This window comes from Salvelinus namaycush, chromosome 39 (genome assembly GCF_016432855.1).
Source record: "Salvelinus namaycush isolate Seneca chromosome 39, SaNama_1.0, whole genome shotgun sequence".
Classification (NCBI taxonomy): Eukaryota; Metazoa; Chordata; class Actinopteri; order Salmoniformes; family Salmonidae; genus Salvelinus; species Salvelinus namaycush.
In genome coordinates, this window is record NC_052345.1 from 18,564,025 (window position 1) to 18,636,113 (window position 72,089).

General features: G+C 41.8%; 1 protein-coding gene, 2 long non-coding RNA genes and 1 pseudogene across 4 annotated transcripts; 1 reads left to right on the top strand and 3 right to left on the bottom strand.

The window, feature by feature from the left end:
- Positions 1-233: 233 nt before the first annotated feature.
- On the bottom strand, positions 234-44,908 carry LOC120032617 (complement C3-like). 2 transcript variants are annotated; one of them, XM_038978786.1, is made up of 41 exons: positions 44,809-44,908; positions 40,052-40,247; positions 37,428-37,593; positions 36,829-36,899; positions 36,557-36,645; positions 36,385-36,467; positions 33,389-33,476; positions 33,120-33,222; positions 32,833-32,953; positions 32,619-32,734; positions 32,283-32,435; positions 31,942-32,151; positions 31,404-31,598; positions 31,006-31,161; positions 29,363-29,492; positions 27,259-27,327; positions 26,754-26,948; positions 26,458-26,572; positions 26,261-26,340; positions 26,040-26,179; positions 25,652-25,864; positions 24,202-24,262; positions 23,446-23,532; positions 22,826-23,029; positions 22,282-22,357; positions 21,539-21,698; positions 21,157-21,255; positions 20,820-20,970; positions 15,199-15,368; positions 14,764-14,922; positions 14,370-14,429; positions 13,947-14,037; positions 13,685-13,733; positions 13,424-13,511; positions 6,174-6,263; positions 5,937-6,042; positions 5,536-5,625; positions 4,993-5,076; positions 4,736-4,819; positions 3,504-3,639; positions 234-555 (listed from the first exon to the last, which is right to left on the bottom strand). In XM_038978786.1, the coding sequence occupies exons 1-41, from the start codon at positions 44,877-44,879 to the stop codon at positions 411-413; spliced, it is 4,950 nt and encodes a 1,649-aa protein (XP_038834714.1). In that variant the 5' UTR covers positions 44,880-44,908; the 3' UTR covers positions 234-410. The 2 variants fall into 2 exon arrangements, 1 of the variants encoding a protein (XP_038834714.1); XR_005473843.1 differs by lacking the exons at positions 234-555; positions 3,504-3,639; positions 4,736-4,819; ... (2 more) ...; positions 5,937-6,042; positions 13,685-13,733 and having other exon boundaries at positions 6,219-6,263.
- A 16,671-nt stretch (positions 44,909-61,579) lies between these two features.
- Positions 61,580-62,683, top strand: LOC120032541. Its single transcript, XR_005473834.1, has 3 exons — positions 61,580-62,040; positions 62,155-62,226; positions 62,348-62,683. It is a non-coding gene; the product is annotated as an uncharacterized LOC120032541 (long non-coding RNA).
- Positions 62,684-63,696: 1,013 nt separating this feature from the next.
- On the bottom strand, positions 63,697-64,772 carry LOC120032540. The gene is made up of 3 exons (XR_005473833.1): positions 64,636-64,772; positions 64,433-64,524; positions 63,697-64,253 (listed from the first exon to the last, which is right to left on the bottom strand). It is a non-coding gene; the product is annotated as an uncharacterized LOC120032540 (long non-coding RNA).
- Positions 64,773-65,243: 471 nt separating this feature from the next.
- The window catches only part of LOC120032736, a 9,256-nt pseudogene continuing 2,410 nt past the window's right edge, over positions 65,244-72,089 (bottom strand).

The following is a 72,089-nucleotide window of genomic DNA, read 5'->3' on the forward strand; positions in this document are numbered from 1 at the left end:
GTTGGTTTGAAAAAGTACTGCATGGCATTACAACACCAACCAGCCAGGTCATCAGGTAGATTTACCTTCATGGTCTTTACTCATAACTGGTGCATGCATACATATTCGTATGGGTATGCCCAGACGTTGCAAGTCAATTGCTTTACCAACTGAGCAACACAGGACCGCATGGGACAGGTAGGGGCATGGATGAACCTGGTTTAACCCCTGGACTGAGACTGGTGTCAACCAAGAAAATTCGAAAAACATCTTTATTCGTGTTTTTGCAAGCATCTTCCAGTACAACAAACAAAAGCATTTTAATTGACAAGTATAGTGCTAATTTAGGCTACATTTGGTACAAAGACATTCTTGTGCAAGGAAAAAAATGACTGTGTCAAATGAAAACAACAGAATAACACATGTTCACTCTAGTTTACACATCCTTCGCTTTCCATTTCGTGAACAAAGTCATTGATTTCCAAACATCTTTTCCTGACCGGACCCCGGATATTGCACTCAGCACTTGTGGGCCAGTACTCGATCCATGTCCGCTCACCAAATACATACTCGAATCTAGAAACAAAGACATAGCTCTTAGCAGGGTTTGCGATCTAGTAGTGTGACGGAAATATAGTTACAGTTAATAAAATAGCTCATTCATAGCTTTTACTTCAAGGATGAAAGTAGTCTATGGCCCAGGAGAAACTGTAATCCATGGTACAGTTTTCTTTAAACAGCCACTACAAACTTGAGCCACTGCTAGCATAAAAATCATTGAGTGATGGGGGCATGTGAGAATGTAAATTTTTTTTTTCTCCAAATCACCAAAATCAATTAATAACTCCATATTTGGCTTGATGTTACTTAAAGGGGATTTGGCCATTCAAAAATAACATGCTCACATCCCCCCCATCACTTCCATTGATTGTTAGCTAGCGGTGGCTAAAGTTAGTTTGTAATGGCTGTTTAATGAAAAAACAACAATTGATTACAGTTTTTCCTGGCCCATAGACTGCTTTAAGGTTGAGGAACCATCTAACATCAAGTTGTAAATACTGAGCTACTCCTTTAAAGCTGATACTGCATACCATTGTTTGTTTGTTTCATCTGATCTACACTTGAAAAGTTAATCCGGAATCTGAATCCGCAATGTGGTTTCAATACAGCGCCCCCTGTTGGTCCTCCGGGGTTTATACACATTGACTAGAACTCACAACCATTCAACAACAGTATGAGCCATCTGTTTTAGCAGACCGCACCACCAATCAGTCAGTGGTTGGGAAAAAATACAACAAGTTGACATGACCACCATTGTCATCTATTTCTTCTTAGGATGTAGCTACAACTATGAATGTATAATCCTCATAGTTTACATGTTTTTTGTCAAATGCATAGATGTGTATGAAACGGTAAGCAAAAACATCGAATTTATGTCCATATGGGGAAATGCGCCTTACTACCTTTTTGAATTTTGTGTAACGTCAGTAGTCTAGTCAAGGTAGCATCATGCTAAATACACTGCTCAAAAAAATAAAGGGAACACTTAAACAACACAATGTAACTCCAAGTCAATCACACTTCTGTGAAATCAAACTGTCCACTTAGGAAGCAACACTGATTGACAATAAATTTCACATGCTGTTGTGCAAATGGAATAGACAAAAGGTGGAAATTATAGGCAATTAGCAAGACACCCCCAAAAAAGGAGTGATTCTGCAGGTGGTGACCACAGACCAATTCTCAGTTCCTGTGCTTCCTGGCTGATGTTTTGGTCACTTTTGAATGCTGGCGGTGCTCTCACTCTAGTGGTAGCATGAGACGGAGTCTACAACCCACACAAGTGGCTCAGGTAGTGCAGTTCATCCAGGATGGCACATCAATGCGAGCTGTGGCAAAAAGGTTTGCTGTGTCTGTCAGCGTAGTGTCCAGAGCATGGAGGCGCTACTAGGAGACAGGCCAGTACATCAGGAGACGTGGATGAGGCCGTAGGAGGGCAACAACCCAGCAGCAGGACCGCTACCTCCGCCTTTGTGCAAGGAGGTGCACTGCCAGAGCCCTGCAAAATGACCTCCAGCAGGCCACAAATGTGCATGTGTCAGCATATGGTCTCACAAGGGGTCTGAGGATCTCATCTCGGTACCTAATGGCGGTCAGGCTACCTCTGGCGAGCACATGGAGGGCTGTGCGGCCCCACAAAGAAATGCCACCCCACACCATGACTGACCCACCGCCAAACCGGTCATGCTGGAGGATGTTGCAGGCAGCAGAACGTTCTCCACGACGTCTCCAGACTCTGTCACGTCTGTCACATGTGCTCATGTGCTCAGTGTGAACCTGCTTTCATCTGTGAAGAGCACAGGGCGCCAGTGGCGAATTTGCCAATCTTGGTGTTCTCTGGAAAATGCCAAACGTCCTGCACGGTGCTGGGCTGTAAGCACAACCCCCACCTGTGGACGTCGGGCCCTCATACCACCCTCATGGAGTCTGTTTCTGACCGTTTGAGCAGACACATGCACATTTGTGGCCTGCTGGAGGTCATTTTGCAGGGCTCTGGCAGTGCACCTCCTTGCACAAAGGCGGAGGTAGCGGTCCTGCTGCTGGGTTGTTGCCCTCCTACGGCCTCCTCCACGTCTCCTGATGTACTGGCCTGTCTCCTGGTAGCGCCTCCATGCTCTGGACACTACGCTGACAGACACAGCAAACCTTTTTGCCACAGCTCGCATTGATGTGCCATCCTGGATGAACTGCACTACCTGAGCCACTTGTGTGGGTTGTAGACTCCGTCTCATGCTACCACTAGAGTGAGAGCACCGCCAGCATTCAAAAGTGACCAAAACATCAGCCAGGAAGCATAGGAACTGAGAAGTGGTCTGTGGTCACCACCTGCAGAATCACTCCTTTTATGGGGGTGTCTTGCTAATTGCCTATAATTTCCACCTTTTGTCTATTCCATTTGTACAACAGCATGTGACATTTATTGTCAATCAGTGTTGTTTCCTAAGTGGACAGTTTGATTTCACAGAAGTGTGATTGACTTGGAGTTACATTGTGTTGTTTAAGTGTTCCCTTTATTTTTTTGAGCAGTGTATATTGGCACACTCCACTTACCAAGATAATTTCCAAATAAGGCAGGCTTTCGCCTGCTTTTATAGTAAGACTTGAGGTGGAACCACCCAGCACATCTAGAAGGGAGTGTATTTCATACAGAACCCCTCCCTTGAGATGACGTAGAGGTACCTTCTCAAGGTGCCTTTACATTATGATTTCAATGGTACCGCTAGGGGCGAAAATAGCTAGATTTACTACTAAAATACCAAAACATATCACGTTTGCAACGAACGGTCAAAATGAAGACCAGAATAGACGCGTATCACTATAACTGAGCCTAAAACGTCTGGTTTTTGATTAAAAAACAAATATGTTCATGAAAGTTGCTTTTTGCAAAAATATGAGTCGTGGGCTAGATTTCTCTTCAAAACTCTTTTGAAACTAGCGTAATGAAATGATGAGACATTTCTTACCCGTGACCACTCTGGATTAGATCTGCAGTGTTTCCAATGAGCAGGTAGCTCTGGCCTTCTTTCAGATCCAGTGTCTCTCTACAGGAGGGGTGGGCCAGGAACAAGCGCTTTTCCCCCTCCAACAGAAAGTCAGTGCCTAAAGAGAAAGTGAACATTAACGTTGATCTCATTTGTAAAGAACTTGGTTTTAAACTTTCTGGAAAAAGAGTGGCTTGCAAAACAAAAACATTTGCATTTGTGTGCAAAACCATATTGTGTTTCTAGGGAATTGGGTCGCTTCACGAATAGATTGCCTTTTATATACTTCAGACATTATGTGTGTAAATGTTGATAAAACACTTGATTTACCAGTTGGATCACAAACATCTATGCTCTAACTAAACCATGTTAAAAATTCCAATAGCAGTCTGTTTCTATTCAAGTAAGTGATTTGTTTTCTATGAAAATCCCCATTTTGGCATGTCCCACATGTTTGTTCAACTTCTCTGGAAAATTTGAACCCACATAACCCCAAGATTTTCACAACTTTTCACCATTATTGTAAAGCCCTATTTACTTTGTTGCTTTGGGAAAGTCATTTCTGAAGATGTTTACTTATTTCATGTGATTAGTGATTCATTAACATTTGTCCCTCAGTTTTTTTCTAAAGAAACATTGAACATTTAATAGTCAAATCAAAATGTACAAGCAGGTGAGCTGGCCATTTTCTGGTGTTTAATGGTGGAAAACGGAGCACATTAAACAGAACAAGTCAACCCTGTTAATCATCGATAGGAAGGCTAGAAATATTTGAACAAGTTAAATATTTGTATTAAGCTTGCATTCAATTGCCCCTCTCTGTTGCACACTACAAGCTTCCATTTCCCCTGTCAGAAGGGAAGTTATGGTTGATTCAAGATGAAATCCTCAACACTGTTATGATCAACCCTGTCACTATAGTAATTTCTCTTAATTAAACCTCTTGAGATTGGGAAACATGTTTTTATGAAGTTGATCAGAATGTGAAAATTAGGTGAAAAATTCAAAATATATATTTTTGACAAATTACACTACCCAATAATAGGCATTCTATTTGTGGAATGACACATTTGTGTTGAAGTGAGAGGAGCTGTTAATGTTAAAAAAAATATATCGACTGCCACTGTTGATACACATAGTCCTACTCCATATAATCCAACAGTGAATGATTCTCGTTTGGGAACCACGGACTAAACATTAAGGACTCATCCTACCTTCTTTGATAATCATTTTTATTTCCATTTGGTATGTGTCGGTGTAGGACTCCAGTGTTGCATTAACCATGGAGGCTTTGAAAACTGTGTGAAAAAGACAGTCATATGAATAAGTTAACATATCATTTTGTTCAATTTAATCATACCTGTGTTGTGTCCAGTAGGGAGAAAACACAAATGGTCCATTGCAAAGCACTTTGCATCGCTGTGTCATACTACTGAACACAATTGTCTGCCTCAAAAGACTAGAGACTTACCATAATCCATACCAGCTTCGCAGGCTTTGTCCAACAATTTTACTTCACTCACGTCTCCAAGTTTCTTCTGGTAGCTACAGCTCTCTATGAATGAAAGGTCACGTGTATGAACATTTCAAAGTAACCAGACAATCTATATAGTGAGGACAGTATTACTTTGACATTCAGTATATTAACATTAGGCTGAAATTCAGAACCTGTTTTGTGCGAACATTCCACTCATTGTACTCTGTGTCATTGCCAAACATGGCATTGTACTCCGTGTCATTGCCAAACATGGCATTGTACTCCGTGTCATTGTTTGGCATGACAAGGAGTGGAAAGATGACAGAAACAGACTGGTATCCAGGCAACATTAACATATTATTGTACAGGCAAAATGATCATTCGATGTGAAAATGGAACATGACATTTAGGTTTTTCCTGAACATTGAATGGATGATGGAGGGATTGTTGACAATGGTAAAAGGATCAGAGTAGTGTAAGCTGATCCTATAACTGCAACTACTTTTTGGCAGCAATTTGGCCACCGAGGCGTGGTACCTTCAGCACAATGGCACACATCATCCCGACAAAGCCTGTTCAGGGTTCCATCCTTCTTCATTGGGTGGTAGAACTTCACACAGCGGTTCTCTAAAATGACAAAAGTCCCTATTCAAAACAATTTCTTCTGTGTGTTGGCATTTCTAGTGAATGCATTGTAGTCTGTGAGGTACATGTGAGTATGTGTGCTTATATCAGACCTGGGTTCAAATAGTTTTTGTTTTCTTTCAAATACTTTTGAGTGTTTGATTGAGCCTGCCTGGAATGCCAGATGGGCAGGGTTTACACTTTTGGGACTATTCCATTTGTTCCATTCCACCAGACAAGCTGAATCAAGCACAGGTTAAGTACTTTAAAGAAAGGTACATTCTGGTTCATATCACCTCTCAAATAAAGCATACCTTGAGCATAGTATTCATAAACGGTGACCCCAACAGGTTGAAGCAGACCTACATCTTGAACTTTATGTATTCTGAACGCCACGTTGTCTGCTAGTTTATTAGAAACCTTAAAGGATACCGGAGATATAGTGAAAGTGGAATAATACAATTAAGTTACGTCATTGTAAACATGTCACTGTCACTGAGCAGAAGAAAGTCATTTCAATACCAGTGTGGCATGCAGTCACAAACAGATACCTGGTCAAGATAGATGATGAGGGAGCCCCTCTCAGACAACTTTTGGTCAATTTCAAACTTCTGAATGTACCTTTCCCTCCCGGTTGACAACTGCAAGCAGAAACACAAGAGTGAACTTTGAACCATTAATGTTTATTGTATTATCCACAAAAAAAATCTGAAATGAAGAAAAACTGTGTTTGGCAATGCTGTGCTAAGAAGTGTTGATCCAGGTTGAGTGATTAAGAGTATTGCCATAACTACACCAGAGTTGCATTAAGCATTTGTAATGTGTTGAAAAATGTGGCACTAGAGCTGTAGTTATACCATCAATCCAATAGATGGCGCCGTTACTCTGTAGCGCAGTGGTCACCAACCTTTTCTGAGTCAAAATGCATCCCGAGATCTTCCGCTCTGATTTTTTTATTAACATGACTTAAAAAATGTAAGCCTACGCAACATTAACAAATTAAAAACAGTACTATAGCAATGAGGTTTGTGCAGTAAGCTATAGGCCCAATACATTATCACCGCATACTGGCTTTGCTTGTATTTACCTGCCAATGCATTGTTGTTCGGGACATTTTTTTAAATTATATTTCAAAATTTGAGGTAGGCTATATGATCACACCGGTAATAGATCCATTGGTGTATTACTTGTGAGGCACAGCTGAGTGAGCATACATTTAAATAATTTGCTTTTTATTTTACTGGGCTGATGGTGCCTGCATCTGATGGTCAGTCTCAGCGAAGGGAGAGTGCTCAGACTGAGCGTCGTTCTCTCAACATCCCTCCGCTCTCTCTTTCCTCCACTGACACTGACCAAAAAGGGACACCGTCTTCCAGCTGATGGCAAAACTAGAGTCTCACCGCATTAATCCTGCCTCATGCACAAATTCATGTTGTTACTCCTATACACAGAGAAAGTGAAATATTCCTTGATATTAAAAAATACCCAAGCCGCTAATAATAACAACAACGTAAGCCTCATTAATTACTGCTGCACTGCTTGTTGTAGCGCTGAGTGGAAATAGGAAGAACGCGCATTTTATGGCTTATAAAAGTGTTTAATACAAAGTGTTGACAGTGCTGAGTAAGAACTTAAACATGACCTCACTCATAAAAACAGCAGCTCTTTGCTGTATTCGTTGACAGTCTCTCTCTAGCCATGGTTTTAAACGTTTTGAAACTCACAGTATCAATTTTGCCATAGCTTTCTTTTATGCCTGCTACATTATTGCAGACTCGGTCATCTGAGCAATCTGATTGGCCAACGGGAGCATAGCAGTGTTACCAGGCAGGTTGATTTGTTGCTAATTGTTGCTAAATGACGTTATGATGTCATTGCGTGATAACGTAAAACTGCGTCATTACTTTGAATACACAATAACGTTACTCAAATTGACTGATTTGACATTTTTTCAGGTACAGACTCCCACTCTTTTCTGTACAATTTTGATTGAGACATGTTGATTGATGTTGTAAGTTCTGTTCAAGATAAAGATTCGTGACCAACTATATTCATTGAGTTTGGCTCGTCGAAACTGTACTACTGCTGCTGCAGTCAGCTAACAATGATTTGCAATTTGCTTTAATTGCTACTGGCCTGCTGCTGCCTGTGCACGAGCTGAGCGCCTGCTGCTGACGTCACTCACAATGCACTTTTGCAGCCAGGCACGTGTGTTGTGAATAAGTGTGTGACAGAGAAAATCGTTTTTGTGTCATTTAGGGGGAAAATGCGTGCATTTTAGCGTTTGAGTCGTTTTTCAAAAGTTGCTAAAAGTAGCTACATTTGTTGCTAGGTGCTATTTGAAAAAAAAAGTTGCCAGGGTAGTCTGAAAAGTTGCTAAATCTAGCAACAAAATTGCTAAATTGGCATCACTGGAGCATAGTGCACTTTATTTCCTCTCCAGTCCCACCGGGAATGCAGAGTTTGTGCCTTCAGACACATGACATGGCAAGTTTGCCTACCCGGCGTGCAGGGCAGCTGAAATGGCTGCATCTACCACCAACAGCCCGAGACTAATAAAAAAAGGAACACAAGGCTGTATTGTTTTTTTGTTTTTTTTTAACATGCATTTTCGGTGATCGACTAGAAATGTCTTGGAGATCGACAAGTCCGGTTGGTGACGACTGCTGTAGCGGTAGTAGAGGAAGAGGTTTTGGTCAGACACGAGATTCTTCAGAATAAAGAATGCGACAGAACTGCGAACACAGTCACTTTTGTGTACGGTTATCGACTACTATAGGTATGTAAAAGCATGTATATAAAAATAACATGTTATAATATCCTCAGTAACAATTCTGTCAAAGGTGTAATCACATTTGTAAAGGCCCAGTGCAATCAAAATCCAGTTTTCCTGTGTTTTGTATTCTATAATACAACAGCTGAAACTAACACTGTAAAAGTGTGAAACAAATTGATAATCAGGAGGTTTTGCATGGGTGGAGTTTTGGCTTGCCTGGTGACATCACCAGCCGTATAAGTTAATAGACCAATAGTAAAGAGAGTTCCAAACCACTGCCAATAATAAAAGCTAGTTTTCAGGTTACATAAATCCTATTATGCCCCTCCAGTTAGGCCGCTCACCCAGACCACTCCCAGACAGTCCTAGCAAAATGCAAAAAATAATAGTCTTATTTTTGACCATTTTAATGGAAAACTATAAGAGTAAGCACTTAACTGCTACAAAGGGACTTTAGTGCAGGCGGTATGGTTGTCTGCTACAAAGGGGCTTTAGTGCAGACACTATGGTTGCAGAAGACTATAGACACCATTTAATGGTTTATATAATCAGGTGACGCTGAATGTCATGTTTCACAGTTTTATGCAGTTTGGCCATATTCTGCCACACTCAGTTGTTTCTATCTGTATCAGAGGATGCTGGTGGGAGGAGCAAAGTCAAACGTGGTATCCATATGTTTGATGTGTTTTACTCAGTTCCATGTATTGCATTCTAGCCATTACAATGAGCCCATAGCTCCTCCCACCAGCCTCCTCTCCTATAGCTCCTCTCGTCTGTATGTATAGCTCATGTTTATATTGTGTGAAATGGAAATACGTAGAACATTCGAAAAAGTTTCAGTTCTAGGTTAAGTTTAAGCATCAGCCAATTAAAATGGTTTATGTAGTTTCACGTGATAGAACGCTACATTGTAGTTGGTCCCATCAGATAACCTGGCACACGTTAGCCCTATGCTAACCTCACCAGTGTGAGCGACTCGACTTTTATTCGGCTGTTGATTAATCATTAACAAAAACTTTTTTTTAATGTTCGCAAGTATGGACCCAATTGATTTTACAGGGAAATATTACAATTAGGCTAATCAAAGACTATTAAGGGTAAGAGTACATACAGATCTGCTATCTTAATTTGACCATGTTTCTCACAGCAGGAAGATAATCCTGTAGCAACAATACATTTGAATTAGCATGTGGATTATAACTACTGAACATTTTTGTAGGGGTTGATAGGTTTTTCGTTAGGGCAAATCAAGTCTGATTTGTGGAAACTTTAGAAGCCTTTTTAAACCTCAAACACAGCACAATTTGCATTTCACTGCGACAGCACAGTGATCAAATTAAGACAGCATATCTGAAAGCTGTTTTGCTAGATATGTATCACCGGAATTTCCCAGCCAAAAGGAACACTGTGATCCCTCTCTGACATACAATGAGTCCAGGCGTTCTGGAGAAACAGCCTCAACTCCAGGCATTCTAGGAGATCTGCAAGAAGCACAGTCAACACTAGAGGTCGACCGATTAATCGGCATGGCCGATTAACCTGTTTGGGCTGCAGGGGCAGTATTGAGTAGCCGGATAAAAGGTGCCCATTTCAAACGGCCTCGTACTCAATTCTTGCTCGTACAATATGCATATTATTATTACTATTGGATAGAAAACACTCTCTAGTTTCTAAAACCGTTTGAATTATATCTGTGAGTAAAACAGAACTCATTTTGCAGCAAACTTCCTGACAGGAAGTGGAAAATCTGAAATCGATGCACTGTTCTAGGGCCTGCCTATAAAAGGGCTTCATATATATCAGTATAGATGCACTTCATATGTCTTCCACTAGATGTCGACAGGCAGTGAGAGAAGAAATTGAGTGTATAACTTGATCTGGGCTCGAATAAATGCTCTTTGTATGACGTGTCACCAGTTTCCTGTTTTCTGGAGAGCGCGCGAAGGGACCTGGTTTTGCCTTCTGTACAGCTGTCGTTATAGACGACTAATATCTCCGGCTTTGATTTTATTTGATACATGTGACAATATCATCGTAAAGTATGTTTTTTGAATATAGTTTCATTAGATTATTGAATTTTTTTCGGGACGTTAGGCGTGTTGCGTTGTGTGCGTTTGTTCAGGAAGGAGAGCTTAGCGCCACTTTGCTAGCTTTCCGTGCTAATTGACTGGAGAAGAGGACATTCTAAATCCAAACAACGATTGTTCCCGACAAAGGACCCCTTGTACAACATTCTGATGAAAGATCATCAAAAGTAGGACCCATTTTATGATGTTATTTCATATATCTGTCGAACATGTTGTACTAGTAGGTTGCGGCCAGGTTTTGGGCACGCTCTCGCCATAACGTAAACTGCATATCGTAATGAAGTTATTTTTAGAATTTTAGCACGGCGATTGCATTAAGAACTAGTGTATCTATCATTTCCTATACAACATGTATTTTTTAGTTATGTTTATGAATAGTTATTTGGTCTGAATATGTGAGTGCCAGAAAAATATCCAGACGTTGTGGGAAAAATATGCTACGTTAGCACAATGTATAACCACTGATTTCAGCTCTAAATATGCACAATTTCGAACAAAACATAAGTGTATGTATAACCTGATGTTATAGGACTGTCATCTGATGAAGCTTATCAAGGTTAGTCAAAAATTATATATCTTTTGCTGGTTTGTTACGATCGCTAACTTTTGCTGCTGGGGAATGGCTTGTGTTTCTGGCTATTGTGGTAAGCTAATATAATGCTATATTGTGTTTTCGCTGTAAAACACTTAAGAAATCGGAAATATTGGCTGGAATCACAAGATGTTTGTCTTTCATTTGCTGTACACCATGTATTTTTCAGAAATGTTTTATGATGAGTATTTAGGTATTTGACGTTGGTGTCTGTAATTACTCTGGCTGCTTTGGTGCCATTTCTGACGGTAGCTGTGATGGTAGCTGCAATGTAAAACTGATTTATAGCTCAAATATGCAAATTTTTCGAACAAAACAGATTTATTGAATAACATGTTATAAGACTGTCATCTGATGAAGTTGTTTCTTGGTTAGTTTGGTTGGTTCTTGGTTAGTTAGGTTGGCTTTGTGCATGCTACCTGTGCTGTGAAAAATGTCTGTCCTTATTTGTATTTGGTGGTGAGCTAACATAAATATACGTGGTGTTTTCGCAGTAAAACATTTTAAAAATCGGACATGTTGGCTGGATTCACAAGATGTTTATCTTTCAAATGCTGTATTGGACTTGTTAATGTGTGAAAGTTAAATATTTCAAAAAAATATATTTTGAATTTCGCGCCCTGCACTTGAAGTGGCTGTTGTCATATTGTGCCCGGCTTCGGGCTTGCAGCCATAAGAAGTTAATTAGGGCCGATTTCACGTTTTCATAACAATTGGTAATCAGCATTTTTGGATGCCAATTATGGCCGATTACATTGCAATCCACGAGGAGACTGCGTGACAGGCTGACAACCTGTTACGTGAGTGCAGTAAGGAGCCAAGGTAAGTTGCTAGCTAGCATTAAACTTATCTTATAAAAAAACTATCAGTTTTAACATAATCACTAGTTAACTACACATGGTTGATGATATTACTAGTTTAACTAGCTTGTCCCGTGTTGAATATAATCAATGCGGTGCCTGTTAATTTATCATCGAATCACAGCCTACTTCGCCAAACGGGTGATGATTTAACAAAAGCGCATTCGTGAAAAAAGCACAATCGTTGCACCAATGTACCTAACCATAAACATCAATGCCTTTCTTAAAATCAATACACAAGTATATCTTTTTTTAAACCTGCATATTTAGTTAAAATAAATTCATGTTAGCAGGCAATATTAACTAGGGAAATTGTGTCCCTTCTCTTGCGTTCAGTGCAAGCAGAGTCGGGGTAAATGCAGCAGTTTGGGCCGCCTGGCTCGTTGTGAACTGTGTGAAGACCATTTCTTCCTAACAAAGACCGTAACTAATTTGCCAGAATTTTACATAATTATGACATAACATTGAAGGTTGTGCAATGTAACAGCAATATTTAGACTTAGGGTTGCCACCCGTTCTATAAAATACCGAACGGTTCCGTATTTCACTGAAAGAATAAACGTTTTGTTTTCGAAATAATAGTTTCCGGATTTTACCATATTAATGACCTAAGGCTCGTATTTCTGTGTGTTTATTATAATTAAGTCTATGATTTGATATTTGATAGAGCAGTCTGACTGAGTGGTGGGAAGCAGCAGCAGGCTCGTAAGCATTCATTCAAACAGCACTTTCCTGCGTTTGCCAGCAGCTCTTCGCAATGCTTGAAGCACAGTGCTGTTTATGACTTCAAGCCTATCAACTCCCGAGATTAGGCTGGCAATACTATAGTGCCTATAAGAACATCCAACAGTCAAAGGTGTATGAAATAAAATGGTATAGAGAAATAGTCCTTTAATTCCTGTAATAACTACAACCTAAAACTTCTTAACTGGGAATATTGAAGACTCATGTTAAAAAGAACCACCAGCTTTCATATCTTCTCATGTTCTGAGCAAGGAACTTAAACGTTAGCTTTTTTACATGACACATATTGCACTTTTAATTTCTTTTCCAACACTGTTTTTGCATTATTTAAACCAAATTTAACATGTTTCATTATTTATTTGAGACTAAATTGATTTTATTTATGTATTATATTAAGTTAAAATAAAAGTGTTCATTCAGTATTGTTGTAATTATCAAAAATGAGAACGTGTTCTCAATTTGCCTACCTGGTTAAATAAAGGTGAAAAAAAAAATGAAAAAAAAAATTACAAATATATGAATAAAAATCGTCTGATTAATCGGTATCGGCTTTTTTTGGTCCTCCAATAATCGTTATCAGTATCGGCGTTGAAAAATCATAATCGGTCGACCTCTAGTCAATACTACTGACCCAGTACATGGCAATGCGTTTTCTGGATCCAGGCCAGGGCAACAGTACTTCTAGGTCTCAGAAAGGCAGTAGTGATGTAAACCATCTGCTATATCAACATTGATCACTCACCTGTTTCAGATCCTCAAAGTCAACTACAAAGCCAGTCAGCAAGCTGATGTCTAAAATTGTCATGGTGGCATTTCTGTCAGAGTTAAACCTTAGGAGAGAATGGGAGTGTCCATAAGCAAGACTTGATTTGAACTGATTTCATTTTTGCCATTATTTCCTGTTCCTCACTAGATAAGAATCAGATATAACAATATTGGCCTATGGCAAGGTATGATGGTGATTACAGTATACCCCGAGTAATCAGGTTTTTCTTTTACTTACAACACGTCAATGTAGAGCTTATATGTCTCTGTAGCTTCTTTGAGTGAAACTTAAAAAACAAGAAATGTCATTTTGAAGGTAGATTTAGCAATATGACATCATACACAGTGGGGCAACTTCAGTCTTGCAGATATCAACAACCACAGAACTGCCACTATTAGCTCTTACCCATTTCAATTAAATAAAACAAAACAAACAAACTTCAATTTTCACTGTTGAGTGGAAACAAGTTCAAATACAATAGCCATGACAAGTAGCCTACCTGTAACCTGTTTTATTAGTTCCACATTAAGCACAAAGGTTTTGCAGTCTTGGTTCTTCTCCTTGGGCATGGCATAGTATAAGGTTGTAACCTTGACACGGATAGGCAAGGAGAGGGTTGGTGTTACTTGGTTAGCCTTAGGTACTCATTTTATTTGAATGTTATCAAATATTGTCTTCACACTAATTAGACTCATTTAAATCCAGTGCATTGTGTGTGCACTATTGTGTGGAAAGAAAACAGGGAACTGTTGACTTGAGCAAAGCCTGGGTACCTGAGGCTAGATTTGGGGTAAGGAAGGATGGGCAGAGGGATAGCCCCCGCCCCCATAAAATGTTGGATCATTGCCCATTTGTTGGCAGACTAAATTCCAGTTTCTCTGCTGGAATTAAGGCAATTGTAAGAAAGTGGCATGCTTCTTACCAATAATTCCCCCTGACCAACTCCTTTGGCTGTTACTGTGAAGTTCTCATGCAGCTTGACCTATACAGAATAAAAACTTTAATTGAAGACCTGCCTAACAGACAACATAGCATACATCCCTACCCAAACTGTTGTAGTCCTTCTTCCATCTCGCTGTGATCAACTATTCTCTAATTTTGCTTCCTCTAACACACATTTCTCCTTCCCCCTCTGTGATGCAGGTGGCCTTGCGCCTGTCCTCTGGGAACCATTTTCACACCCGCAACATTTTGACCGAGGGGGGTGATTCAGGTGACCCAATAGTTTGGCTAGATTGTGTTGTTCTGCTCTCATTGACAATAGGTCTGCACTTCTAACGTGTTACAAAGGGGCTTATGTGTGCATACGTCCTTACCTTGTCGGTGCGAGTGAGTAAGGCGTTATGTTTGTTATATGACCACTTGATGACTTGAGATCTCCCTGCGATATCAATGTTCACATCCAGATCAATGTCTTTTACTTTTCCTGCTTTCGTCGTGTATTCTGCCACAGCCTGGAACACCATGATAGTGGCCTATTTTGGAAGAAACAGAAGCAGGTGGTAAGAAAGTGTACAAAGTGTCATATGTGGCTCTTGAGTTTTGAGTGTTGTATTTGCTGTATCCTAAATGCAGCCTTCTCCAACACACAGCATATTTCCAATATTGTGTTATAATGTTGTATGACCTCGAAGCAGACTGTTTCAAATGATACGATATTGACATTAGCCCTACTTAGCCAAGGTTAGTTAGCCAGCTTGTTTGCCCTGGTTGGATGTTTGATGTTACTTGTTACATGGGTCTGGCTGTACCTGAGTGGATGAATATTGTCCACCTTGAAACCCCTGGCTGTTGAGCCATCTGATGATGGGACCAGCCTCCTCAAAGGCACCGGCCTTCACCAGGGCCAACAGGGCATAAGCTGTGGCCTCCAATGTGAGAAGGTGTTTGTGTTTGCCTGAAACAGGCCAGTGGGTCCGGTCTGTGGGGGAAACACACAAACATTCACTGTAAAAAATATTTGTCATTTTAATGGACAATCTTCTGCATTTTCCCAACAGAAATATTCTGTATAACCGCTTACAGGTCATTTACATATTTAACCAAACACGTTTTGCCTGTTGGATATTAGGCAGCATCACTACAGAGACATCTGCCATGTGCCAACCTTTGTTTTCGGGAAAAGTTTTGCCATGAAAGTTGGAACAGCTCTGTGGTAAATCATTTAGGGTATACATTTTATGACAGCTAGTGGACATGTCGTTAGTTATATTTTAGCATAACATATCTCCATCGTTGATGGCAGATTAGCTGCCTGATGATGTGCTGTAGCTAGCTAATGTTAGTTCAATACAAAGTTGTGCATTGAAATTAAAATGTAGAACACATCTGGCAAAACTTTTTTTTACGATAGCTGCTGGAAAGTAATTTCGTGGCATACAATTATATTACAGAGCTAGGTTGTATTATTGCCTGGATGGTTAGCTGCTGTGTATGTGGCTAACGCTAGCTAGCTAACTAGCTAGGCTAGCTAACTTTAGTTAATTCAGTTTTGACACGTTCTTGAAATGATCAAAGTTGAGCACCTCCATCATGAACAATTTTCATGACTTAGCTAACACACCAACTTATACAGCTAAGTTAACTACTAATATTACAATAATATTAAGGTTGGGTAACGTTAGCTAGCTGGCTACAGCCAGGGTTGGACGGTAAACGCTGTCACTTGGCACTGAATTAACGTTGGGCTAGCTATTTTAGAAAATTTAGCTCAACTTTCTGGTCTAGGTTTCTCAAAAGCATAAGATCATCTTAATTCCATTCAAACTAAATAGACGAAAGAACAACGTTATGCTTTTGGGAAACCCAGCCCTGGCTATAATGCATCTCAAAGGCCTGCGTAGTAACGAGTGAATTAATAAACTCCCATATGAGAACATTTAGCATTTGCTAGTGAAAGGATGCTGTCCTGCCAGCTAAATTAGGATACTGAAAAAACATAAATGCAACAATTTAAGATTTTTACTGAGTTACAGTTCATTTGCGGAAATCAGTTAATTTAAATAAATAAATTAGGCCCTAATTAATCTATGGATTTCACATGACTGAGGATACAGATATGCATCTGTTGGTCACAGATACCATAATAATAATAATGGGCCTCAGGATCTCATCACGGTATTTCTGTGCATTCAAATTGCCATTGATAAAATGCAATTATGTTCTTTGCCGTAGCTTATACCTGCCCATACTATAACCCCACTGCCACCATGGAGCACTCTGTTCACGCCATACAAATGGTCTGCGGTCATTTCTAAAATGACATTGGAGGCAGTTTATGGTAGAGAAATAAACATTCAATTATCTGGAAACCACTCTGGTGGACATTCCTGCAGTCAGCATGCCAATTGCACGCTCCCTCAAAACTTGAGACATCTGTGACATTGTGTTGTGTGACAAAAGTGCACATTTTAGAGTGGCCTTTTATTGTCCCCAGCACAAGCGGCACCTGTGTAATGATCATGCTGTTTAATCAGCTTTTTGATATGCCACATCTGTGGATGGTTTATCTTGGCAAAGGAGAAATGCTCACTAACAGGGGTATAAAGAAAATTGAGCACAACATTTGAGAGAAATAAGCTTTTTGTGCGTATGGAAGTTTTCCATGTGGTTATTCAAATTTTGGAAGGTCTTCTTCATTCAATTCCTACACTGTTCACATGTCTAGAGTTTACCATGACAGAAGGGCACAGGGGTACACTCAATGTATACAGTATATAATGTATTTAAAATTATATGTTGTGACCTATATAAACTCAGCAAAAAAGAAACGTCCCTTTTTCAGGACCCTGTCTTTCAAAGATAATTCATAAAAATCCAAATAACTTCACAGATCTTCATTGTAAAGGGTTTAAACACGGCTTCCCATGCTCGTTCAATGAACCATAAACAATTAATGAAGATGCACCTGTGGAACGGTCGTTAAGACACTAACAGCTTACAGACGGTAGGCAATTAAGGTCACAGTTATCAAAACTTAGGACACTAAAGAGGCCTTTCTACTGACTCTGAAAAACACCAAAAGAAAGATGCCCAGGGTCCCTTCTCATCTGTGTGAACGTGCCTTAGGTATGCTGCAAGGAGGCATGAGGACTGCAGATGTGGCCAGGGTAATAAATTGCAATGTCCGTACTGTGAGACGCCTAAGACGGCGCTACAGGGAGACAGGACGGACAGCTGATCATCCTCGCAGTGGTAGACCACGTGTAACAACACCTACACAGGATCAGTACATCCAAACATCACACCTGAGGGACAGGTACAGGATGGCAACAACAACTGCCAGAGTTACACCAGGAAAGCACAATCCCTCCATCAGTGCTCAGACTGTCCGCAATAGGCTGAGAGAGGCTGGAATGAGGGTTTGTAGGCCTGTTGTAAGGCAGGTCCTCACCAGACATCCCTGGCAACAACGTAGCCTATGGGCACAAACCCACCGTCGCTGGAACAGACAGGACTGTCAAAAAGTGCTCTTAACTGACGAGTCGCGGTTTTGTCTCACCAGGGGTGATGGTCTGATTCGCGTTTATCGTCGAAGGAATGAGCGTTACACCGAGGCCTGTACTCTGGAGCGGGATCGATTTGGAGGTGGAGGGTCCGGAATGGTCTGGGGCGGTGTGTCACAGCATCATCGGACTGAGCTTGTTGTCATTGCAGGCAGGCAATCTCAACACTGTGCGTTACAGGGAAGACATCCTCCTCCTCCCTCATGTGGTACCCTTCCTGCAGGCTCATCCTGACATGACCCTCCAGCATGACAATGCCACCAGCCATACTGCTCGTTCTGTGGGTGATTTCCTGCAAGACAGGAATGTCAGTGTTCTGCCATGGCCAGCGAAGAGCCCGGATCTCAATCCCATTGAGCACATCTGGGACCTGTTGGATCAGAGGGTGAGGGCTAGGGCCATTCCCCCCCCAGAAATATCCGGGAACTTGCAGGTGCCTTGGTGGAAGAGTGGGGTAACATGTGACAGCATGAACTGGCAAATCTGGTGCAGTCCATGAGATCCACTGCAGTACTTAATGCAGCTGGTGGCCACACCAGATACTGACTGTTACTTTTGATTTTGACCCCCCCCATTGTTCAAGGACACATTATTCAATTTCTGTTAGTAACATGTCTGTGGAACTGGTTCAGTTTGTCTGTTGATGAAGTGTATAACATAAGATTCATCTGCACATCTATCACTCCAGTGTTAATGCTAAATTGTAATTATTTTGCAACATTGGCCTATTTGTTGTCTTACCTCCCTAATCTTACTACATTTGCACATACTGTATATAGATTTTTCTATCGCGTTATTGACTGTACGTTTGTTTATCCCATGCGTAACTCTGTGTTGTTTTTGTCGCACTGCTTTGCTTTATCCTGGCCAGGTCGCGGTTGTAAATGAGCACTTGTTCTCAACTGGGTCCCAGTTGCCTATCCAGTGAGGTGTTCACAATTCCTTGGCACAAACTACCCTCTAACCTCACTCTTGCAATGGAAGAAAAAAAAGAGATCAAGCAAATCACTAAGAAGAGAGATGGTTCTCATTGTCACTGATGATCTACTGAGCAAAGAGTCCAGGCCCAGGAAGAGGAAAGGTGCAGCAAGTTGCTGAAGAGATCATAGAGAAATATCCCTGCTCTTTCCAAGACGGAAGTGGAAAGAATGTCATTGGAACGGGATATGATTTATTTCCCCAACTATTTAAAGTAGAATAATGACCATAGTTTACTTTTGACTCCCATTCACTCCAATTTATTAGTATTCACGCCCCTCACTGGTACAGGATGAGGTCGCCAACTACAGTGGCCTCCGTAATTATTGGGAAGGTGACACATTTTTTCTTGTTTTGGCGCTATACTCCAAAGGTTTGGATTTGAAATTATACAATGACTATGGAGGTCAGCTTTAATGTGAGGGTATTTTCATCCATATTGGGTTAACCTTTTTATATTTTTTTTATACATAGTCCCCCCCATTTTAGGGGACCAAAAGTATTGGGATAAATTCACTTGTGTATTAAAGTTCTAAAAAAGTTAAGTATTTGGACCCATATTCATAACATAGTGCAAAGTGTATTTAATGTGAAAACCGTGATAATTTTTATCATTATCAAAACCGACCAAAAAGAGCACTAATTGCTCATAACTATGAATTTGAAAAAACCTTCATAACCTTTTCTCTCTTTTGCCAATATAGACAACAACAATTTGTACTTTACACAATGCTATTGTACATTAACTGTTTATAGTATTGCATTTATTTGTTGTATTGAGGAATGTATTGTTTGTTCTTTTGCAAAAAAAACTTCTGAATGATAATTTAAAATTTTCTTTTAAATAATAGTTTCTGTTAATTTATGTACATGTGCAATTTTTCAACAAACAGTATTTACCATAGATTTACAGAGAGAGATTACAAATAACTTTGTATATACATGGAGGGGGAGCACTATTTTAACAACATATCCATATAAAAACGGAACATATATTGGCAAAAAATTATTGATACAATTTCCATTATTTTACAGACAGTTCCTTCAAATAAATTACAGAAAATACTGTATAAACACTGTCCATTAATAGACAGAGCTGATATTTGGTTAAATATGTTTGTTTTGTTTTTTTGGCACACATAATAATTACTCAACGCTTGCTCTTATACCCTCCTTTTTCTTGATCTCCGGTAGTTTCCACAAGTCAAATGTCTTCCACAGATATGACTTCCCCTTTCCCTCCTGAGCAACCAGTAAACATTCGCCCATGTCAAGTTTCTTTTTCACATCCTCCACATCCATTTTGCTGTCACGTGTTACTGTGTTCAGAGTTTGTTATAACCAATTTATTAATGTGAATATGATAAGCTTCAGGTCAGGCCCTATTGTTCACATGCATGCAATGCTTACATGTTTCACGTAAAGAGAGCAAGGGTTGAGGAAATAGGGAATGTTTTCCTAAACAAATTAGGGATTTCGATAACATAAGTAAGAAACTAAATGGCTGAAATGATTGTTCCAACTTCAGCACGGACAGCGTAATAAACACTTGCTGTGCTGTGGAGCCTTTTCACTGCAGTAGGGAGGAGAGCGAGACAACGTGCGCCATCAGACAATTTCAGTTGTTTAAACATTTAGACCAATCGATTGGTCGAAAGAACAGGATGACTCTCGGTCGACAAAGATTTGTTTTAGTTGGGGACGGCCCTACATTCTTTATTGATAACAAAAGAAATGTACAAAAAAACATCTGCTACACTGGCAAAATTAACGTTTTTGATGTCAAGAGCACCGGGCTATATGAGTCAGCAATTGAGTTTCATGAAACTGTTCATCATATGCTCCATATTTCCGACTATACTGGCGTGAAGGAGGATTTGGCCTGTTACCTGTAGATGAGTATTTGAACAGGATATCCTTGTTGAGCTTGCCCTCGTTAGCCAGGGCATATGAGGTCATGGCCACTGAATAGGGGTTGGTCAGGTATTGATTCCGAGATTCCAGGTATTGCTTAGCCTTTTTCATGCTGTCTGGTAGCTCCTGGAGAGAGAGAAAGAAAAAGAGAGGGAGTTACTAACTTCTTGAAGTATCAGAGGGATAAGGCAACCAAAAACAACTCAATAGACTTCTTAAAAAAACTGCCATTGTTGTTTGACTATGCATGACCATAGAAAACTTGTTTATGAAAGAAGTAATAAGAAATTAGAATGTGTAAATTTCACTTACACTGATACTATAATTTGTGCAAAGTGTGTGTGCTTCCTGCAAGGCTATGAGCACAAATGCTGTCAGTGTGTCGTCCACGTTTTCCCCCAGTACATCTCCCTGTAGATAAGCGAATACAAGACATAAATCGTATGTCAGTTTTCTTATCTAATTCTCTGCAAGAATGTACCCCTGAATTTGTGACAAGCCACAATAAGACTCAAAAACAAAATGACAACTGAGGAATATTATTATCATTCTTGTTAGGCTACATGTATTGTAAATATTGTCAAGGACAGGGGTGAGATGTAGGCCTACTGCCATTGATATCATTCGTTTTAGAAAATCAATTTTGCACAAATAATGATGGTTGACTTGATTTTGCCAGCAACCTATACAGTACCATCATGCTGGGGGTCAGGATTGTGCCAGATTCTTCAAAAATGCCATTGGGCCGCTGTCTTTCCATGACAAGCCACTTGACTGCACTGCACAGGACATCTTTCGAAATAACGATGAACGGGTTTGCCATGGCAAAGACCTTAGCAACATAAGCTGTGAGCCTAGATGGAAGGATGAGATTTAGGCCTATGTGTCATATGCCCTGCCATGAACAAAATGTAAATGTCTAAATCGTCTTCCTTTGTTATTCCTCAAAGTGTTACGTGCTTCTTTGTTTCACCGTTACAAGGTCTTTATTGGCGGAAGTCAACAGATACAATTCGGTTAAAGCTGCAGTCTGCGATTCGAAGAAGAAGAAAAAACACGGCTGCCTTGACTTGTTTTGGTAAACAGCTGAGGGATTGGGGCTGAGGAACTGTAACCACTCAAAGAAATTACAGACGGAGCTATAGATGCAAGGACTGACCATTCATGAGATCAAAAACAGTAACATTGTTTACAAACAATGAAAAAAAATAGTGCTTATATTTTGGGTTCTGATCGGGTAAGACAGTTGTTATTCTTAAAGAATCAATGGCTATGTCAATCATTTATTTACTTGTTAAATGATGAACCAATCGCAGACTGTTGTTTTAACATACTGTAGACCTAGGCCTATATGTGGTACATCTAATGTTGTGTCCCTGGTATTGTGGGACATTGGAGGATATAGAGAACATTTGTGTGGGGGAAGGTGTAGCTCACCAGGTACCACTAAGCCTAGAAGGATAGGTAGCATATGATCCATCTGCTTTCCGATAGGCCATTTCCTGCGTATAGCCTTGATATAAGAAAAGAAAACCAGGAACCATGAAGATAATCAAAGCCTTTTATGTGCTGATGATAACAAAGAATGTGTGCTGAGGGTGCTGATCACACCCAAAGCCTTTGTAGCTAACATGTTAGGGAGCGTTACTTTTATTCAGCCTAAACAGCGATCAGCGGTTCCGCACAATTTCTTTTTTTACCACTACATCACTGATTGTTGAGAGACAAAGTACCAAATTAGCTACAAAGGCTTTTGGAAACCCACCCCTGGTCTGTTCAAGCATTAAAAAAAAAAAAAAAATCTAACTTGTTTTTGTGTGGTTACTAACCAAATCAAATGTAAGAAACAACAATTGCTAAAACTACACTGTAATATTATATCAACTTTTAATGCAAATGCTCCAGTCAATGCCATCCTCTCTGGGAGTTGTGCAACTGTAAATTGCAAACCTCAAAAGTGGAATTCTAAAGCTTCTCTCACCCATTTGAATGAAGTTGACTGCTTCCATTCTGCGTTCTAATCCCACCTTATCCCACTGCTTGGTCTCGTCCAGGTAAAGTGTGGCGATGACAGGTAAAGTCATGCTCATCATGTTCTGCTCCCCGCAGCCACCTGGTTGCCGAAGGAGGTCACCCAGGGGCGAACCACTGATGGCAGCCTCTATCGTCCGGGCCAACTGCTCACCTGACAAGTTGCATACAGCACATTCAAAGGTAAACGCAGACAGTAAAACATCATAACTGGAATATGACTCGGTCAATGGTCAGTGACAAAATGACAAAAGACGTTTTCATGGCAGAGATGATAAAGAATTACCGCGGAGCAACAGAGCTACACCACACCAGCATTATTACTGATCCCGGGCCTTATCCCAACACTAAGCTTCCAAAGCATCACACAATGTCTTTTTTTTTCTACTGATGATGTTAATAGCCATGGCGGAGACATTTTGCCACTCCCTCTGTGGTCCTATAGCTTTGTGAATCCAGACGAGACGAGTGAGCCTAGGGCAACTCTAGCTCTAATTCAACTAATGTTGTTAACGCGTATCCGCAGTACATCTCTAAATGGTGCATGTATGTCAGATCATTCCGTCTCACCTGTCACACTTATGTGTGTGCTGGCAAGTGTATTTGGAACCTGGTTCGTCAGTGCACCACTCCGAACATGCACAATATCAATCCCCCCTTTTAACCAGAGAGAGACCAAGACAGAGAAAGAAAGAGAGAGCAAACAGGTGTGATGAGTTTTAACCATTCAGTCTCACTTACAGGTAAAGCCATACAATATGGCTTGCATATTAAATGTATATTATCAACCATCATGATACTCATCAGTGCAAAGACTCAATCATGGACACTCTTACCGACAGTTGTGGCTGCTTTGCGCGATGTATTGTTGTCTCTACCTTCTTGCCCTTTGTGCTCTTGTCTGTGCCCAATAATGTTTGTACCATGTTTCGGTACGTGTTTTTGTGCTGCTACCATGTTGTGTTGCTACCATGTTGTTGTCATGTTGTGTTGCTACCATGCTGTGTTGTCATGTGTTCCTGCCTTGCTATGTTGTCTTCGGTTTCTCTTTATGTAGTGTTGTCTCTCTTGTCGTGATGTGTGTTCTGTCCTATATAGATATATACTGTATATATTTTTTTTTCTTTTTTTATTATCCCAACTCTCGTCCCCGCAAGAGGCCTTTTGCCTTTTGGTAGGCCATCATTATAAATAAGAATTTGTTCTTAACTGACTTGCCTAGTTAAATAAAGGTTAAATACAAATGTTTATTTTTTTTAAATGAATGGCAACACTGTCACTGGAACTATAGATTATTTACATCTGTATATGTTGCCATACACTCACCGTGTCTGGCAGGATTCAGTTCCACATTCTTCACCGTAAGCCTTGTCAGCACCCCTTCGGCCTGTCATTGTTAGAATGAAAACATTGTAATTTGCTCTTATGTTTATTTATCAACTCAACATATGTTTTTTGCTTGAGTTACAACAAATCACCTGGTGGGCTAGGTTATCCAAAAATGCGCGATAAAGTATTTACTTGAACAGCAAATAGGCCTACTTTTTATTGGAAAATTCTGGAATCATAGTTAAATAGCAAGGCTTTCCAGTTACCAAAGACTCAAGGTTCAACATCCACCACAAGGGTCAAGAACTGCCACATTACATCATAGTGTGCAGGCACCACTACAGTCTGGGGTTCGATGCCAGGCTGTGTTACAGCCGGTCGGCAGCTCCATAAGGCGGCACATAATTGGCCCAGTGCCGTCCGGGTTTGGCTGGAGGGCTTTCCTTGGCTCATTGCACTCTAGCGTTTACTTGTGGTGGGCCAGGCACTAGCAAGCTGACCCCGGTTGTGAGTTAAATGGTGCGGCTGGCTTCCGGGTTAAGCTAGAGTGAATTAAGAAGCAGCACTGCTTGGCAGTTCATGTTTCGGAGGACGCATGACTTGACCTTCGCCTCTCCCAAGCCTGTAGGGGAGTTGCAGCGACGAGACAAGATCGTAACTACCAATTGGATATTACGAAAAGGGGTAAAAGGAGTCATTGGTGGAAGCAGTAAATCACTGATGAGAAAACAGGAGAATTGCTGTATGTCCAACTTCCCCCTCTTCTACACGTAACTGAAGATCCACAAGGGCCTGGACAGGCAGACCCATTGTGTCAGATATTGGGAGCATCAAACCAATGCTTCCTGCTCTTCCATCTTATCATAAAGACCGGTGACTTCAAGGTACCAGAACATCTTGATTTGAGAACTGATACCAGTCCACCTTCCTCTTTTCTAGCAACACTAATTATTTTAAGTTTGACGCCTTCTTCTTACAGTGTAGTTGGACTGATGGGTACACGGATGGCACTAAATATTGTCAACCTGTACCTTGGATAGGTTGGGAAAGGTCACATTCTTAATAAGTCAAAATCTGGTTTCGATAACTTAGTCATTCGGAAACGGCTACACTGACTACAGAATGTTTCTGTGAAGGGCAAGGGCCCCTTCTCTATGTTGGCCCGGTGACTCCTTGACCCCCCCCCCCCCCCCCCCCCGCCTTATTGGTTATAATTGGACCATTTTTTTGTGGCACCTCATCTCTAATTGGTTGAGCGCCTTCTCCTCTTCTCCAGGTTTGACCTCTTAGCATAACTGTAAGGTGGTAACCCTCATTTGTTGAGGGCTGGAATTTAAGATTCAAACAATCAGATTCACACTGATCGACACATGTTCATATATAAATTCCATATCATCCTCAGGGGAGTTACTAGATAGATCTGTCAAGATGCAATGGTTTGCCTTACCACCACACGTAGCTCCTTCTTAACACCGTCTTGACCACCCCAATCTCGGACGGAGGCCTTCACCTCGATGGTATGGAGGCCCAACTTCATGGGGATGATGACAAAGGGGACACTTCGTGTGGACCTGGGGTCCACCATAACAGTAACAACATACTTCCCCTTCTTGCTGGCAGAGCTGCACACGTCTGATGTCTCCCTCAGTTCTACACGGACCTGCCATTAAGGTGGAGAGGGTGTAGTCACATCACCGTGCATCTGATCAGATAAATACCACACTGAATGGTATAATAATAATAATTATCATAATAATAATCAGGCGTCATACTGATTTTCGAATCAAATATTTGGTCTGGGTTGCGTGCCTGCTTTTAAATGACAATAAGCTTACGGTTATAGTGTCCTCCATGTAGTTGTGAAGAATGGCTTTGATTTCCAGCTGCTCATTGCGTACGGCAGAGTAGGGCAGCTTCAGATCAAGGAAGAAGTTCTTCCAAACAATCAGCGTAAGGGGTTCAGACACACAGATTCCTATTGAGCAAGAGAGTTGCCATAAGATGTAGAAAGAGTAGCCACCAATATAGAAAGAGGGGCACAAATACGTGACAGTACCATGTGTTTTGGACAGGCCAATAGCAGTGATCTGCCAGCTGGTGATGGAATCCGGTAAGTCAATTGTTTTCTGTATAGCACTAAATGGTAAAAAGAGAAAGAAAAGAGGTAGGATTTTTTTACATGGGAAAAGGGATATGCATAAGAACGCATTTTACTGTAGTGCATTGAACGATCTCACTCAATTCTGCTCTTACCACTCTTCTTTAGAACACTGTGGCAAACTCTCCACATTCCATAGCCAACTCTCAGGGAAGAAGGAACGGGACCTGATTTCGTCAAAACTTTCGAATCGGTCATCCTCTTCCTCACCTTACAAAGAGTGACAAGAAGTCAGACAGTTCCCATCACTGTGAATGTATTTCCCTTTTACACAGAAGGGAATACCAGAATACTTTATCATTCACATTCTGGTTTTGTTTATCCCTCTGGATTTCCATAGTGTGCAATTTTAGAATTGACAATTCCAGTCCACCACAGTTGTTTTACTTACTGCGGGCTAGTATGAGCTGGTCAATCTTGGCCTCTTCGCGTTTGGTGGCCATTTCCCTACAACATTTCAGGAAGGCTCCCACACACTCTGTTCCATCACTGATGTATTGGGCACGCCGCTCGCACGTGTAATCTAGAATGTTCTTCCTCATACCGTCCATGCAGCACTGTCTCTCCAGGCCTGTGTACTGGCTCGCTAGGACAGAGAGAAGTGCATTAAAAGCTTTGGGAAACCCAGTAGTGAGAGTCACTTGAAGTTTGTTTAGTGACCAATCAGGACAGCAGTCTTCCTATTTCACAATTCGTTCTCATTCCCAGAGATTGAAAACATAAACAATAAAACACTATTTGACATCCTTACAACAGATGTCTGTTTGGTAAGAAAGTAGTACTAAGTTCTACTAATAAATAAATACATACGTACATGCATACATACAGTACATAGTCAAAACAAAAACATCCAGTTTTATGATCAGGCATCACAAGAAGAGAAACTCTTGTCCTACCCAGTGTGGTTACTACATCATTTATAGTCACTGCTCGTCGTCTCCGTGAGTTGACAGGGCAGCTGGAGACTAAAGCACACAAAGAAGAAGAATGATGGACAAAACTTGCCAAGACAATATTAAGGACAAATCTATTAGGCCTACATCAACCAAACTCCACATTGAGAATGAAGATTCTCTGGTGAAGTAATATATGATACACCAGCTGATAACTGGCTAAAATATGTATTTTAGTGTGTTTTATAAGTTAAGTAATAATACATGGGACTTCTTTGCAGAGTTGCAAATAAAAAGTAATATCTCAGACTGGCCAATAAAAATAAAAGATGAAGATGGGCAAAAGAACACAGTCGCCTCTTCATTGTTGATGTTGAGACTGGTGTTTTGAGGGTACTATTTAATGAAGCTGCCAGTTGAGGACTTGTGAGGTGTCTATTTCTCAAACTAGACACTTTATTGTACTTGTCCTCTTGCTCAGCTGTGCACCGGGGCCTCCCAGTCCTCTTTCTATTCTGGTTAAAGCCAGTTTGCGCTGTTCTGTGAAGGGAGTAGTACACAGCGTTGTACGAGATCTTCAGTTTCATGGCAATTTCTCGCATGGAATAGCCTCCATTTCTCAGAACAAGAATAGACTGACGAGTTTCAGAAGAAAACTCTTTGTTTCTGGCCATTTTTACAGGCCAGCCTGTAATCGAACCCACAAATGCTAACTTAATTTCAGAAGGGTTTTGTAATGATCAATTAGCCTTTTAAAATGATAAACTTGGATTAGGTAACACAACGTGCCATTGGAACACAGGAGTGATGGTTGCTGATAATGGGCCTCTACGCCTATGTAGATATTCCATAAAAAATGTTCAACTACAATAGTCATTTACAACATTAACAATGTCTACACTGTATTTCTGATCAATTTAATGTTATTTTAATGGACAAAAAAAATTGCTTTTTTGTAACCAAACTGAAATTAAAGCCAGACTAATTCAGTGGCACAGATGGAACTACCAAGCAGAAGATACAGCGTTGACAACCAAACCCAATTCAATATCACTAAATATCATTACATTTGAAATCAACCAGAGCTTGAAACAGTAGGCCTACAATATTAATTGTCTATTTAAGAAATAAGGCCAGAGGGGCTGTGGTATATGGCCAATATCGATAGCAACAGTGAATCTATTTAGTTTTTAGGTTGAGATTTTTCAATAATCAGTCTCACCATAGCATATTGGTAATAGGAAGTGACAAATATCGTAGGGAAAGGAAAGGGGGGACAACTGAATGCGTTCAACTGAAATGTGTCTTCTGCATTTAACCAAACCCCTCTGAATCAGAGAGGTGTGGGGGGCTGCCTTAATTGTCATCCATTTCATCGACACCCGGGAAACAGTGGGTTAACTGCCTTGCTCAGGGGAAAAATGTGTACCTTGTCATAGCTAAGCAGGGCTTGGTTAAAACCCTGGATGGGAGACCAAAGGGTAGCTTTTGATAGATCGATTCTCCAGTTGGAGGTGCGGCCCAGCCTGTAGTTTTTTTTTCTGATGGTGGATATAACGTTGAAGATCTGACGTTGTTTTAAAGGTACAAATTCAAAGGTTTGTCTATGTTGACATTTGGTTACCATGATGACATAATCCTGTGGTTGAAATTTCACCCTCAAAAACAACAGTTTACGTTGATGATTCAACATCACAATACATTGACAAATGATGTTGAAACAATGTTGATTCAACCAGTTTGTGCCCAGTGGGTAATGACGCCTTGCCTCTATCAAACCAATCAAGTATTTTGCATGGGTGCCGTTCCGTTGACATTGAGTCAAAAAATAACAAGCAACAAGCTAGCATGCATAAGATACAAAAGAAATGTTGCATAGGCTACTTAAACAGAGACACGGACAAAACAAGAAAAAAACTAAATACACGAAATGCCTTTACTGAGGCAATCAAATCCAAGCACTGAATGCAATTGACTTCGACCGTTCCCATTCAAACTAGAAATCCAAACGTGAAGTTTGCCTGACTTCCGATAGTCAAGTGAACGAGAGACTAGACAGGCCTGAATGTGTATTGCAGCTTTTATGTAGAGGCCTTATGTCACATACCTGTCCTCTGAGGGGTGCCCTCGGCAGTGTTGAATGCAAACACCAGCCCAGCATCGTAGAAAACCCCCATACTGTCTTTTCCACTCCCTGCAGTGCAGCCTGTGTCATGTTTCTCTATTGTATCCCAGATCTAAGGATGGATGCATGCACATAACGATACCGTGTACACACACACACACACACACACACATTTTACTATCCTTGTGGGGACAAAACAATTGATTCCCATTCAAAATCCTATTTACCCTAACCCCTAACCCAACCCTAAAACTAACCCCTAAACCTAACCTCTAAACCTAAAATAGCCCTTTTCCTTGTGGGGACCGGCAAAAATGTCCCCACTTGTTCCAAACTTTCCTATTTTACTATCCTTGTGGACTTCTGGTCCGCACAAGGACAGTAAAACCAAAAACACACTTACACACAAATCAGCTAAGTCCCAAAACATTCCCAAGTGTTGGTGGGCAAGTAGGGCGCAATCTTCTGTATGGTCAAAGTTTATTTAAGTCTAAGAGTACAAATGAAAATGTTGCATCTATCAAAAACCTATTTATCATATTGTTTTATAAAGATTCTCCAAGTTGAATTCTCTCGCACATTAATTTGATTTATCAAACCAACCAGTTTCCCAAGTACAGTTATGTTAAATACCCACATGGCCTTTTTTTTTTAAATACACTTGAAAAATTACATTTTAAAAAACACATGGCACTTTTTTTTAGACCCACATGAAATACATTCAGTGGGGGTCTGAAATGATTGACACCATTGATAAAGATTAGCAATAATGACTGTATAAAATAAATAAATAAAATATTCTATGCTCCAAAAAATTGGGAAATTATTTTATACTAATACATCTGGGAAATAAATATTTTTTTATATATAAAAAAAAAATATATATATTCTTCATCTAGATAAGGTAGGGGTCAAAATGATTGACACCCCTAAAGATTCTTACGAATAAAGGAGTTTAGTATTTGGTCCCCTATTGCTAGTACACAATGACTACATCAAGCTTGCTTTTGAAGTTCCAATAACAGGCGAGATTAGCATGTCTTGGGGGGTATAATCTTTGACCCTCTCATCATCATTATTCACGATTCATTCAAGATTATCTGTAATCATGGTAGCGTCCACATTAATGTAGAAGTGTTTAAAAACATATTCTATTCTTTATTTAGTGACTCCAAAATGACACAAAACACTATTTACAAAACCAAAACGAACTGCAAATTCATCCAACAAGTTTGTAGAGTTACAAGGTTGATGTACTGTAGTCATTGCGTGCTAGGAATATAGGCCCAAACACGAAACTTTTGACTGCTTTATTCATAAGAATCTTTAGGGGTGTCTATAATTTTGACCCCTACCTTATTTTTGTTACTTGTTAAACAAAATATCTTTCTCTGAGCAATTGTGTTAGTATAAAAAAATGTTTTGGCATGCAATATATCTCAGTATTTATTTTATACAGTCATTATTGCTCATCTGTTTCAAGCGTGTCAATAATTTCGGATACCACTGTAGGTATGGACTAACATCAATAAATAAACAATTATGCACAACTTAGATGACAAGGCTCAAAGAGTATCATTAATTAGCTGGCAGAAGTAGGGAAAGTTCAGTCTGCAGTTATTCACCTTAGTCTGAGTAAGTCGGTTTTTGTCATTCAGGACGTAGACCCCCTTATCCACGGCCACAAGTCCCACCTTGGCCCCTGGATCACCAATGATAGACAGGGTGACCCTTTTCTGAGGTGCGTAACTAGCACTGGGTCTGACAGCATTCACTTTTAGCTACAGTAATGGCACACAAAGACGGAGGTAATGTTTGAGAAGTCCTGAATGCAATACCTCACACTGAAATACTAACACAGTAAGGAAACCGCTTTAAGAGGGGAAGACAGGCACATGGGTATAACAGTAGAAAGGTTGGACACAGGGATTGAACCCCGATCTCTGGTGGAGAGTGGTAGATGTGACTAGACCACAGTGTTCCACTAGACGATGGGCTCTGCACAGTAAGGCAACATTCTTACCAATCCCATGCACGTGTCCTTGACGTCGATCCACACAGAGTCAGACACAACCTCATTCTGGCCCACGTGGTAATACGCCACGACCCGGAAGGAGGGGATCATATCCTTGTTCACCGTCAGAGGCAGTGACATCAGTCCCTGTCCCTTACTCCACTCGATCTTTTGGGAGTTGATGAGCTGTCCCTTGCTCAAGATCTGTGAACACAGAGACCGATAACTGTCAGTAATCATCCCATACGGGGATGACAAACTGGCACTAAGGGAATAAATGACCAGCCAGTGATGGGTGGAGTCAGTGAGTTCATGGTTTAAGTAAGGAACACGACCCAGCGTCGTTGTTCCTTCCTCAAAGCAGCACCTCTGCACTTTTACGTTTTTCAAAAACAACAAAAAATATAGATATATTGGTTTACATAACCACACTTGAATACAATACATACACACCATGTAGCATTTTTACCCTGTAATGTTGGCGACCAATGCACCCCAGCTAGGTAAAATACACAAGTCTATGTGGTTAAAGTTGACCGGTACACACCAGGAAGGTTATCTCATGATTGTCATTTTGGGCCGAGGGACTGCTGCCGAGGCTTAGGTCTATTTTGAGTTGATCTTTGATTTTGACATCTGCAGAATGGATGTGTATGTGAATGTAGTTCCGTGAGTTGTCTTTTGTTTGATAGGGTTTGGCAGTCATCTTCTGTGTGCCCTGCCTGTCATCCCCAAGTCCAACGACTTTGGTTTTCACCTGTGTGGAAATAGAGTAACAAAATGAATGACTACAAGGCGTCAACACTGTTATTGATACAAAACAAAAAGCCAAAACAGACATGCACACAATTGGATTGCGGCTTAGAGACGTTTTGGTTTTGAACTTGCCGTGATTGGCAGCTCAGAATCCCCCGCTATCGTGTTAATGGTTATTTTGGCATGACCATTGTCATTGGTCTTCCCCAGCATTTGTTGGTCTTTTTGTAAAAGCTCCACATCGATATCTTTGGCTGGAGAATCGTCTGGATTGGTCACATACACCTAATGGTACAAATGGAAAGGGGTACAATTAGACCAATAGGTGGGAAAGACGGTGTAAGCCCAATATATCATCCTACCCCTTGACCACAGTTACCAGGTTGGTTCCCTGGTTAAAAGAACTGGGCAACACTTTGGAATAGCATAGTAATTGAGTTAATGTAGAACACAGTGATTGTAATGTACCGAGACGTCATACGGCATTCCTGGTTTGTAGTACGGCGGGGTCTTCCTGAAGTGAATGCTATACGGTGACTTGACTATGAAGATTCCCTTTTTCTCTGCTTTCACCATCTCACTACCTGAGGGATAAAACCGACACCTTCCCTGTTTTGAGACTGAACACAAACGCACACTTCAAAAGATGCAAAACGTACCACAACTTACAACCTCTACTTACCTGTGTCTGTTAACACATTGACTGATACGTATAGGGAATTATGCAAAAGGTTATTGATGTCTTTAAAAGTTTTGCTAATGTGCTCTTTCTTCAGTACCGCGTTGCCCTCTCCTTCCTTAAGCTGCATTAGAAAGAAACAAAGCCAAGATGTCCATCTGTCAGACTTTTTTGTGTTATTCTAGCTATAGAGCTAATCAAATATAGACTACCCATGGTGAATGTTTGTGAATACCCGTATGTGTACCAAATCATCCAAATATACTCTCTCCCATATTACATGCACAAACCTCCACTCTCTGGAGAGAGGCAGGAAAACTCGTCCTGTCATTTCCTTGGATCACCCCGAACACCACAAAACAAACTCCTGTCACAGGCTCCCCAAACAGGTACCTTCCGACACAAACCATACAGCAATATCACCACAGAGAATTCAGGGGGAGGGAAACGGATCGAGGAGTACTATAAATGAGATGAAATGTTAAGTAGCAATTTTAGCAATGGTTACCATGGAAATGACAACTATAAATATATTTTGACATTCTACAATGGCTCCAACCTGGCATCAACATCGACCGTTAGCTCATCGTCGTCAACGTAGAAGAAGGACTTGCTCACTGTCAATTTGACTTCAAAGCTGGGTAGAACTAGATAGGAAGTTAGTTATGAATTAATTTACTGAACAAAAATATAAACGCAACATGTAAAGGGTTAGTCTCATGTTTCATGAGCTGAAATAAAAGATCCTAAACATTTTACAAACACACAAAGACCATATTTCTTCGAAAATGTTGTTCAAAAATGTGTTTACATCCATGTTAGTGAGCATTTCTCCATTGTCAAATAATCCATCCGCATATCAAGAAGCCTTTGCTGGGGACAATAAAAGGTCACTAAAATGTGCCGTTTTGTCACACAACACAGATGTCTCAGGTTTTGAGGGAGTGTTGCACTGCAGGAATGTCCACCAGAGCTGTTGCCAGAGAATTTATGAATGTTCATTTCTCTACCATAAGCGGCCTCCAACGCCGTTTCAGATTAGTTGGCAGTACGTCCAACCGGCCTCACAACTGCAGACCACATGTAACCATGCCAACCCCAGGACCTTCACACCTGGCTTCTTAAGTGTTGGATTCTAACTTAAAATATCCTTATTCATCTAGAATTATATTAGAACTGGGTGTATGGAAATTTACTGAGTGAGAAAGGGGAGTGCAGAAAGTTTACATTCTGTCCATACAGCGATTGCCGTGAGAATAGCTATGGCATTGACTCTGTCTCCTGCTCCTGATCTCATATTGCTTACATTCTGTTTTTGTCAAATCTCATGTATCCTATGGAGAGAGGCAAAGAGTAACAGTCTGGTTTCAGTCACTGATAAGGTTGTATAGCCGTGGATTAGGGAGGAGTGAGGAATGTGGGCCACGGTCAGGTCAGATGAAGTGAGAAGTAACAGTCCCCACTTAAATTCCTGCCTAGCGACAGAGATGTATTGGCTGTCTAGAGGTGCAAGGAGGAGACTCCGCCTAGAAGGAGGGTATAAATATGTGTGCCTGTGTAAACATGTATTTTCAGCTGTTTGACCCAGTGGGTGAATAAACTTGGTTTGAGCTTTGACTAGTTGTCCGTTAGTTTTTCACTCTGTCAGAACACCATCCACCCACATAGCTGATGAACCTATGGATTTGCTGAAGAATTTCTGCACAAACTGTCAGAAACCGTCTCACAGAAAATCATCTGCATTCTCATCGTCCTCACCAGGATCCTGCACTGACTGCAGTTTGGCGTTGTGACCGACTTCAGTGGGCAAATGCTCACCTTCGATGGCCACTGGCACGCTGGAGAAGTGTACTCTTCACGGATGAATCCCAGTTTCAACTGTACCTGGCAGATGGCTGACAGCATGTATGGCGTTGTGTAGGCGAGTGGTTTGCTGATGTCAACGTTGTGAACAAAGTGACTTGTACACAAGGATCTGTACACAATTCCTGGAAGCTGAAATGTCCAAGTTCTTCCATGCTCAATATCACCCATTGAGCATGTTTGGGATGCTCTGGATTGACGTGTACGACAGCGTGTTCCAGTTCCGCCAATATCCAGCAACTTCGCACAGCCTTTGAAGAGGAGTGGGACAACATTCCAATCAACAGCCTGATCAACTCTATGCGAAGGAGATGTGTCGCGCTGCATGAGGCAAATGTTGGTCACACCAGATACGGATGGGTTTTCTGATCCACGCCCCAACCTTTTTTTGAAGGTATCTGTGACCAACAGATGCATACAGTGTATTTGGAAAGTATTCAGACCCCTTGACTTTTTCTACATTTTGTTACGTTACAGCCTTAATCTACACACAATACCCCATAATGACAAAGCGAAAACAGGTTTTTAGACATTTTTGTAAATGTATTTAAAATAAAAACAGAAATACCTTATTTACATAAGTATTCAGACCCTTTGCTATTAGACTCGAAATTTAGCTCAGGTGCGTGTTTCCATTGATCATACTTGAGATGTTTTTACAACTTGATTGGAGTCCACCTGTGGTAAATTCAATTGATTGGACATGATTTGGAAAGGCACACACCTGTCTATATCTATTTCTGCAGCATTGAAGTTCCCCAAGAACACAGTGGCCTCCATCATTCTTAAATGGAAGAAGTTTGGAACCACCAAGACTCTTCCTATACCTGGCCGCCCGGCCAAACTGAGCAATCGGGGGAGAAGGGCCTTGGTCAGGGAGGTGACCAAGAACCCTATGTTCACTCTGACAGAGCTCCAGAGTTTCTAAAACCCTGTTTTTCCTTCGTCATTATGGGGTATTGGGTATAGATTGATGAGGGGAAAAAAAGATTTAATTAATTTTAGAATAAGGCTGTAACGTAACAAAATGTGGGAAAAGTCAAGGGGTCTGAATACTTTCCGAATGCACTGTATCAGCATTCCCAGTCATGTGAAGTCCATAGATTAGGGCCTAATGAATTTATTTCAATTGACTGATTTCCTTATATGAATTGTAACTCAGTAAAATCTTTTAAATTGTTGCATGTTGGTTTATATTTTTGTTCAGTTCATGTAGTTTACATAGGCCCTATTTACTCTGTACAAACACTGTACAAACACTCCGTCCTAGACAAGCGAGGCCTGTTCTTAAAGGGCAATTCCACCTCTTTTCATCTCATTGAAAACGGTGCATTTCTATCTTTTATAGAAAGAACAAACAAAAAATATTCCCAATGACATCAGAGATTAAAACATTTTTTTTTTTTAAGTGATTTTCAATCATTATGAGATTTTCAGTGATGTGGGGAGAAAGAAAATACCCTCCATCTGGCTAGAAACAGGTTTTGAAAATCACTGTTTTTCTTACTTTTAATCCTACCCTATTATGTCATAGAGAAGCATTTTTTAGGAACATTCTTTTCTTATCTTTTTAACCACAGATCATAGAAACGTGCCATTTTCACATATGTAGACTGGAAATGAATATGAGGTTGAAAAGTGGCGTAATTGTCCTTTTAATAAAAGGCCACCCAAAACCAATACCCTTCTTACCATATTCTTTCACCTCGAAATCTGCAGTGAAGTTCTTATGTGGGCTATTCTTGAACTTGGCCACCACTTTCCAGTTTCCAAAGCTATATAAAAAGAGAATGAGAGCAGAAGAGTTCACAGGCAAACGTTTTCCCGATAAGTGTGTTAGGATGATTGAATAGCAAAAACAAACCTGGTGATTTCTGGGACACTGAAGACTTTAGATGCCATCCCATTATCTGGTTTGAAATCTTCCTGCAGTAAGGTGATTCCATCAGGGTTCTATAAATAAATAATATACATGAAATGTGAAAGACTAACATAAATGGATCACAGATAATTAATCTGTTACTACTCAAGACTGACAGTTGTAAACATGAGTAACGTCAGAAAATACCTATTTTGACAACTGGCCATATGCATCAATGCTTCAATGCAGTTACATTTATTATGAGGACTACTTACCATAATTTCCACATTGATGCTATCTGTTACAGGCTCTAAACCGGCGTTTAAGGCGAAGACTCTGTATTTAACTGAAACAATGTTACTGAATTAATACACTAAGAATGTAGTTTAAGATGTTAGGTTTTTATAGAGTAACACCTTTTTATCTGTGGATTAAGTAGAGAAACACGATTTTGACTGCGGGTCAAAATTCTACAAAGATCTGGTAAAAAAAAAAGGACCACATGCATTTCAGGTAAAGTAACACCCCAATGTTCATCTCCCAGCTAGCTAGCTAAATGTCCATGAATGTTTCATGTGAGTTTCGACCTGACCCAAATTAATCAAATTGATTCACAGGGGCAGACTGGGTCGGTCCATTTTTAGCCCAGTGGGCCTGTTTAACTTGTCTTTTTTTGCGCTAAATGACCATTATCTGGCTAATAATGGGGGCCCCAAGAAAAAAAACATGGACTGTGTGGGGGACTCGTGCAAAAAAAATGGGCCGGTGTGTTAGGAATACCAGGGCCGATTTCTGGTCCCAGTCCGCCCCCGAGCATAGGTGGTTGCTGAGCGATGCTAATTCGAAGGCTTTAGGTCAGTGGGCTCAGCCATACCTTTACTTTCCGGCGTGTAAATGGTTTTGTCCGTTTGTATAAATATGTAGCCGGTTTTAAACGAGACCAGGACTACTTTTTCAAGCTTGTGGCTTGGGAACTGAGCGAGCAGGTACACATACTGGTTCCCTGTGTAGTCCTCAAGGAAGCCAAGTCTTTCCGGGATCTGACGAGAAAACACAAGTGATTTTTTTGTGCAAAGTACACAACCATAGGTAAAATTGTGAAATTAATATCTTATACGAAGATACAGTGCCTTCAGAGAGTATTCATACCCCTTGACTTATTCTACATTTTGTGTTACAGCCTGAATTCGAAATTGACTAAATATATATATTTGTCTCACCCATCTACACACAATATCCCATAATGGCAAAGTGAAAACATGTTTTTAGAATGTGATGGAGCTTAGAGGGTGTGTGTGTGAAGGCCGGAATATTCCTGCTCGTTGCCTACATCTGCTGGCCAGGAGAGAGGATGGCCTGGAAGGGTAAGAGCCTTGTAAAGGTAACCTTTATTTAACTAGGCAAGTCAGTTAAGAACAAATTCTTATTTACAATGACGGCCTACACCGGCCAAACCTGGACGCCGCCCAATCACAGCCGGTTGTGATACAGCCTGGATTCAAACCAGGGTGTCTGTAATGACGCCTCTAGCACTGAGACGCAGTGCCTTAGACCGCTGCGCCTCTCGGGAGCCCCAAAATTAGATTGGAAGTTGGGTGGTGGCTGTTTTAACCTAGCTTTGGCCAGATCTGTTTTTGGTCTGGAGCAGCAAGAGCTGACATGCAGGGCCCTCCAATACTGGGAGGGATATCGAGCCCAACTGGACAGGAACCTACCGGACGTTACTTGGCCGTAGACTGACCCCAGTAAGGACAAGCCTGTTGGATTTCAGTTTTCTTTTGTTGGATACGCCGGTAAACAGCATAGCTGTCCGGTAGCAGAGAGGGACCGGAAGACCTGTGTAGAAAGGCTCAATATATACGCCCGATATATCAGCACCCTGGATCTTACTAAGGAGTAGGGTCCTGAGACCCCACACTGAGTACTCGGCAGCATATTTGGATGACATGATTGTGTACAGCCCTAACTGGAAATCTCAACTGAGCAGCTCAACACTGTCTTGGAGGCTCTACGCAGAGCAGGTCTAACCGCCAATGCAAAAAAAAATGCAGACTGGGACTTGAGGAAGCAGAATACCTGGGCTTTATCGTCAGGAGGGGCAACGTCAAACCGCAAGAGAAGAAAGTTCAAGCCATCCGACAGTGGCCACGGCCCCAAACCAAGTCTCAGGTAAAAACCTTTGAGGGGCTAACCAGCTATTACCGTAGGTTCATTCCTAACTATGCAATTGTAGCTTGTCAACTCACAGACCTGACCAAAAACGACCCAGCCTAACGTGGTCAGGTGGACTGACAAAGCGGAAGAAGCCTTCCAGAACTTGAAGGAGGCCCTGTGCTCCGGACTGGTTTGGTGATGCCGGACTTTGGGAGAGAGATTGTGGTCCAGACTGATGCCTCCGACACAGGGGTGGGAGCGGTCTTGTCACAAGTGGTACAAGGGGAGGAGCATCCCATCATATATCAGCCGGAAACTGTTGCCCCGAGAAACCAAATAAAAGAGTGCCTAGCGGTGCAGTGTGCATTGAAGAAGTTAAAGTACTACCTCCTAGGACGACACTTCACTCTGGTCATGGACCATTCTCCTCTAATCTGGATGTCCAGGAACAAGGAAACCAACGATAGTGACCAGGTGGTCTCTCTGACTCCAACAGTATTGTTTCTCTGTTTTCCACAGGTCCGGGTCAAAACAAGGAAATGCAGACGCCTTGTCCCACCGAAATCCTCTGTGGACAATGGCCTCGTTGGCTACATCTGCTAGCCAGGAGAGAGGATGGCCCGGAAGGGTATGAGCTTAATTGAACACACCTGAACATAATTAGTTTGGAGGTTGGGTGGTGGCTGGACAGGAACCTAACGGACATTACTTGGCCGTTGACCTGACCCCAGTAAGGACAAGCCTGTTGGATTTCTGTTTACTCTTGTTGTATACACTGGTAAACAGCTTAGCTGTCCAGTAGCAGAGAGGGACCGGAAGACCTGTGTAGAAAGGCTCAAAGACGAGCTTGATTTTCCTCTAGGATTTTGCCTGTGCTTAGCTCCATTCCGTTTCCTTTTTATCCTGAAAAAGTCCTTAATGATTACAAGCATACCCATAACATGATGCAGACTTCACTATGCTTGAAAATATGGAGAGTGGTACTCAGTAATGTCTTGTATTGGATTTGCCACAAACATAACACTTTGTATTCAGGACAAAAAGTGAATTGTACAGCTGCAACTTATTATGTTATTATTTTTACTCCTGAACTTTAGGTTTGCTATAAGGAAGGGGTTGAATACTTATTGACTCAAGACATATCAGCTTTTACCTGTTTTATTAATTCATTTGTAAACATTTCAAAAAACATAATTCCACTTTGGGGTAGGCCAGTGACAAAAAAAATGTACATTTCATCAATTTTAAATTCAGTCTGTATCATAATATGTGGAAAAAGTCGAGGGGTGTGAATTCTTTCTGAAGCCATTTAATTTATGTGAGGAAACATGTATAAAGACTTACTTGAATGTCCTTAAGTGCCTGGTATTTGTTCACTGAATTCAGGGACACACTTGTGGTGTAAAGCGATTTATCGTGCGCAGGGAAGTCCATCACCTTGATTTGGACATTGAAGTCATCCCCTGAGTAACCTTGAGCTTCAACAAAGACCCTTTCCATGCTACCCACCCGTATAGGGTTAGGAGCAGACATGACATACCTGCAGTGATGAAGAGAGGGGAAAGGATGATTCAAAATATGGAGGGTGGAATATTGATTTGTGCTTGACTAAGCCCGGGATGTAATTCAGGGCACGTCACAGCACACTATAACACACTTTAAAGGTAATTTACAGTTGAGCTGACATGGGCAGCGATTACCATGAATGTGATCTCCATGAACGTTGGTAAAAATGCCTTTAAAAGGCATATTGTTGGCTGTTCAGTGCACCACACGATAACACACCTTGCACTGAATCACAAGCTAGACCTTTTTGTTATGGAATGACTGACATCTGATCAATGTGTACATGCATCTGTCTGCGTGTGTGTTTTTGGGGAATCTGTCTGCAGAAACATGCTGTGTTTGGAACAGCATAAGAATCCCTTTCTAGTTCCCATTTCTCACGCCATTCATAAAGTATAGCAAAATGTAGTAAACTGCTGAGAAATGTATTACCCCTGAACAAGGTTCCAAACCAGTAGACTTATTCAACCAGTCTGGCATGTCTAGTAGGCTAATGCTTCACTGACCCCTCTATGCAAACTTTGGGTTGAAAAATCCTATTAACAGAATATGTTTTTTGTCAACCAAATATGTAGTTGATTTCAGTTGATTTGGCCATTGATAGGCGCAACTGTCCGTCAATCAAATGTATTTATAAAGCCCTTTTTTACATCAGTCAGCAGATGTCACAAAGTGCTTACACAGAACCCAGCCTAAAACCCCAAAAGAGGAAGTAATGCAGATGTAGAAGCACAGTAGCTAGGGAACACTCCCTAGAAAAGTTGGGAACCTAGGATGAAACCTAGAGGAACCTGGCTCCGAGGGGTGGCCAGTCCTCTTCTGGCTGTGTCAAGTAGAGATTATAAGAGTGCATGGCCATTAAAGCCAGATCGTTCTTCAATATGTTCAAACGTTCATAGAGGACCAGCAGGGTCAAATAATAATCAGTGGTTGTAGAGGGTGCAATAGGTCAGCACCTCAGGAGTAAATGTCAGTTGGCTTTTCATAGCCGAGCATTCAGAGGTCAAGACTAGAGGTCGACCGATTACACAGAAGTATATATGTTTAAACCTGCATATTTTGCTAAAAGAAATCCAGGTTAGCAGGCAATATTAACCAGGTGAAATTGTGTCACTTCTCTTGCGTTCATTGCATGCAGAGTCAGGGTATATGCAACAGTTTTGGCCGCCTAATTTGCCAGAATTTTACGTAATTATGACATAACATTGAAGGTTGTGCAATGTAACAGGAATATTTTGACTTATGGATGCCACCCGTTTGATAAAATACGGAACGGTTCCATATTTCACTGAAAGAATAAACGTCTTGTTTTCGAGATGATAGTTTCCGGATTCGACCATATTAATGACCTACGGCTCGTATTTCTGTGTTATTATGTTATAACTAAGTCTATGATTTGATAGAGCAGTCTGACTGAGCGATGGTAGGCACCAGCAGGCTCGTAAGCATTCATTCAAACAGCAATTTCGTGTGTTTTGCCAGCAGCTGGTCGCTGTGCTTCAAGCATTGAGCTGTTTATGACTTCAAGCCTATCAACTCCCAAGATTAGGCTGGTGTAACCGATGTGAAATGGCTAGCTAGTTAGCGGGGTGTGCACTAAAAGTGTTTCAATCGGTGACATCACTCGCTCTGAGACTTTGAAGTAGTTGTTGCTCTGCAAGGGCCGCGGCTTTTGTGGAGCGATGGGTAACGCTGCTTCGAGGGTGGCTGTTGTCGATGTGTTCCTGGTTCGAGCCCAGGTAGGGGCGAGGAGAGGGACGGAAGCTATACTGTTACACTGGCAATACTAAAGTGCCTATAAGAACATCCAATAGTCAAAGGTATATGAAATACAAATCGTATAGAGAGAAATTGTGCTATAATTCCTATAATAATTACAACCTAAAACTTCTTACCTGGGAATATTGAAGACTCCTGTTAAAAGGAACCACCAGCTTTCATATGTTCTCATGTTCTGAGCAAGGAACTTAAATGTTAGCTTTTTTACATGGCACATATTGCACTTTTACTTTCTTCTCCAACACTTTGTTTTTGCATTATTTAAACCAAATTGAACATGTTTCATTACATTTGAGGCTAAATTGATTTTATTTATGTATTATATTAAGTTAAAATAAGTGTTCATTCAGTATTGTTGTAATTGTCATTATTACAAATACATATAAAAAAAAATTGGCCGATTTAATATCCGTATCGGCTTTTTTTGGTCCTCCAATAATCGGTATCGGCGTTGAAAAATCATAATCGGTCGACCTCTAGTCAAGACGGTGGTTAAACAAAGACGATGTTTGTAGAGGTTGTTTAGAGACAACTAAACCATAGATTACAGTTTCTTCGGGCCCATAGACTACTTTTAGGGTGAGGATCCTCTTAAATTGTAAAATCCTGAACTTCCCCTTTGATTTAAAAAGTGAACAATCCCTTTAAGAATTTCCCCCCTCCTTTTTTATAAAATATTGTACTTTTTTGTGTAATTGCAGGAAATAAAAATGTAATTGGTGTGTCATAACATTATGGTACCTGCAGTGACCATGCAAACAAAACATGAATACATTCACAAAGCATGCACAGTAACTGGTAAACAAGTTGTATGGCACTAATCACGTTTCCAACCACAGATCTTATGCAAGTAAAGTCAAATCATATGAAATAAAAATCACAACAGCTGTGACGGAAACGGGAAGTTTCGATATAATTTTATAAAATGCAAACAGGTCATTTGTTTGTTTGACATGGTGTGGTCTTTTTGTGTCAGTAAAATATATTATATATAATAACCATCATATCGTACTTAACTTGGAGTCACGTGAAGATATGGTGTGAGGTCCTCCCACTATGACTCGGGAAACCATACTGTTTATTAGGCTACTGATGAAATAAATGATGATGAACTTCACAGGGTGGTGAAAGTGCACAGTGATCTTGATGATCCATTACAATAAATATTGAGGGTCTTATTCTGGCGATATGATGACAAATACAAATATTATTGCTCTTATCCATAATAATCTCATCATCTAGACTAGCCTATCCGCACTGTATCTGCGAGCTGTTGGCTAGAGCAGTGTTTCTCAACTGGGGGGTCACGACCCCCCACGTGCAGCACTTCCGCAGTGATGAAATGGCTAGCTACATTTTCATGCTGCACATACTCCATGACCAAAACAATAACGATTCTCACCCCACACATACCCACTTCAAGCGGAGATTGCTGCGTTTGTTTCGGAGAACAAGTTACATCTGGCTGAACATTTCGATTGAGAGGAGTAGCTCACAAAGTTTGCCGACCTGGCGGATATTTTTTTGAATCTGAATTCGCTCAAAGTGTCAACGCAAGGGACCGGGGCACAATCGACTTGAACAGAGGGACAAAGTGGATGCCTTCAAGATGAAGCTTACCCTTTGGGCAAATCATATTTCTAACGGGACGATTGACATGTTTCCCAAATGCTGATTTCGAGATTCAGAATCTGATCAACAAAGCACACAGCGACACACTGAAAAAAACTGTTAAACAGCATCTTGTCAAGCACAGATAAACAGGTAAATTAGTTATTGTTCAGTATGTTAATTATTACTGACTTTACTTTTATTTTTACTTAAAAAAAAACTTTTATTACTTTTATTACTTTTATTGAACTGGTTAAAAATTGACACCTTCAAGGTTGTGAAGCTATTCATATGGTAATTGCTGATTACGAAATCCTAATGATTGTTGTTTTTTCTATTTTAAACACTGGTATGTGTTACTGTTCATTAACATAATTGGACTGGTTTCGATGTCATATTCAGAATCTGATCATTTATTACACCCACTCCTGAACTGGTCGCCTAATTAAATGGCTTATTCTCTTGAATTGATAATAAATGTTTTCTCAGTTAATATGGCTGTGTAATGACTTTCTTTTATACCATAATAGTAGCCCGTTGAGACAGTCTATTTTGCAAGTGAAGCCTGTCCAAGAAGGCAGCTGCAATACAACATTACAAAATATAGCTGCAATACAACAGTCCATAATATTGGGTCACGACTCAATTGTCATTGTCAATTTTGGGTCCCCAGGCAAAACCAGTTGAGAACCACTGGTCTAGAGTACATGTGCCAAAACAAGATTAGGCACATTTGCTATTTAACGCAACAGTTTTTGTGACAAAACTATTGGTACTGTTGAAAATGCAATGGAAAAATATTGAACTTTAGATTTAGATTTTGTACATGAAAACTTAAGCAAAAAAGTACATTTTGTGTGCGCTACATCATTACACCCTGATTTTTATCCACAAAAAGTCAATTTTATCCGCAACAAGTCCTTTAAGCGGATTTTAGAATTTCACATGAAAATCTGTCTCCAATTGGATGGAAATCTATCTCTTAATACTACAATTTTTTTAGAAGTAATATTTAGTATTCATCAATGTTTCTATGACACGTTTACCATGACAATTCTAGGAATGATGGCTGATGTATTGCCTTCAGAATTGTGGGACCAAATGTTCGACCACATTGAAAACGATCTTATTTATGATGTACTCACAGCACTTCACCATTGGAGAGGATAGGGAGAGACAGAGCCACAGCGGCCAGCAACACCAGCTCCACCAGCATAACGTGGGTCTGATTCAAGTCCAAATTAATTAGCCCCACCCAGCCTCAACCTTTTATCGTTGCATTTTCCCTCAGTTTCGCTCTTGACCCTCCCCTTTTGGGCGAGCGCCAGACAACATGCTCACCCTCCCACTGTATTTGTTCTTATCTGTTCCGGGAACAGAGAGATACAGTACGAGACACCCTTAAACCCTACTTCTGCCACCTAATTAATGAGACTTTGAGTCTTTTCATCTTAACTGTGTGTAATTGTTTATTTATTGCTGTTAAGTCTATACCTACTGTAAGTGTGTCTGCTTAAAATGCCATGTGGGTATATTAAAAAACTTGGACTTGGGAAACCGGTTGGCTAGATAAATGAAATGAATGTGTGAAGGAGTTCAAATGAAAGACTCTTTAAAAGAAAAACAATAGGCTAAGTAGGTTTTTGTACTAAACTTAACTTTGACCAAATAGATGATTGAGCCCTACTTGCCCACCAATACTTGGTAATGTTTTATGACTTAGCTGATGTGTGTGTGTGTGTGTGTGTGTGTGTGTGTGTGTGTGTGTGTTTACTGATTGATCGTTTCAACAACAGCAGCTCTTATCTCTCTCTGAAAGCAGTGTTTGTTATGTGAAAGGCTAGTGGCAAAGCCCCCTTTTTTTTATTTTTTAGATTATCCGACTCGAGGTAGAACAAAATAAAAAACATGTTTTTTCACGTCCCTAATGTCTCCCCATTTATGAAATGGATGGTTGTGTAGAAATGTTTTACTGCGAAAGGGGTTAAATTGATAGATACTGTGACAACCCCCCCGCCCCTAAACTCAAAAAGTGCAGAATAATTAGTGTTGAGGGGTGATGGGACACACAAACTAATGTAATAAAAGTTGTCAGTCATATGCACTACATACACAAATAGCACTAAGATATCTTATTTTATCTTGGAAATATAGAACTGGAAACACAGAGATAAAATAGGTGAAAATATCTAGCATGAATATTTATGATGAATGTAAGCTTTACTTTTTGGTACTTGCTTACTAGACAACTTTCCAAGGCAAATTTGCTCTCATTCACTGGTCCTCCTGTCTGACGAAAATACAAACAGTTACACATGTTTTTTTGATGTTGTGGCTATTGTAATCTAATCAGCTCGAAGGAAAACAAGTGGGCTCAGACACTGGAAACTCATTTTTTTCAGTCAATGGTTCATCTGTGGATTTGATTTGTTCTGCCCACACTCTTGCAATTACGAATTAAACATTTATTACATGTATATTTTGTTTCACTGATCTACACATAATATCCCATAATGTCAAAGTGAAATTGTGTTTTTAGACATTTTTACAAATTATACATGAACAAAAATATAAATGCAACATTTAAGTGTTGGTCCCATGTTTTATGAGCTGAAATCAAAGATCGTCAAATTTTTTCCATACGCACAAAAAGCGTATTTCTCAAATTTTGTGCTCAAATTTGTTTACATCCCTGTTAGTGAGCATTTCTCCTTTGCCAAGATAATCCATCCACCTGACAGGTGTGGAAATCAAGAAGCTTATTAAACAGCATGGTCATTACACAGGTGCACCTTGTGCTGGGGACAATAAAAGGCCACTCTAAAATGTGCAGTTTTGTCACATCACAATGCCACAGATGTCTGAAGGTTAGAGGGAGCGTGCAATTGGCATGCTGGCTGCAGGAATCTCCACCAGAGCTGTTGCCAGAGAATTCAATGTTCATTTCTCTACCATGTCATTTTAGAGAATTTGGCAGTATGTCCAACTGGCCTCACAACCGCAGACAAAGTGTAACCACACCAGCCCAGGACCTTGACATCCGGGTTCTTCACCTGCGAGACGAGCCACCCGGACATCTAATGAAACTATGGGTTTGCACAACCAAAGAATTTCTGCACAAACTGTCATAAACCTTATCAGGGAAGCTCATCTGCGTGCTCGTCGTCCTCACCAGGGTTTTGACCTAACTGCAGTTCGGTGTCGTAACCGACTTCAGTGGACAAATGCTTACCTTCGATGGGCACTGGCATGCTGGAAAGGTGTGCTCTTCACGGCTGAATTCCGGTTTCAACTGTGCTGGGCAGATGGCATTGTGTGGACCATGCGGTTGGTTGATATAAACGTTGTGAACAGAGTGCCCCATAGTGTTGGTGGGGTTATGGTATGGGCAGGCATAAGCTACAGACAACGAAGACAATTGCATTTTATCGAAGGCAATTTGAATGAAAGATACCATGACGAGATCCTGAGACCCATTGTCGTGCCATTCATCCACCGCCATCCCCTCATGTTTCATCATGATAATGCACAGCCCCATCTCACATCTGTACACAATTCCTGGAAGCTGAAAATGTCCCAGTTCGTCTATGGCCTGCATACTCACCAGACATGTCACCCATTAAGCCAGTTTGGGATGCTCTGGATCGACGTGTACGTCATCGTGTTCCAGTTCCCGCCAATATCCATCGACTTTGCACAGCTATTGAAGAGGAGTGGTTCAACATTCCACAGGCCACAATCAAAAGCCTGATCAACTATATGCGAAGGAGATGTACTGTATCACGCTGCATGAGGCAAATAGTGGTCACACCAAATACTGACTGGTTTTCTGATCCACGGCGCTAACTTTTTTGAAAAGGTATCATTGACCAACAGATGCATATCTGTATTCCCAGTCATGAAATCCGTATATTAGAAATGGAATAGAGCCAAGCACAGGAAAAATCCTCAAGGAAAACCTGGTCCAGTCTGCTCTCCAACAGACACTGTGTCACACCTACTCCCGCTCAATAAAGATTACTGCCTAAAAATACGGAAGCAGGGACACCTACTCCGTCAACACCACGATCAGCTGGTGCAACTGGGTGTGGCTATGGATGAGGTCCTCTGCGTCCTCCACCGCCTCCACACCACCCGAGAGGATTCACCTCCAACTACCACGAGTTGTCCCAGCGAGCCAATCTCCCATCCTATCCAGCAGTCCGCCTAGGTCAACGATGCCCGAATGTCACTCCCGGACAAGTATGACAGGACTCCATCCTACTCCAGTGCTCCCTCTGTTTCGCCCATCAGATGGGAGACCTCACCCCTGAGAGGTCCAAGGCTGCCACGGTCATTTCCCAGCTGACCGGGTGGGAGTTGTAGTGGGCTACGGCCGTCTGGGAAAGAGGAAGAGCTAGGTTCATACGAGAGGTTCATGGTTCTGTTAAGGGTAGTCTTCGAGCATCCACTGGAGGGCAGATAGGGAGGTAAACGATTACTCCCACTCCGGCAGGGTGCCAAGACCTCACCTTCCGGACCGTGGCAGCCTCCAGCGGATGGAAGGAGCCGGCACTCCACTCCCTATTCCGAAGTGGACTGGGTGAGGAGGTCCAGACAGGGTTGGCGTGCCGAGCCGATAACCTTTCCTTGGATACGCTTATCGCGATGGCCATCCGTCTGGACAACCTTCTTCAGGAGCGTCAGCGCCCCACTTCGCCTCTCTCCCTCCTCCTTTGGCCGTCCTGAGGCAGAGCCTGAACCCATGGAGGTAGGGGCCACACACCTCCCCACGGCAGAGCGGCGTCGCTGGAAACAGCTGGGGCTCTGTTCCTATTGTGAACAGGAGGGTTATCAGCTTCAGCAGTGTCCGGTGAGTCCTAACCCGAGGTCCACGGGGGCAGAGGGGCGGGCCCCGTGATCACCCATTTTCCAGGGTAGGCGTGAGTATACCATCATCATCGCTTTCCGCCAAACCATTCCTGATTTCCATTTCACTGGCTGGCCGTCCCTCATGTGCTGTCTCGACAGTCCTAGTGGACTCCCGGGCTGCGGGGAATTTCATCGACCAGGCACTCGCCTCCTCCCTGAACATCACCTCATACTCACTCTCCTCTCCTCATCCGGTCCAAGCCCTGGATAATCAACCAGTGAGATCTGGCACAATCACGCACATCACAGCACCACTCACACTCACCGTGGGCCCCATCTACCAAGAAAGCCTTCGCTTCCTCCTCATCATTGCATCCGTACACAAAATCATCCTAAAAATCATCCTCAGCCTCCCATGACTCTCAACTCTCGGTTGAGAGTCATGTGGTTGCCCTCCAGCCCATGAGGTTTTCTCTAAGACCCACGCCACCTGTCTCCACCTGTCCACCTGTCTCCATCATCACCCCTGGGACTGTTCCATCGACCTGCTTGCAGGCTGCGCAGCCATGTCTACCCTCTGCCTGTGGCTGAAAACGAGGCCATGGAGGAGTACATCGAGGATGCTCTCCAACTGGGTTTCATCCGCCCATCCACCTCCCCTGCATAGGAAGGCTTCTTTGTGGCCAAGAAGTACGCAGGTCTATGTCCATGCATCAATTAAAGAGGCCTCAAGTACCCTCTCCCATTGTTGCTGGCCACTGTCGAACTGCTTTGCAGGGCCCGTTTTTTTTCTAAACTGGAACTGCGGGGTTCCAACAATCTGATCCTCCTTCTCCTGTTTTGTTCTGCCTTATTCTTATCATTACACTCACCTTCTGCACCTGCTTCCTGACTCTCAGTGTATACGTTACACACTAGGAGACAAATTCCCCTTTAACAGGACAATAACCTAAAAGACTAGGCGAAATATACACTGGAGTTGCTTACCAAGACGACATTGAATGTTCCTGAGTGGCTCAGTTACAGTTTTGACTTAAATCGGCTTGAAAATCTATGGCAAGACTTCAAATGACTGTCTAGCAATGATCAATAACCAATTTGACAGAGCTTGAAGAATTTAAAAAATAATATTGTGCAAATATTGTACAAACCAGGTTTGCAAAGCTCTTAGCGACTTACCCGGAAAGAGATATTTATAAATTGGATATTTATTTATTTAATTTTCAATATATTTGATAAAATTTTATTAAAACCAAAACAGTCTTTATGGGCATGAGTTGTACAAAATTGATATTTACACGTGATTTAACTTTAATGAAATGGTATTATGGCAGCGATATTGGATTTGAGGCAATATCCATGGTGGCCCCAAAGAAAATACAAAATCCTTCAAGGAACCTTGGACCCAAAAACATCTCATTCTTATGTCTGAGCCCATTTGTTTTCCTTAGAGCAGATTACAATAGCCACAACATCAAAAGACAGATGTAGGCCTCCTGAGTGGCGCAGTGCCCGCAATCCAGAAAATCACATTGTATGATTTTTAAGTAATTCATTTGCATTTTATTGCATGACATAAGTATTTGATCACCTACCAACCAGTAAGAATTCCGGCTCTCACAGACCTGTTAGTTTTTCTTTAAGAAGCCCTTCTGTTCTCCACTCATTACCTGTATTAACTGCACCTGTTTGAACTCGTTACCTGTATAAAAGACACCTGTCCACACACTCAATCAAACGGACTCCAACCTCTCCACAATGGCCAAGACCAGAGAGCTGTGTAAGGACATCAGGGATAGAATTGTATACCAGCACAAGGCTGGGATGGGCTACAGGACAATAGGCAAGCAGCTTGGTGAGAAGGCAACAACTGTTGGCGCAATTATTACAAAAAGGAAGAAGTTCAAGATGACGGTCAATCACCCTCGGTCTGGGGCTCCATGCAAGATCTCACCTCGTGGGGCATCAATGATCATGAGGAAGGTGAGGGATCAGCCCAGAACTACACGGCAGGACCTGGTCAATGACCTGAAGAGAGCTGGGACCACAGTCTCAAAGAAAAGTAACACACGACGCCGTCATGGATTAAAATCCTGCAGCGCACGCTAGGTCCCCCTGCTCAAGCCAGCACATGTCCAGGCCCGTCTGAAGTTTGCCAATGACCATCTGGATGATCCAGAGGAGGAATGGGAGAAGGTCATGTGGTATGATGAGACAAAAATAGAGCTTTTTGGTCTAAACTCCACTCGCCGTGTTTGGAGGAAGAAGGATGAGTACAACCCCAAGAACACCATCCCAACTGTGAAGCATGGAGGTGGAAACATCATTCTTTGGGGATGATTTTTTTTTTTGTGCAAGGGGGACAGGACGACTGCACTGTATTGAGGGGAGGATGGATGGGGCTATGTATCGCAAGCTTCTATCTAAAGGCCATCAGACTGTTAAACAGCCACCACTAACATTGAGTGGCTGCTGCCAACATACTGACTCAACTCCAGCCACTTTAATAATGGAAAAATTTATGTAATGCAGTTTGTTTGTGTATGTGGGGCAGACAACTGACTACTTGTATTCCACATTTTATCAATTTCAGAGCTTGAAATATTGGGTTAAAAAAGCTTATGAAGAACTTTTTTTAGTTTAGGGGGTGTTTTAGTTCATAAATGTGAGAAATAAGAGACATGGTTGTGTTTTGTTCTACCTCAGGTATCTCAGAAACTAAAGCCCTTTTTGGATTGGCCACTAGCCTAGTAAGTGTAAGGCTGGGATTCTATCCAAGCCACACTATAGCACAGCTGCGCTAGGCATTCGATAACGGGTGTACTGTATTAAAGGACATTTACGCATAAGCCAACATCCACAGCGATTACCATGAATGCAAATTCAGTGAACGCCGGGGAAATTACCTTTAAAAGGCAAATTGTTGGCTTTCTAGAACAGCTGCGTCAATAAGCGTGTCTCAGATTAAATCCAGTAGTTAAGACTCCTGGTTTCAGAAAGTAGGGGGTGCAGGCAGGGTGCTGCAGTGGTTTGTCAGGTTATTCCAAACTTGATCACCACTACGAATTTTTATTATCAAATACACAAAGTTGAAGAGTATATTAATACGCACACCACACTACAAAGCTAAAATGATGTTGCCAATTTCCCACATAAATTCCCCAACGTTGAAAGAACGTTGAAAGAAAAGAACAATCCAAACAGAAACGTTGACAGCAATTCTGTACCTTTTTATTTAGTACACATTCAATACAAAGGAGCTATCCTGCTACTGTAGAATACTTACTATGTACCAAACTTGGGGTTTAAATGTGTATTTTCCTCTCAAAACATTGAAGTGCTCTTGGGTTAGCAGACAAGTGAACCAAGGGAATTTCCACAAGTGCAAAATTCACCCAGCCAGCACACTGGACATTTAACTATGATAATCTTTAAGAGAAAAACAATAGGATTCATACAGTGCATACGGAAAGTATTCAGACCCCTTGACTTTTTTCCACATTTTGTTACGTTACAGCCTTCTTCTAAAATGGATTCAATTGTTTTTTTTTCTCCTCATCAATCTACACACAATACCGCACAATGACAAAGCAAAAACAGGTCTTTTTTGACAGGCTGTCATGTGCCTTTTACTGAGGAGTGGCTTCTATCTGGCTACACTCTACCATAAAGGCCTGATTGGTGGAATGCAGCAGAAATGGATGTCCTTTTGGAAGGTTCTCCCATCTCCACAGAGATTGCTCAGTTTAGCCGGGCGGCCAGCTCTAGGAAGAGTCTTCGTTGTTCCAATCTTCTTCCATTTAAGAATGATGGAGCCAACTGTGTTCTTGGAGACCTTCAATGCTGCAGAAATTGTTTGGTACCCTTCCCCAGATCCGTGCCTCGACACAATCCTGTTTCTATATATCAACTCATACACCCTGTGCCATGGAATCGGTACATCAAACATCTCTTCCCAGTTATTTTGCAATCTGTATGCCACAGCTGTCAAAATCCTGGTCCTCAAATGAAACTCTTATACTTTCCTATTTGGCTATTTTTGTTCCTCCGTCAATTTTGATCTTTTATATTGGGCAGACAGACCAGTACCCTACCTCCTCCCGCTGCCACCTGCTTCCTCCATTTGAGGTAATGCTGTAGTTAATTGGTTATAATCTTGGATTGGTTGTAATCTTGGACCTAACAGAAGATTGAGCCATCCTACCCACCAATAACTGGGGAAGGGTTTGCGATTTAGCTGATTTGTAAGCATGCGTGTTGTGTTATTACTGATCGATCATTTGAACCAAAATTCCCGGCAGCTCTTATCTCTCTGCAAACATCAGTGTTTGTTTAGGTCATGTTACTTACCCAGCACACTGGACGCACACTGGACTCAAAATCAAACACACCTTGGGTATTCAACAGCAAATAAATATGTATTTGACCAAGGTCTGCAGTAAACATTTTATGCAGAATATTGATGTACTGCCCGGAAGGAAGGGGCTGTGTTGGAGAAGCTTCCATTTTGGAGTGTTTAACCAGGGGACCAAACCAATCGACTGGTTTCATCAATATACATTTTTAACAGAGTCGTGTGAAAGCCAAAGAACATTGCCAAAATGTTAGCATCGTTAAACCAGCCTGATTTCACAAGAACTGTTACGAAACGTGAGTGCAGCGGTCAGTCTGGTTTCACAAGGCTACCTAAATCAGGGCTGCCAACTTTTGTAGAAAGCTTGGAGTGAGGTATGCTATGTGAATTTCATTGCCCCCTTGCACAACCCCTAGACGGGGGGACTAGGGGTCCTCTCCCAGGAACATTTACTGTTTTAAAGCTCATTTCCTGCAATTTTACATATTAGGCCTATAACCAGGGTCGACAATGTATTTAAAAAAAAAAAAAAAAAAAAACTGGTCAAGTGTATTCAGATACTTTGAACATTAAATGAACACTCCAAAATTTACAACTTTCTTACTTTGAGTTTTTTGTGGGATGAAATTTTAAGTATGCTAATAATTTTTTTCAACATATTTTTAAGGTGGTTTTACATTTATTCAGACAGTAATGAAACAAGACAGGGAGACGGGCAAATGGGAGAAACAGTGGGAAGGTTGGAAGCAGAGATTGATCCCTGTTCTCAGGTGGAAAGTTGTATGTGACACATGCCAGATACAACATGGCTCTGCACAGGAAATACTAATACTATTGGTTGATCGCAGTTGAGTGACCACATTTAAAATACCCAAATGCGGGACAACAGGAGGATTTTGCGGGACTCACACACACATACACTACAATCCCCCTCCCATTCATGGTGTAGTGCAATTTTTTTTGGTGCTGGAGAACAATACAAATGTAAATTACATCATAATTTCTCAACGTCTGTACCAACAGATGTAGCCAATTGAATATCACTATGGAATATCCACCTGACAGGTGTGGCATATCAAGAAGCTGATTAAACTGCATGATCCTTACACAGGTGCACCTTGTGCTGGGGACAATAAAAGGCTACTCTAAAATTTGCAGTTTTGTCACATCACAATGCCACAGATGTCTCAAGTCTCAAGATGTCTCAAGTTTTGTGGGAGCGTGCGATTGTTATGCTGACTGCAGGAATTTCCACCAGAGCTTTTGCCAGAGAATTGAATGTTCATTTCTCTACTATAAGCCGCAGGATTGTCTGAGACCAGCCACCTGGACAGCTGATGAAATTGTGGGTTTGCACAACCGAAGAATTTCTGCACAAACTGTCAGAAACCGTCCCAGGGAAGTTAATCTGCGTGCTCGTCGTCCTCGCCTGGGTCTTGACCGGATTGCAGTTTGGTGCCGTAACCAACTTTAGTGGGCAAATGCTCACCTTCGATGGCCACTGGCATGCTAAAGAAGTGTGCTCTTCATGGATTAATCCCGGTTTCAACTGTACCGGGCAGATCGCGTGCATGGCGCTGTGTGTGCGAGCAGTTTGCTGATGTCAACGTTGTGAACAGAGTGCTCCATGGTGGTTGTAGGGTTATGGTATGGGCCGGCATAAGCTACGGACAACGAACACAATTGCATTTCATCCAAGGCAATTTGAATGCACAGAGATACCTTGACAAGATCCTGAGGCCCATTGTCGTGCCACACATATCGCCTCACGCCTCATGTTTCAGCATGATAATGCACGGCCCCATGTCTCAAGGATTTGTACACAACTCCTGGAAGCTGAAAATGTCCCAGTACTTTCAGGGCCAGCATACTCACCAGACATGTCAACAATTGAGCATGTTTGGGATGCTCTGGATCGACGTTTACGACAGCGTGTTTCCGATTCTCGCCAAATCCATGCAACTTCACACATCCATTGAAGAGGAGTGGGACATTCCACAGGCCACAATCAACAGTCGGATCAACTCCATGCGAAGGAGATGTGTCGCGCTGCATGACATGATGCCAATGACAGTCGCACCAGATAAATTAGAAAGTGGGCAAATACTTTTTCACAGCGCTGTATCACGAAGCCTTTATTACTGTCCAAATAGGCTCTCTTCTTTATTGAGAACTCTAACAGGCCAATTTGGGTTGACATGAAAGAAGAACTTAATGCCCCATTTGGAGCATCATAGTATCCAACCCAACCAAAACAACCATTGACTGACCAGGTCTCTCCAAATCTCCCAACAATGCTATTTCCAGGGTCAATTTTAGATTAACGTTGCGCTTTTTCAGCCATTCCTGAAGCTGAGACCAGAGACAGGCTACCTGAGGGCAATACCAGAACAAATGGTCTATTGATTCTGTATCCTCACAACAAAATCTGCAGAGCTGCGATGATTTTATGCCCCAAATAGTCTTGAATCTTATGTCGTTTTATATATCAACTCATACAATCGGTGCCATAGAATCGGTACATCAAAAATCTCTTCCAGGCTATTTTGCAATCTGTATGACACAGCTGTCAACATCCTGGTCCTCAAATGAAACTGTTATACTTTCATATTTATGCTATTTATGCTATTTTTGTTCTTCTGACAGTTTTGATCCTTTATATTGGGCAGACAGACCAGTTCCCTACCTCCTCCCGCTGCCACCTGCCTCCTCCATTTTTGGGGTAATGCTGTAATCAATTGGTTGTAATCTTGAATTGAGCAGACCTTTCCATACAAATCCGATAGCGCCATGAAAGATATAACTCTACCATTCCAATTTAACATATCATTTAAAAACAAAATACCCTTTCCAAACATATTTTCTATAAATACAGGTATTTTATCAACCAGCACATTTGAGTTCAACCATAATATTTGTTGTAATATAGTTGTATATTTTCTGGGGGCTGTAATTGAAAAACAGATCGTTCTTGAATAAATTCCTCGAGTTCTTTTAGTTTTTCCTCTAACTTCTTTCGTATCTCTGTAGTACCGTTTTCTATTTCTTTTGCTCTCTACCTGTACTGTTAGTTCCAGTATTTCCCTTGTTAGTCTTGTCTCTTTGGACAGAAACGGCTTTTTCTTTACTGATGAATATTGAATTGAATGACCTCTGAAACTACATTTAAAGGTATCCCAAACAATAAGGGGATTTGCTGAACATACAGTACCAGTCAAAAGTTTGGACACACCTACTCATTCAAGGGTTTTTCTTTATTTTTACTATTTTCTACATTGTAGAATTATAGTGAAGACATCAAAACTATGAAATAACTCATATGGAATCATGTAGTAACCTAAAAAGTTTTTTAAAAATCTAAATATATTGTAGATTTTAGATTCTTCAAAGTAGCCACCCTTTGCCTTGATGACATCTGTGCACACTCTTGGCATTCGCTCAACCAGCTTCACCTGTAATGCTTTTCCAACTGTCTTGAAAGAGTTCCCATATATGCTGAGCATATGTTGCTTTTTCTTCACTCTGCGGTCCAACTCATCCCAAACCATCTCAATTGGGTTGTGGTCTGGTGATTGTGGAGGCCAGGTTATCTGATGCAGCACTCCATCACTCCCCCCATTGGTCAAATAGCCCTTACACAGCCTGGAGGTGTGTTGGGTCACTGTCCTGTTGACAGAGGATAGTGCCACTACGCACAAACCAGATGGGATGGCGTATCGCTGCAGAATACTGTGTTAGCCATGCTGGTTAAGTGTGCCTTGAATTCTAAATAAATCACCGACCAGCAAAGCACCCCCACACCATCACACCTCCTTCTCCATGCTTCACGGTGGGAACCACATATATTCGGAGATCATCCGTTCACCTACTCTGCGTATCACAAAGACACGGCGGTTGGAACCGGTCGAATGTCCATTGCTCGGGTTTCTTGGCCCAAGCAGGTATCTTCTTCTTATTGGTGTCCTTTAGTAGGGGTTTCTTTGCAGCAATTCGAAGGCCCGATTTACACAGTCTCCTCTGAACAGTTGATTTTGAGATGTGTCTGTTACTTGAACTTTGTGAAGCATTTCTTTGGGCTGCAATTCCTGAAGCCGGTAACTCTAAATTAACTTATCCTCTGCAGCAGAGGTAACTCTGGAGCTTCCTTTCCTATGGCGGTCCTCATGAAAGCCAGTTTTCTTCATAGCGCTTGATGATTTTTGCGACTGCACTGGGAGAAACTTTGAAAGTTCTTGAAATATTCCATATTGACTGAACTGATTTGATGATGCCCCAATGAAGGTCATGATGACGTCTGGTGTAATTGGAGATTGAAAATGATTCAGCTGAGAGAGCAACAGGCTTTTTTGATGCCATACATCAATGCATTGTCTGGATTTTCTTCCACAGCCTGATGGTACTTGTAGTTGTCTAGGTCACCCACAGTGCTCAGTCCTGCAACAACTGGTTCAAGAGGGGCAAATTTCTCTTGCTCAGGTCAACTATGAGATTGAGAACTTGTTTTATGCCAAACGAGATGTCCTAAGGAAGAATGGGCATCTTTCCGGAAGTGCATCAGAAATATGTACACTTTCAGTTTTCCCCCCAAATGTTTTAGTCTAATACAAAATGGCAGTGCTTGGGATATCTATTTTCTGCTTCGAGCAATATCCGACATCATCTTGGCCCCAGTCTTAAAAAGATCCTGGATCCAATACAAGGCAGAAAAAAAATCCCTGAATTTCCAGGAGCTGTTTCCAGGGAAGACAATGCTGGGAGCAAACCAACAACAACTGCCTTGGCAACACAACAATAGACTGTGAGGACAGAAGAGACGTCCCACTGCATGCACTTCTAAACTTTCCCGTGCACTATTAAGTGCCAGATTCAGAGAAGCCATCCGAGCAAAATATATCACCAAGACAAAGTCCATTGCAGTGAACAACGTGCAATACAATGTAAGAGACTATCTGGTCATCAACACAGTCCATTCAGAAGAGATCCCTGTGTTCAAGGAAGTGTGTGGAATATACAGTTTCCTTGGTACTTGTGTGGTAAAGTACTACTACCAGACAGTTTCAACAGCCATCCCCACGCATACATGGTTCAGCACAGTCAACAATGGATTGCTATAAGGCCCGGCGAGGAGATAGATTTCCATTGGCTTAGACGGATACAGGGACACAGAGGGAAGAGTGTCCATTCCACTCTGCCACTGGATTGCAGTTAGTTAAAATTCATTGACTAACTTATTAAGCACAACGCGCTTTCGTTTTCACATTTTCATACGCTTCTCCTATTGTGATATGCCCTGACCAGAACACTGACATATTCTTTTGTATATTTTTCCCCCCCACAGAACACCAAATTGATGAAGAGAGATTGTCATTGGACCAAAGAATGGTGGAGCAACTCGTCTCAATAATCAAAGTTCAAATCAAATTCACAAAATGAATGGAGAATCAAAAAAAGGATCAAATAGGTTAGTTGACTGTTATCTAAATCCTCTGTCAGATGGTTTAGACCCTTTCTTCTTTAATGTTGCTGCCCCTATCATCACCAAGCCTATCTCCAACCTTTTTAACCTGTCTCTCCCCTCTGGGGAGGTTCCCATTGCTTGGAAGGCTGCCACGGTTCGTCCTTTATTTCAAGGGGGAGATCAAGCTGATCTTAACTGTTGTAGGCCTATTTATGTTTTGCTCTATTTATCAAAAGTGTTGGAAAAACTTGTCAATAATCAACCGACTGGCTTTCTTGATGTCTATAGTAGTCTCTCGGTTAGGCAATCTGGTTTCCGCTCAGGATGTGTCACTGCAACCATAAAGGTCCTCAATGATGTCACCTTTGCCCTTGATTCTAAGCAATACGGTGCTGCTATTTTTATTGACTTGGCCAAAGCCTTTGATACGGTAGACCATTCCATTCCTGTGGGCCGGCTAAGGAGTATTGGTGTCTCTGAGGGGCCTTTGGGCTGGTTTGCTAACTACCTCTCTCAAAGAGTACAGTGTATAAAGTCAGAAAATCTGCTGTCCCAGCCACTGCCTGTCACCAAGGGAGTACCCCAAGGCTCGATCCTAGGCCCCACGCTCTTCTCAATTTACATCAACAACATAGCTCAGGCAGTAGGAAGCTCTGTCATCCATTTATATGCAGATGACACTCAGCTGGCACCTCCCCGGATGTTGTGTTAAATGCTCTACAACAAAGCTATTTTTGTGTCCAACAAGCTTTCGGGGGTGGCAGGTAGCCTAGTGGTTCGAGCGTTGGGCCAGTAACCGAAAGGTTGCTAGATCTGTCATTCTGCCCCTGAACAAGGCAGTTAACCCACTGTTCCTAGGCCGTCATTGTAAATAAGAATTTGTTCTTAACTGAATAAATAAATAAAAACTCTACCCTTAACCTTGTTCTGAACACCTCCAAAACAAAGGTCATGTGGTTTGGTAAGAAGAATGCCCCTCCTCTTTACTACCTGTGAGGGTTTCGAGCTTGAGGAAGTTACCTCATACAAGTACTTGGGAGTATGGCTAGATGGTGCACTGTCCTTCTCTCAGCACATATCAAAGCTGTATGCTAAAGTTACATCTAGACTTGAGAATACTCTATTGTAATCGCTTCCCTTTCACCCCAGCTGCCAAACTAACCCTGATTCAGATGACCATCCTACCCATGCTAGATTACAGACATAATTTATAGATCGGCAGGTAAGGGTGCTCTCGAGAGACTAGATGATCTTTACCATTCGGCCATCAGATTTGCCACCAATGCTCCTTATAGGACACATCACTGCACTCTATACTCCCTTGTAAACTGGTCATCTCTGTATACCTGTCGCAAGACCCACTGGTTGATGCTTATTTATAAAACCCTCTTAGGCCTCACTCCCCCCCCCCATCTGAGATATCTACTGCAGCCCTCATCCTCCACATACAACACTCGTTCTGCCAGTCACAATCTGTTAAAGGTCCCCAAACCACACACATCCCTGGGTCCCTCCTTTTTTCAGTTCGCTGCAGCTAGTGACTGGAACGAGCTGCAACAAACACTCAAACTGGACAGTTTTATCTCAATCTCTTCATTTAAAGACTCAATCATGGACACTCTTACCGACAGTTGTGGCTGCTTGGTGCGATGTACTGTTGTCTCTACCTTCTTGCCCTTTGTGCTGTTGTCTGTACCCAATAATGTTTGTACCATGTTATGTGCTTCTACCATGTTGTGTTGCTACCATGTTGTTATGTTGTGTTGCTACCATGCTGTGTTGTCATGTATTGCTACCTTGCTATGTTGTTGTCTTAGGTCTTTCTTTATGTAGTGTTGTCTCTTGTTGTGATGTGTGTTTTGTTCTATATTTATATTGTATTTTTATTTTATTTTTATTCCCAGGCCCCCGTCTCCGCAGGAGGCCTTTTGCCTTTTGGTAGGCCGTCATTGTAAATAAGAATTTTACTTGCCTAGTTAAATAAAGGTTAAATAAATAAGGAAATAAAAAAATCATTGATTTTATCACATTGATCCTATTCCAATTCTCTGCACCTTTTTTTTTCCCCCCGAGCCTGTTCTTAGTTCACAGCTGCAGCAAACAGCCCAGCAAAATGAGCCAGCATCAGTCCAGCAAAATGAGCCAGCAACTGGCCAACAACAGGACAGCAACAGGACATATAAATCAGCCAAAGAGTCTGACCATTTGTGTTTAGACTTCGAATTTCCAGACGTATTAAAATAAAAACTTTTCCAAAAATGTGACGATCTCGCCCTACTGTGCGCTCAAAGTGGAGGCCTCAGATTGTGCAGGTGTTGTTCGACTTCATATGTACTTACACTTGGTGAGTATAGTTATGTAGTTACCTGATCTTAGCTTAATGTTAATGACATACGTTCCTCAGTTATGAGTCATAATGCTTGTGTGTTTATCATCCTGAGCCCTGTCTCCGTCCTCCATACTGTCTCGTCATAATCACTGCAGCTGATCGCTTAGCACACTCAACTTTTACATGATGCTAATCAATGCCTTCCATCAATGTCATTTGTATTACAAACAGAATTGTTAGTCTCAATGTAATCTTGTATGTTTCTCTTTTGCTTTAGGTACTCCACTACCCGGCAATACATGGATGTGTGCACAGCGCTCATTCAAAAGTACCCCTCGTTGAGATACCACACAGGGAAGGGATATGTAAGAATTCTTCAAATGTCCTACTCACGTTAATTCACACACTAATAACCTTTTTACATCCTTGTGCCAAGCCAGACCATAATGTGCTGGCTTGGATAGACCATCTCAAATCTGCTCTTCTGACCTCCGTCGAAATAATCCGTCATGACATTTCTCCTCTCCACATTACATTTTTTTGAAGGAGTCATGGCCTGATAAAGAATAAATATAAATAAAGAAAGGCAGCCACTTGCTCACGTTGCACAAGTACAGGAAATGCAGAAGAGGTTTGGGAGGCAAGGGGAGAAAAGAAGTCCAGATGACACCGAAAATGAAGCCCCGACCAAAATAGCCAAGGTATCTGTATACAAATAATGGCCCATATTCAGTCGAACCGCTGATCCCAGATCATTTTTTAAGATCATAAATAATATTGTAAAGGTGGGGGGACCTGATCCTAGATCAGAACTCAGATGCTTTGTGAATACGTTTAGCCTTTTTCTATAAACTTTGCGTTTCACATCGCATGTATCAATATTCTATATTTACATGAGATTTTTTTTCATTTCGAGACTGGTGAGGATTCCTTCAGTCAGAAGTTACACGTTGAAAAGATGCAGGAGTGCCAAAAAAAGAGCAAACATATGTTCTCTACAAGACGAAATGAAAAGGACTGAAAAAGGAAACTTTATATAAAACAAAGGCACCAAGGACATCTTAAAACAGTACCCAGCACTCCATTTGTCAGCCATTGTAAAGTCTAATAGAAATAAATGGTAAAAAGCACAACTAATGTAGCATAGCCAAGTACTGTAATCTGAATCCAAGATACATTGATGATGCATTATAAACAAACTGACTTTCAGGTTCTCAGAGATAAGAAGCAAATTCAGTATGGATGTGGACAGGAACATTCTGTCCGGATTCGGGCACAATGGCCGACAAAATCATTGCAGAAACGGAGGGAGAGGGGTGTGGCCGTGGAGTTGCTGAATCTCTACAAGATGGCACTTCTCTCCCACACGGAGGAGGCTCACAAAGGTTTGTTTTTTCTCTCCACTCTTACTGCATGTGAAGCGTACCCTTAACAGTATGCAGCCGTTCTAATTCTATTGATTCTAATCCAGATGTTTATTACCCACCCTCCAATTGAAGGTCACTGCAGCCATTTTGCTCCTCCCCTACCTCTTCAAAGAAAATCCAAGTGGGCTGTACATCTCAGACCAGGTATGTATTACCCAGCAGACAAATAAATAAATGCCAAGTTAGTTGTACTGTGTGAGGTATGCTGTGCTCAGTTAACTTATTGTTTGAAATATGACTTCAGTAACTTCAATACTTCTTACAGTGTGTAAAGTTCCCATCATCTACCATAAGAATAGAGGGAAAAACTCTTTGCGAATGAGAGCCACATCCAACTCTTCCTGGATGGAGAGGAGCTACTTACCGGTGGACCGATCTCCATGGGGATGCATTTCCTTTCTAATATTGAGTATGCAGCATCAGTGAAAAGAACAATGCTGTTCATTCAGACATCTTCTGGGACTTGATGAGGGGATAAATGATCAACAAATATTGTATGAATGGCAAACTTTTTGCTGTAGTGCGAGATAGGGGAGACCAGAGATTCCTGTGATGTCTGCAAGTGATATTTCTGTGACTTTTAAAGTAAATAAAATTTGTGACTTTACAAGGTTGCCACTTAATGTTATTTGTATTATTATTAATAATAGAATAAATGGGAAATAAAAGGGTTACTACGGGAACCTTAACACCCTAAAAAGGTTATTTGAGGAACCTGTTTAAAAAGGTTTATCAGGGAAAGGTTCCTGGAAGCAGCTTTAGGGGTTCCACTGGTGTGGCAATCTGAGGAACCCCTAAAGGTGCCTCCAGGAACCTTTCTATTTTAGTGGGTGTACTTCTATATGCGTAATCAGGTGCGCGTCCTTAACATTGACAGGAGCACTCCAAACAAAAGACAATAAAATTGACAAAACTCATATATGGAATGAAATAAACCAAAACGTGTTTCTTACAAGTGTAGTATAGGTTGAGGTCTGCAAACAATGTGTCCACTCTGACAGAGAACGGTAAACGACAACAAAAAATCCTATATTGAATGCATTAACAGAAATGACAGGAACTAAAGACATGATGGGAATTAACAGTAAATGTAGGCTACTACTGGTGACATGTAAATGGGGAATTGATGGACACTAACATCAAAAGGGCAAACAATTCACATAATGAAGTTATGAAACAATGAATGCGCACAAAATAGTTGGAGAGAGCGCATTCCAGACAGAGATGTGCCTTGTGCATCTCAGCCACACTCCCTTTCTTCTTGGACCGTGGCCTCCTCAATGGATTAGTCCACCGAGACAGGCGCGTCTCATGAGGCATGAAAAATGTATTTGCGACAACAAAAAAAAAAATCTTGGTCGACCAACAGCCTATCGACCAAACAATCGACCAAATGGAGTCAGCCCTAGTGTAGGATCATAGCCACATATTCAGAGCTATATTTGCTGGAAAGTTGTAGGTTAATTTGACACCACCTGATGATACCTTAACTGCTGCTACCTCACTGAAGGCCAAGCTATGAAAGGTATCATAGCTCAGGGATGGGAAACTCCACCCCTCGTGGGCCTAAATGTCTCCTAGTTATTTGCCCGGTACCTCATTGAGTGAGAGTAATAAGAGTAATTTTGTAATATTTTATTGCATTATTAATTGTTGTATTTATGATGTAAGCTCTTCATACGATCCTAATAAATACAAATACACAAATTGTTCACATAGTGCACACTTGGGTTGTGTTCTAAAGGGCACATGACACTAGGGTCTCTTATTGGACAAGTTCAGATGTTCCTTTCCCGTTTCACTTAGTTTTGGACAGTTCTCTTCCGTTTCGTGCCAAATGAACACAACCCAAGTGTTTCCTTCTCCTACATCGATTGGTCTCCTCTGGCTGAATAGATATTGCGCTGTGTTTTCGTCCCAGTTTTAGTGCTGTACATTTATCTCATGGATTTCGGAATATCGCTTAAACTTCCAATCCGGTTGCCTGGCTACCCAAACCCCTTGCCAAACGTTATGCCACGGAAGCGGAAAAATTCAGTTTGAGTCATCAGGCAACCAATCCGGACCTTTGCTGATCACAACCAGCAGACAAGGACCTTGTCTCCGTCTTCGATGGAGTAGAACTGCAGCGGTTTCAGGTCGTTGTCGATCTCAATCTCTTTGCCCTCCATCTGAGGAAAGACAAATGGCGTTTTAGGGAGTCCCTTCCACTGATAAGAAAGTGATACTGTACCATTGGTCTATTAAACAGATTCACATATGAGTATGGTTACACCAAATAAAACTAGACTAGACCCCTTTACCTTTGAGGTAGTATAGGGCAGTTGCTGTTGTCAGTAAACCTCTTTACCTTTGAGCTAGTGTAGGAGAGTTTCAACTCAGCACCCGGTATCTTTAGCAGCCTGTAGAGCAGCCCCTTCCCTTTCTGAACGATCATGGAATCTAAAACACATCAAAAAGAGTGTTCCGTTAAAATACAATAGGTTACCGTCACTTCAATTGCTCTTACACAGAAGGTCGCACACAGATGGTAGCATTTCATTAGGATCTTACATGCATGATCCCCCATTTTGGCACAAAGAGATTGAAGAGTATAAAAACAGTAGATCAGTGCAACTATTTATCCAAACAGCACTTCGTAATTTGACGTTTGACGTGCCATTTTCACGTGGGTCTACGGTCAACAGCAGGCAACTTTATGCAGTGTGCATGCTGCCCAAAACATTGCCTAACAAGTGCAAACAATCCAAAGTCTGCGGTTGTTGGATGTAGAGCCCGAAACACACTGTTCAAAAACGTCCAACACGTTTCCTATTGCCTGGTTAAGTATCTCTTACTAAACATCCTCCATATCTGTGTGGAATTAAACTAGATTTTTCTTTCATTTTCAGCCCCTCAATGAAAAAAAAGACCTTTGGCCTAGGTATATCCTTTTCCCACTATCGTGCTGAACGGAACCAGAGATCGGGGTCCCGGCCTCCTTACATATTTTGTATTGTTATTTCAAAGCAGTCAGAAATGACAGAGGGAGAAACAATAAGAGGGATACAAATTTGCCAGGGGGTATATGTGGTCTGGAGTCCGGCACATCCATGCACACCTCAATTCATTTGCTTAGCTATCGCACATAGGATGGGCTGTACCACTTCTCAGTCTGAAATAGGGTGTTGCAGCAGAGGGCCGGGAAACCTCAGGAGGAATGTACCACTCTTGACTCACTCTGTATGAGACTGATAGCGGGGGTGCTGTGCGGTGAATTCAGCACTGGGGCGGTTCTGCTGGGGGTCTCGGTGTCCCCCGGATGCCAGCCACTCTAGCCCAAACATCTTGCAGTAGTCCAGCTCCGCCCCCCTCCTGTCCTCAGGCAGGACCTACAGGTAACCACGGTAACAGGGAAAGAGAATGGAGGATTTCAGCAAGCGCATCCGCAAACACTGATAGATTCATAGGGGGAGATACGAGAAGGAAACATATATAGCTTTAAAAAGGAACATTTCACAATGTCTAGCTGAAACCACGTCCCATGACATGTGTAGATCCAGCTACTACACGCCTCAAATCTCAAATGAAGATACAGTAAGCACGGTCTAATTTCCTGGTTTTCTTCGGTGCATATCTTTTCCATTCATTTGGGATGGAGGCATATAGCTGGATCTATCACAGCTATCCCTTTACGCTTGCGCGCAGTGGCTGACCATTAATCGCACCAGTATATATTGCATGAGAGCCATGTGTGGATCAACTGTAAGGAGCTGGGTCTGTCTTTCAGAACCGCGTGTATTAAAAATGGAGCTTAATGAACACACCCAGGTTTGGCGGTGGCGTTAAATGGAGGACGGGGCCTCACCGTCCACCTGTTGAGGGCCTCCAGCCGGCCCACCCTGGCGATGAGCAGCTGCATGGCTGTGCCGGGGTTCCTCTCCCGGCTCAGCAGGGGGTTCTGCCGACACGACAACCGGACCAGGCTCTGCAGCTTCTCTAGCTTGTTTATTACTGACCACTGTGCGTGTGTGTGTCAGTGAGTGAATGAGATTGTAAGAGTGTGTGTCAGTGAGTGTGTGTTTGAATGTGTGATTTTTATTGTTGTATGTATTGCAGTGTCAGTGTGTAAGCACAAGAGGGTGTATGTGTAGAGTTTGGAAAGAGAGAGAAAGGGGAGATAAAGGGTTGAGTTACATGTGAAAACTTTCTCCCCCCCCCCCACTACCTATCTTTACAGATCAAGTATTAACTTTTTGCAGACTAACGTTAGTGACATTCATCAAATTAGTTTTAGTAATTCATCATTCATATATCCAGATACATTTCATTAAAATAAAATCTCTCTTAGAAGAGAGACCTTACTAACAGATAGGGATGAAACGGTTACCGGTTTCACGATAAACCACGGTAAAATTCCCGACGGTTAGTATGACCATTTGAAATGTTAATTATCATTAAAACCGTGTTTGATTACAGAGGTTTGAAAAACTCATGGTAAATACTGTCCAGCATCAACCAAAGTTTAGTTTTGTGTGAAAACATGGCGGAAGGCAGTGACAGAGCTCTGAAGTGTGGTCGTATTTTGGGGTTTTACAAGAGTGCTGAGGGAAACTTAATCGAAGATGGTGACCCTGTCTGCAGAACAACCAAAAAAAGAGAAAATCTCTGCGAAAGGGGGCAACACTTTTAATCTCGAGTCATCTTCATGACCACCACCCACTACTTTAGAGCGAATGCAAGGTAAATTAACTTTTAGCTCAATGCATGATGTGGGGACTTCGGAATGGGGGAAAATGTCATGGTTTGTCTAACTTGCTAATAGCATGTAAATAATGTAAACTGAAGCTTTCAGTGTTACCTACTCTTGTAAAAACACTGCACGTTGTTCTGCTGCTGTATGAGTCGTGTGTCTGCAGACTCGATACGCCCAATGCACCGTGTTATGTAGTTTAGTCACCCAAACAACATTTTGTTCATTTAAAATCCGGCAGTCGTCGACTTGGTTGTAAAAGTGTTCCAACGGGAGAAACACTATAGACTCCTATACAAGACTCCTGTATTTATGTCAATTGTTGGGCTCATTGCAACTTTCTTCTTAAGACTCATTTGTATTTATGTAAATTGTGCATGGGGTCATTGCATATACTCAAATGCAACACAGAAGACAGACTGTGTGTGAGAGAGAGAGGGTGAATAATAATAATGTAATAATAATAATAAAACATTTTCTATTCCCTTGTTTACAGAGTGGGCGTGCAGCAGGCAAACCCAGTGATGCTACTGGTCCCTCATCTACAGTTGTGACACAGACACTGAAGCAAGCATTTTAAAAGGCAGGCTGCTTATGCATCCACATCAATAAATGCTCAAGACCTAACTGCAGGCCTTTCATATTACATTGCAAAGGACATGATGCCATTTCAAATTGTTGAGAGGCCTGGCTTTCTGAGGTTAATGAAGGTTGCCGTGCCTCACTACAAAGTGCCATCACGAATATTATTTTCCAAGACTGAAATCCCAAACCTGTACAACCAGGTTAAAGCTGATGTTGGAAAAAGTTTGGCTCAAGGCATACGGTTTGCTGCAACTACTGACCTCTGGACCAGTGAAAGCAGGGGTGGTCAACCCTACATCAGCTTCACTATCCATTACCTCACCCCAGACTGGCAACTGGAATCAAACTGCCTGGAAACACAGTTCTTCCCAGAAGATCACTCGACTCACAACAGAGTTTTTTGAGAATATGCTGAAAGAGTGGGTGGGATCAACAAGAAAGACCTGGTCTGCATTACCACAGACAACGCAACAAACATGATCAAGGCTTTTGAAGAGTTTCCAGATCTGTGGCAATAATTTGAACCTGGCCATCTCAAAGGCTCTGACAATTCAGAGAGTTGACACAGCAGTCAAGGAGTGCCGTCATCTCATCCAAGGCTTCTCACGGAGCTGGAAGAGAAGGAGAGAACTGAGAGAAAAGCAAGCTGCCCTCAACATGCCACAGAAGGCTCTGATCCATGATGTGGTGACCCGATGGGGATCTACACACAAGATGCTTGAGCGTTGTGTCAGCCAACAGCAGCCAGTCTGTGCGACACTGGCTGGTGAAAGAGTAACATGGCATCTGATGTCCAAGGATACCGGCATGTGTCATGGTGCAACTGTGCCAGCTCCTCAGTCTGTGCATCTGTAAACTTGCTCAGAGACACTGTCAGCCATCAAGCCTGTCCTGGACCACATCACCCGTGATGTTCTGGTGGAAAAGGATACGGAGCCGTCCCCGACAAAGGAGATGAAAAGGGTAATGAGAGAAGACCTTATTTAACAACAGATACACAGAGAAGCAAAGAGAGAGTCATGCATATGGCTTGTTTCATTGACCCACGCTTCAAAAGGAGCTTTTTAGATGAGCCTGAGGCTGCAAAAGTTGACACTGACAGCTGTGTCCAGGAGGCCTTGAAGCTGGCAGCTGCACAAGTCAGGGAAGAACCACAAAGCACCAGCAGCACCTCCACCCCCACAGCGGCATCGGAGGGGAAAGGCCTGGCTGGGTTGCTGAGAAAGATCACCTCTCTGCTGCCTTGAGGTAAAGAGGGTCAGATTCCGACCTCCCCAGAAGACAGAGTGAAAGAAGAGATCAAGGTCTACCTGTCTCTGCCACCCATTCCAGCAGAAGAGGATCCACTGGTGTGGTGGAGGGGCCATACATCAGAGCTGTCTCACCTTGACAGGGTTGCCAGGCAGCTTTTGTGCATCCCAGCAACCAGCGTGCCATCAGAGGGTATTCAGTGCCAGCGGGCACATTGTCTCCCCTCGCAGATCACTACTTAAACCGGACCAAGTAAATATGCTGACATTTTTACATTTCATTCTCAAGTGAACAAAGATGCATCCGTACAGGATGTTAGACCAGCAGCACCTTATTTCTGTATGAAGGAGAGAACGGACATACAATCAGTGCTGTTCATTTGATTGGTTTACATATGGTTGTATTGCTCTTACGTGCACATTGGATGTGTTTACATGTGGTTGTATTGTTCTTACATGCACATTGGATGTGTTTACATATGGTTGTATTGCTCTTACATGCACATTGGATGTGTTTACATATGGTTGTATTGCTCTTACATGCACATTGCTTTACTTGTGTTGCTTTTATATGCACATTTGATTTGCTTCCTTAAAGGTTGTGTTCATTTAAACCTCCACGAGGGAAACTTTTACCTCTCATGGCCACATGGTGCCATCTTTAATGTTAATGTTATTATTTTAATGTCTATGCACACAAAGTGAATAGTGCTGCTAATTGTATTTGTTGGTTTTCAATATGAAATGATTTCCGTGTGTATGTATCAGTACTTTTTGAACATTTCCAGCACATTTGTCACAATCGTGATACGAAATGTTCATAACGTTTCATCTCCACTCACAGACGATACTCACCTCTGAAATGTTGTCGCTATTAACTGTGAGAATTTTCAGGGCAGGAAACATTGCTGTCATGCAACCTTCAGAAGACATGAAAAAAATACTAGCATACTCAATGTTGATCTTTCGCTCTTACAGTTTTACACATTGTGAAATTACCTGTCATCAAAACACAGATCCATATGCATGTTCGGAAATCTTGTTCAAATATCTCTCCTGATATGTTCATTCAACTTGACTTCCAATAACACAAAAAAATATAACGTTTTCGAAAAAAAGTGTGGATGTAAACTTTACCAGGCAGTGCATCATCTAACCTCAAGGCTGACAAACCAGTCTTCGACATATTTAGCGAAATACACATTTATTAGGATATTAGTATGTATACAAAAAAAAATGTTTTGTTGATTATTGCTCACGAAAGTAAAGTACTCCCAAGAACTGTCAATGCCCAAGTCCAAGCTACCGACAGGGCTATGTCATTTGTCATAAGACGTAGAGAACTGTTATGACAAGTGTCTGTGTTGGTAGGGTTATGCTCGCTCTTACCTCGGCAGTTTGGCAATACTCAGTACGGTTCCATCAACCAAAGGGTTTGTTGAGAAATCCAAAACTGCCAAGGACTGTAAGACATTGTTTGGCCTGCGCGAAAGAGGCGGAAATACACGTCAGTTCTATATGTTGTTTTAGAAATTAAAAAAAACTAAAATCGGAAGGGAGACCCAAAACGGCTAAAACCTTACCTCTGCAGTTCAGTGATGTCATTCTCAGAGACGTAGAGATCTTCCAGCAGTGGCCACATGGGGGCGCACTCAAGCAGCTAACAGACCAACACCAAAGGGAGAGAGGATAAATGTAAAGAGACAGCATATAGAGAAGTTTTTCTCATTTCATTAGGCCTTCACAGGTTTGCACCAGCTCGTTAATTAACATATCGTGCACTGCAACTTAATGATCTATTACCGTATTAACTGGTACAAAAACACCTTTCAAAATAAAATCAGCCTGCAAAATTGTATTTTCTTCAGATGGGATCGATCTGAATTAATCCATCATCAATTCCTCACATCCTATCTCCTTGCCTCCTTCTCAACCATATTGGTGGATAAGGTCCAAGGTTCTTTCCCTCCAGCGTTCTTCTCCAATGGGTTTTGAGGATGTAAGCATAGAGGATGCAAGGAATTGAGGAAAGATGCATTGAGAAAGAGACCCATAATGCCTAAGGGAAGGGTACAGGGTGGTGGCTGTCACCACCTGAGGCCACGTGAGGGCACAGTTGGTGAGGGAGAGGACCCTGAGGCAGGCCCGAGGTCGCACCGTAGGGTTGGAGGGCACACGCAGTCTGTTGTGGCTGAGGGGACAGAGGACGAGAGAGAGACACGTCAGTGAGGGGATCAGAGGTTGAGAAAAGTCAGGCACAAAAACACACACACCATTATTCAGTGTGATCTCTTTGAGTTCCTTCCATCTGCTCCGTGACGGCCATCACGTCGTCCCAGCAGCACAGGAGGTTCCCACACAGGCCCAACATCAGCACGTCTGACAGGGACCATTAAGGATGCAGTAGTAGCGTACCATCAGCTAAATGTCCAATCAATGCTTCCCCCAAGCTAATTCAATTGGGTGGGTGGACCGTACATTTACTAACAGGACATGGGGGCTGCGTCCAAAATAAGACACACATTCACTAAAGTGCACTGCTTTTGATCAGAGCCCTAGTCAAAAGTAGTGCACTATATAGGGAAAAGGGGTGCCATTTGGGACTCAAACATGGTGTAATGTCGCTACATATCACAGTAATTCCAGGTCAGAGAAGTGCACTCAAGTATTATTAACATTAACAATTTTGTGGCCTCCCGAGTGGCGCAGCGGTCTAAGGCGCTGCATCGCAGTTTCTAGCAGTGCCACTAGAGATCCTGGCTCTGTCACAGCAGGCCGCGACCGGGAGACCCATGGGGCGGCGCACAATTGGCCTAGCGTTGTCCGGGTTAGGGGAGCGTTTGGCCGGCAGAGATGTCCTTGTCCCATTGCACTCTAGCGATTCCAGTGGCGGGCCGGGCGCATGCACGCTGACAGGGTCGCCAGGTGTACGGTGTTTCCTCCGACACGTCTGTGTGGCTGGCTTCTGGGTTAAGCGGGCATTGGTGTTAAGAAGCAGCGCGGCTTGGCTGGGTTGTGTTTCAGAGGACGCATGGCTCTCGACCATCGCCTCTCCCGAGTCTGTACGGGAGTTGCAGCGATGAGACAAGACTGTAACTACCAATTGGATACCACAAAATTTGGGAGAAAAATGGGTTTAAAAATAAATTATTAAAATGAACAAAAATGATAGTTGTATTTTTTTTTTGACATGGGCACTTATTTAACTAATTAAAAGCTACTAAATGAAAGGATACGGGGAGTGGTGTTTTGGATTTCGTTTGCAGGGCCTGGGCTGGAAACCTCACGCAACATCGGTGAGGTTTTCCACCCTGCGGAGAAGCACAGATGACAACGACGCTTTTCACTGAATAAGTACAGATGACTGCACATCAGAAGTGCAAACTCTGTTGGAGAGTGGTGCAGTTCATCAGTCCCAATTAAAGTGCATTAGCCTACTT

What these genes read in the sequence shown, in the direction of transcription:
- LOC120032617 (XM_038978786.1), bottom strand. Translation starts at nt 44,879, where the DNA reads ATGCTGGTGGAGCTGGTGTTGCTGGCCGCTGTGGCTCTGTCTCTCCCT. An exon ending in GAATGCCGTATGACGTCTCG is followed by an intron (nt 32,436 to 32,618) that starts GTACATTACAAT and finishes TTGTACCATTAG; the next exon opens with GTGTATGTGACCAATCCAGA. An exon ending in ACTTTGAGGATCTGAAACAG is followed by an intron (nt 6,264 to 13,423) that starts GTGAGTGATCAA and finishes TTCTGCTTGCAG; the next exon opens with TTGTCAACCGGGAGGGAAAG.